This window comes from Gossypium hirsutum, chromosome D06, assembly GCF_007990345.1.
Source record: "Gossypium hirsutum isolate 1008001.06 chromosome D06, Gossypium_hirsutum_v2.1, whole genome shotgun sequence".
NCBI classification, from domain to species: domain Eukaryota; kingdom Viridiplantae; phylum Streptophyta; class Magnoliopsida; order Malvales; family Malvaceae; genus Gossypium; species Gossypium hirsutum.
In genome coordinates this window covers 34,292,942-34,365,030 of record NC_053442.1, presented here as the reverse complement: position 1 = coordinate 34,365,030, position 72,089 = coordinate 34,292,942, and the positions used below count along the sequence as shown (strand labels likewise).

At 32.7% G+C, this 72,089-nt stretch overlaps 1 protein-coding gene and 1 pseudogene across 8 annotated transcripts; one reads left to right on the top strand and one right to left on the bottom strand.

The window, feature by feature from the left end:
- The first annotated feature begins 17,668 nt into the window (after nt 1-17,668).
- On the top strand, nt 17,669-32,807 carry LOC107937082 (putative serine/threonine-protein kinase-like protein CCR3; annotated as a pseudogene).
- A 1,048-nt stretch (nt 32,808-33,855) lies between these two features.
- On the bottom strand, nt 33,856-38,357 carry LOC121202948 (DUF724 domain-containing protein 7). Of its 8 annotated transcripts, none has more exons than XR_005914640.1 (4): nt 37,811-38,357; nt 37,201-37,704; nt 36,339-36,476; nt 33,856-36,253 (listed from the first exon to the last, which is right to left on the bottom strand). XR_005914640.1 is itself a non-coding variant. In XM_041095536.1 (3 exons), the coding sequence occupies exons 1-3, from the start codon at nt 38,210-38,212 to the stop codon at nt 36,432-36,434; spliced, it is 951 nt and encodes a 316-aa protein (XP_040951470.1). In that variant the 5' UTR covers nt 38,213-38,357; the 3' UTR covers nt 33,856-36,431. The 8 variants fall into 8 exon arrangements, 4 of the variants coding, with proteins under 4 accessions (XP_040951470.1, XP_040951471.1, XP_040951469.1 ...); XR_005914639.1 differs by having other exon boundaries at nt 33,856-34,557; XR_005914641.1 differs by having other exon boundaries at nt 33,856-34,557; nt 37,555-37,704.
- Between the last annotated feature and the right edge of the window lie 33,732 nt (nt 38,358-72,089).

The following is a 72,089-nucleotide window of genomic DNA, read 5'->3' as shown; positions in this document are numbered from 1 at the left end:
AGCTATCGGGATCTCAAAAACGTAAAAAGCATTAAAAACGGGGCTTAGAATCACTTACTCTGAGCTTGAAAAAGTGTGAAAACCCTAGCTATGGTGTCTTTCCAAATTTGGTAGCAAGCTATGGAGAAGATGATATTTTTTCCATCCTTTTCCCTTTTTATTCTTTTTATTATTCATTTACTAAAATACCCTTCATTAAAACTTTAGTTATTTTTATCTATGCATGCCTATTTTTGTCCATGGAAATTTTATGGTCTAATTACTATTTAAGGACCTCTACTTTGATTATGCACTTCAAATAAATCCTTTATCATCTAAAACTCATATTTACCCACTTTTGCAATTAAGTCCTAATAGGCAATTTAGGCATGCAATCAATAAAATTTCTTATCAATACTCTAATCTTATATCTAATCACTCGATAAATCATAAAAATTAATAATAATTTTATCTTTAAATCAGATTTGTGGTTACGAAACCACTATTCCGATGACCTTAAATTTGGGCCATTACAATTACGTTCTTGGTAGCTCAACACATGTACTCTTTACCTGCTTATACGTTCATAGCACAAGACTTTACTACTTAAACTGTGTTATATACCCATCACCAATACATCGTAGGATTCATCATGACAAGAGCTTTTGCCCACGGAGCTATATTTTTTATTAAAGATTACAATCCAGAACTAAATGAGGATAATGTATTGGCAAGAATGTTAGACCATAAAGAAGCTATCATATCCCATTTAAGTTGGCACAATCCCTAAAATCATGCTCATGAAGAACTTACACAAAATAACCTGAAATAATCATACTAATGATGAAAAATACACTTTCTTACTTTTGTTCTTCACTTTCTCACACTACCTCAAACTTTTTCACACTAGCTCATAGAAACCTTTACTTTCCATGGAGAAGATTGTTAAACCAAGTTTTATTTGATAAAAAGTTTTGATATAACAAATTTAAGTATTTTTGAATAAAAGTTAAAATTGAATAAAATTAACAAAACGATTTGTTTAAAATTGAAGTCTAAAGAGATAAAAAATTTGAAAATCTACTTTGAACTCTTAGAAAAATTTTTGAAACAATTTTAAAATCAAGTTAAAATAATTTTGACTAAGTCAGAAAGTGTTTTATCATTTTATCAAGTTAAAATAATTTTCAAACAAGTTAAAATTGCTACAGGCCAAAAACTATCGATACATTTCGGCCCAATATCGATTTTAAATTGTATAGCATTCTGTTTTCACAAAACTTACAACGTATCGATACGGTATCAATACCATTTTATAAGTATCAATAAAAATTGTTTTGGTATTGATAACAAATCTCTAACGGTCACTGAATCTAGCATTTATTGCAAAAATTATCGATACATTTTTATACGATACTGATATTTGGTGTTGCAAGTGTATTAAATGCTCTAGTTGTTACATCTCCAACAGCTATTCATGATACCAACAACCTCAACGGTTGGAAATCAATTAGGGGGATAAATACCAACTTCAAAAGTTCCTATAACAACAAGAAAACACTTTCAAGCTAAAATCATCAACCAAACAACCTTTGAACTTATTATTTCCATATTCTTCTTACATACACTTGTGAGCTTTACTTCTATTCTTTTGCTCAAGTGTATTTCATTGTATTTGAGCTTAATTTGCAAATACTTTGATCTTGTTAGGGTTATTTCTTTGTTTTCTTATTTGTTTTTCCTTGAGAGGGTTTGTGTCTTAAGATTTGGGATAGAAATCTTAAGGGAGTTGTAAGATTAAATATTGTCCTCAAAAGTTATCAAATTAGTGAATTTGAGAAAATCCTTAGTTGTAGAAAGCTAAGGTAGTGGAGTAGGTAATTGGGGCCAAACCACTGTAAATTTTCATGTTTATCTTTCAATTTTCTTCTTAGCTTTCCAAAAGTTTTTATAAGCCAATTCACCCCCCTTGGCAATTTTAGTTTGATTTATTGAGCTTACAATTTGATACGAGTCACAAAGGCCCAACTCAAGCCCAAGAACGTGATGGGCTCAAATTACCACAAGGCCCAATAACGAGATCAAAGGCCCGGCAAATGCGTTCCAAACTAAATGAGACCATTCAGGAGTTTGTTAGCAAGGCCATAGATGCGTATATGAAAGAAAGAGAAAATCAAGATTCACTTTCTTGTTTTCAAAAAAATCAAGAAACCGAATCTTGGCCCAATCTTATTGTTTGAAGAGATTTCAAGAATCAAGAAAATCAAGATTTCAAATCTTGGAAATCTTGGTCCAAGAAATGAAATCTTGCAGCCAAAGGGCATTGGATCTCCGTTACGAGCATCAACGAACCAATTTCGATAGAAGATGGAATACAAGCCCAAGTTCTTGAAGGCAATGCCCAATAAGATGATTCCAAGCCCAAACAAGAAGACAAACCATACTTACTTGAAAATCAGGCCAAATTGTCAAAGTGGCCCAATTTGTAAAGTTCTATTTTTTAAACACTTAGTTTAAATTTTTATGTAGATATTCAGTCCAAGAGGCCCTATTAAAAGCCCTTGGCTAAATTTCCATTTAAATATTAAAATAATTAGGATTTTTTTTATTTTTAGTTTTCTAATTAGATTAAGAAAACACTTGAGAGGCCTATATAAAGGCTTGGCCGGCCACCTTGTTATTCACTTCTCAAATATATTAAAAATTTCAGATTTGTTTAAGTGAAGAATTCTCCTTGAGTTTTTCTCCAAGAATTCTCTCTTGAGTTTTCTTTAGAAGTTGTTTTAACAATCTTTTGATTGTGGGAGCCATCTTCAGCCTTCTTCTTGCCATTGATATTCCTTTGGAAGGGAGATTAGAGCCGTTTGAAGGGAGTTTTGATATCTTTTGGGATTTCAAGGCTTCTTAAGACTTATCTTTTAATTTCTTGCTGTCAATTTTTTTTCTTTTAAATTCTGCTTGTGTCGATTTTATTTCATCACTTTTTTTGTTGTTCATGTTGCGTTTCAGACGTTCCAAAGCATTCCAAATCTGATTCGTCCTCTTCTTTACTAAAGATCGGATCGCCCCTTTTGTTCTTGGCAGCAAAATTCCTTCAAAATCCCTAAATTCCTTGTTCTTACCGATTTCTTCTTTTCAGATTTGGGTTGTTTTGATTGCTGGAATTTTGGGGAAATTTAACTTGCTGTTTGTGTCTTTCTTTTCAGATTTGGCAGATTGGAGTATTCTTTAGGGTTCAATTACATGTTCTTGATTCCCCAAGAACCTTTATTAACACTTATTCCTATTCTCAATTTGATTCTTTGCTGGTTTGGGGATTTTTATTCCAGATCTGGAAATTCAAAGTTCTAATATTTTAATTTCTGTTTCATTTTATATTTGTTCGTTTAGAGCCTCGTAGGAGTTTTCTCGTGACTTGGCAACTCGATCTTGGTCCGCGCGCAACCCTCTATCACAATTGGTATCAGAGTTAGTCTCGAAAAGATGGTCTAACAACTAAGAGAAGATCTTCGAGGTAGCTCAAATCTTATTTCTTCAAACTGCACAAGATGGCATCTTCTTCCAGTTCCATTATGGTTGGTGAGTCTTAATCTATTCCATTATGGTTGGTGAGTCTCAATCTATCTCCAAACCTCATTACTTTAATGGTGCAAATTATTCATATTGGAATACTAGAATGACGTTGTTCATCCAAGACAAAGATCTTGCTGTGTGGGACGTCATCATGGATGGTCCATCCATTCCTCAAAAGGAAGGAAGAAGATAAATTAGTTCCAAAAAGCAATAATGAATGAAATAAGAAAAATAGGACAAATGTTCAACTCAACGTGAAGGTCATGCACACTCTCTTTTGTACACTTGGTTTAGACAAATATAGTAGATTTTTTTTCATGTTCCAATGCCAAGGAAATTTGGGACAAATTAGAGGTTACTCATAAGGGTATTGATTAAGTTAAGAAATTAAATGTTGGGAATTGTCACTCTCAATTATAAGACTTCATGATGAAGCCCAAATAGGACATCAAATCTATGTCCGATAGATTCACCATCATCATCAACAAACTCAGATCATATGGGAAGACCAATCCCAATGAAGAAGTAGCCCGGAAGATGGGATGCTAAAGTTACAGCCACAAAAGAAGCTAAAAACTTAGAGAGTCTTTCATTAGATGAGCTTATTGGTTCCTTGCTCACTCATGAAATGAGACTCAAGGGAGTGAATAAAGGAGAAGAAAAATTTGAAAAGAAGAAGGTTGGTGTTGCTCTCAAGTCTACAATAGAATAGAGTAATTCTAATGAAGATATGGATGAGGTTGAGGATGAAGAGATGACCATGTTTGCAAGAAGATTAAAGAGATTTATGAGGTCCAACAAAGGAAGAATATTTCAAAAGAAGGAAGGACTCAAAATTGAATCAACCAAGGAGAAAGATCCCATCATTTGTTGTAACACCCCAAACCCGGCATAAACATTAGGGCCGAATCTGGTGATGTCACATTGTAACAACTCTTACCCGTATTCAACGCTGGAATAGGGTATGAGATATTACCAGAATAAATACACTTATAGACATATTAAATCGAGTTATAAAATTTCATCCAAATTAAAAACTTTCAAATTATTATCTTCGAGTCGCTAATTAGGGTATACGAGGCCTAATACATACCCATTCATATACTCAATATATTCGTTAAATCAACCCAATATTGAAGAATCCACTTTATGTCAGAATCAATATTAATAACAATCATAAATCTTTTCATGTTAATTTCATATATCACTTACCGAACTTCAAATGTTAATTTACAAATATGTAATTCACTAACACATTTTGGTATACACAATGTTTAATTGATGAAATCATTTAATTCAGCTAAATTTCATGTTCATTCCAAATTTTCTTCTAAATCCATAAATGCTTCCACTTAACATTTACCTAATCAATTTCTCGAACCAAGCTATCACATAACAATAATACATCACCTGTGCTTCATGAATTCAATATTCAATTCTTATCACCATCAAATCCATGTCATTCGAATACTTAAAGTTTATTCAAGCATATATTATTACATTTCATATACCAAGCATATGTCAAAATTACGAATACGCAATCAATTCATTTGTCATTTATTTGACTAGCAAATTAACCTCAAAATTTATAACATTCCATTACTTAAGATATGCCATAAACAATCCTTTAACATAAACTAGCACCATGGCCGAATTTTCGTTATGCTATTTATTTCCCTTTTTTTCTGAATCACATAGCAAAATATTACAAATATGTATATATTTGAATACTATAATTATGCATCAATTTACCAACATGAGTTAATTCATGGGTCACTCATGACATCACTTCATGCCAAATATACCACACACATATGCTATGAAACTCTATTTTCTCTCATGAGCTTACCATGACCAATAATGCACCAATATAAACATCGCTTCTATTTCAATGTTTATCGATTATAATCAGGCATATAACCAATTATACACAATTCATTCATATACTTTATTTTCCTCCTCCTCCTCTCCATCCCACATCCTTTATGTATATAACATGCTCAAATAGCATTATACATAATTTCACTATTCACTTATATTTAAATTCAAAGCTGTCTATTTGTGTCAAAGTCACTAAATAATTTTTATCCAGAGCTATAGAGCTCCAAATTAAGATCCGTTAATTTTCCCAAAAACTAGACTCACATATCTTCTTACCATAAAATTTTCATAATTTTTGACTTGACCAATTAGTACATTTTATTCTTTAAAGTAACCCCTGTTTCACTGCTCAACATCTCTGACCTTTCTTCACTAAAAATAAATTATCTCATAGTACAGAATTTGGATGATATTTATGTTTGTTTCCTTTGAAAATAGGCTCATTAAGGATTCTAATAATATAAATTATAACTCATAATTATTTTTTTACAATTTTTAATTATTTTCCAAGGTCAAGATAGGGGATTCCGAAATCAATCCAACTCTACCTCACTAAAATTCAAATATCTCAAAATATATAACTCTTTTGCTTGCTCTGTTTCTTTTATGTAAAAATAGACTCATTAAGATTTCATTACATATCTTATTCACTCTCTAATTCAATTTTCATCATTTTTGGTGATTTTTCAAAGTCACACAATTGTTGTTGTCTAAACTGTTTTGTTGTAAAATGTATTCTTTCATAATTTCACTTTTTCACTATCTCAATTCCATTGAATTAATCACATCTCATTCCAATAGTTCATTTAAATTCATATACAATCCATTCAATTTATCACTATATTAAAAACAATCCAATTTCTCATTTCCAATTTCAAGTCAATCTTCAATTCAAATCCATATATATATTCATCATTCAATTACACTTAGTCAATTTCCCAATGAACACTTCGGAATAATAACAGATACACGGTGGAATCAACACATAGAAACCACCTTATAATAAATGATACCCAGTTCACATAGTAGCCTGCACATAATACTACACATGTGACCAATTTCATCCGATACACGTAGTAGCCTGCACATAGTACTACACACGTGATCGAAGCTATCCGGTACGCATAGTAGCCAGTACATAGTACAACACATGCGACCTATCATTCTGATACACGTAGTAGCCTGCACATAGTATTACACACGTGATCTAGCAACTTCACTCGTATCTCTTTCATTCCGAAGGTTCAACCGGTGATTTTCACTTTTTCTCCTTTTTTTTTACCAATCAATGTCAATTTCTCGTCTTTCTCGATTTATAATAACATATTTAGCTTATATAACATTCAAATTATTCAAACCAGTCCAAAAATCACATTTTGACAAAATTACATTTTTGCCCCTAAAGTTTCACAAAATTACAATTTTGCCCCTAGGCTCAAAAATTAAACTTTATTCCTTTTTCTTATGTTTTATAACATGATGAACATTTTTCCCTTCTATAGAAACATCAAATTCCTGCTCTAACATGCACTTATGAACAATAATATTTTTTACCGATTATGCCGTTTCACTTGTTTTCATTGAAAATCGCTTAGCAAAAATTGTTTAACACAATTTCAAGCTTCATATTCTACCATAAAACATCAAAATAATCACATTTCACCGATGTGTATTTTTCCAAATATAAACCCTAGGTTAAATTATTGCTAGAATAATTTAAATTAAGCTACCGGGACTTCAAAAACGTAAAGAACATTAAAAACGGGGCTTGGAATCACTTACTATGGAGCTTGGAAGCTTGAAAACCCTAACCATGGCTTCCCCCTTGCTATTTTTGTTCATCATGGAGAAGATGGACAAATTTTTGGCTATTTTGGCCTTTTTAATTCTTTTAATTACTAAATGACAAAAATGCCCCCAACTTAAAATTTTCCTATTTCACTTATCTCTTGTCCATTTTTGTCCATTTTTTTCCAACATGTAGAACTCAAATTTTACACTTTTTACAATTTAGTCCTTTTGGCTAAATTGAGTGCCCAAACGTCAAAATTTTTGAACGAAATTTTTATGAAATCATTCTGTGAAATTGTAGACCATAAAAATATAACAAAAAATAAAATTTTCCTCGTCGAATTTGTGGTCCCGAAACCACTATTCTGATTAGGTCTAAAATTAGGCTGTTACATTTGTTATGAGTACAAAATCGGGACACATCAAGTTTGATTGTCCTCAATGGAAGCAGAAGGGGTCTAACAAATAAAAACATAAGGCCAATGTTTCTACTTGGAGTGATGATGATTCATCCGATAAAAAAATCAAGAAGTATCCAACTTATGTCTCATGGCCATCAATGATTCTAAGGTAACTTCTAACTCATCTAGTTCAAATTCTTATTCTTTTGATGAGTTGCAAGATGCCTATGATGAATTGGGTTTGGAATTTGAAGTCATGAATTCAAAACATAAGAAAAATATTTCAAAATTGAAACATGAAAATGACTTGCTTTCCAAAACCAATCATGAACTTGAAGATAAAGTAAACAAAATGCAAGAAATTATTAATGATTTTGAGAAGAAGAATTTAGATTTGCATGATTTACTTTCTAAAGTTCATGAATCATGACAAGCAACTTAAGTTGCTTAAGAATGAAAAGTCTCACTCTAAAAAGTTTTAGAAAAAGGAGAAAATTTAAAACAAAATTTTGTTAAAAATAGTTTTAACTTCTATAAACATAGAGGTCTTCAAAATTTTTACAAAGGAAAAATGATTAAAAGTGTATGGGTCCCTAAAGGACTCATAACTTCTCAATATAGGAACTTGATTTCAAAATGGATACCTAAAGGGACTAAAATTATAAAAACCTAATGCTTATGGACCCAAAAGAATTTGGGTACCAAAAATTAAAGTTTAATTCTATGTTTGTAGGAAAAGGAGTATTGCTTTGAGGACTCTTCAATTATAATTGAGAATGTCTTATATGTCAACGGTCTTAAGCATAATCTTCTAAGTATTAGTTAATTTTGTGAAAAAGGTTTCAATGTCATATTTGAGTCTAAATGTTGTAAAGTTATTGATATTGCTTCTAAAATAAGATTGTGCTTGTAGGACATAGGATAGAATATATATATGGTGCATTTAGATGATTTGCATAATTCTAACATATGCATTGTTGCTAAAAATGAAAATAGTTCTTTATTATCGCATAGAAAACTCGGACATGCTAGCATTAGCATGTAACAACCCGTTTTTCAGTGGTATTAAAAATAGTGGGTTCGAGACCACAATTCTGATGAGAGGGTCCATAATTTATTTAATTAATATTTATGAGTTAAATATAGTATAATAGTGAATCGTGATTTAATAGATTTTATTAATTGGTTAGTTGGTCAAGGTACAAGTGGTACGTACCGAAAGTCAAGTGTTTTGAAAAATGAGGTATCAGAACCTTGTTTCTATAAACCGAGCTTGTAAATATTTAATAAAATATTTACAGAACTAGTATATAGGTGAATTGAAGTTGGTCCAAAAAAGTTTAGTGTTTGGATGGTTAACTATGAAAAAAGGACTAAATTGTAAAAACTGTAAAAATTAATCGGTATTGATTTTTAGTAACTAAATGGCTTAATTAATAAGTGATTAAGGTTCAAATTGGTAATTATGCCATAATTCTATAATGGTGGACAGGTGGATGGTTTGTGTGGTTTTCTAACATTAAATAATTTATTTTTAATTAAATAATTAAAATGAAAATGGTTAAACCGAGCCTGTAAATATTTAATAAAATACTTACGGAACTGATATATAGGTGAATTGAAATTGGTTCAAAAAAATTGTGTTTGGATGGTTAATAATGGAAAAAGGACTAAATCGTAAAAATTGTAAAAATTAATCGGTATTGATTTTTAGTAACTAAAATGGCTTAATTAATAAGTGATTAAGGTTCAAATTGATAATTATGCCGTAATTCTATAGTAGTGGACGAGTGGACGGTTGGTGTGGTTTTTTAACATTAAATAATTTAAATTAAAATGGTTAAACCGAGTCCGTAAATATTTAATAAAATATGTACAGAACTGATATATAGGTGAATTGAAGTTGGTTAAAAAAATTTAGTGTTTGGATGGTTAATTATGGAAAAAGGACTAAATTATAAAAACTGTAAAAATTAATCGAAATTGATTTTTAGTAACTAAAAGGCTTAATTAATAAGTGATTAAGATTCAAATTGGTAATTATGCCATAATTCAATAATGGTGGACGGGTGGACGGTTTGTGTGGTTTTCTAACATTAAATAATTTATTTTTAATTATATAATTAAAATAAAAATGGTTAAAACAGAAAATAATTAGGAAATGGTGATCACTTTCATTTCTTTTCTTCTCCCAAAACCGAAAACATCATGGATGAATGCTCCAAGGTTCGACCAAGCTCATGTTTATGCATGTAAGTGATTTTCTTACCCGTTTCAAGTAATTTTTATGTTTTTGAGATCGTTGCTAAATCGTACCTCTGTTTTTGAAACTATTAAAGATTTTGGATTTTACCATTAATGAAACTTAGTTATTTTTTATGTTAAATGATGAATTTGTAGTCTTTGTTGTTGGTTAGGACTAGTTTGTGAAGTGATTTTTGTTAATTTTTAATTAAAGGGCTAGTTTGTTAAAATATTAAAATTTACATGGAATTCTTGTGAATTTTGAATAATTATGGACTATAATAGTATAGAAAGAAATTGGGCTAGCATGGGAAGTGGTGAAATTTTGATAAATTTGGAATTTCGAGTTTAGGGACTAAATTGTAAGAAATGTAAAATTTTGGGGAAAATATGTAAATAATGAAAACTTAAGAGTCACATGCATAAAAATAAATTGAATATGTATTTGAATTTGATATATTAAATTTAATCATTATATAGATCAAGAATTGAATCTTGCGGAGGACAACAAGAGAAAAGGGAAACTCGCGAATTAGTCCCTACAAGTCAACCGAGCGTATCTTAGGTAAGTTCATGGATTAGATATATGTTTATATATTTATGCTATATATTGTATGAATTAATTAATTAATTAATTAATTAATTAATGATTGAATTATTATTATGGAATTGAGAATATTAACTATTTAAGGTTAAATATAAGGTGATTATGATTTACTTGAAATGTTAAGAATGTATTGTAAATATTTATAATTCATGCTATTTTGAATTAGATAAAATTGATATGTGGTTTAATATTTAATATTGGATTGTAATGATAAATTGTTTACTATTAAGTATAAGGTGAAAGAATATTTAATTGAAAATTGATGAATGATTGTGAAATATGAATTATATGATCTTGAAATGGATGTGATGGAATTATAGTGTGTGTACAGATATTCTGGAAGTGCCTTTGATTTGTTAATTTGATGAATTCAGTTAAAGTGCCCGTTTGAATGTAGTAAACGATTAGGATACAATTGGCATGCTAATAGGGTTATTTGCGTGCTATACGGGATATATGTAATGGTACGGAGATATTACTGATTATACTGGAATTTAGCATTTGTTGCGGATTACTGAGTTATACTAGTTTGGTGGACGGATGTATTGATATTGATTATATAATGCCTACGGGCTTTGCACTTCAGTGCTCTGGTGTGTTGAAGTTTGAGCTCTTACGAGCATTCTGGTGTGGTGTAGTTACCCATGCATCTGTATCTGTTTATTATAGTTCATCGGGCCATATGATGAAAAAATATATATGTATTAAATTCATGAATTATTTGAAGATGATATGTTTATATGAATATTGAAATGTTAAGTGGTGAAATTGAATAAATAATAATTATGTGTTTAAGAGTTGTTCGAAACGATATTAAAACAATTGGAAAGTTTATAGTTATATGTATGAAATGCTTACCTGATAAATCCAATATTGGTGACAAAATTGTGTGTATAAAAGATATGGAATGTGAATATGAATTGACATGACCAATTGGTTAATACGATTTATATGTTGAACCTTTCCTAACTGAATGATACGAAAATATGTTGTATTGAATGATTGAGAGATTATACAAATGATATGTGAAACACTCACCTTATTTTTGTAAATGTCTTGATAGGAAATACATATTAAATTAGTTATATTTTTTTACTTAATTGTAAACTGAGGTAAGAATTATGTTTAAGTAATTATGAACTTACTAAGCTATATAAGCTTACTCTGTTATATTTACTATTTCTGTAGTTTTAATTTTGCGAAACTGGTTGGACAGATCAATTTCAAGGCGCACATTATAAAGCTTCTATTTTGATATCTTTGACTTGGTTGGATTGTGGCATGTATATAGGGTTTTGAATTTGTCAAATTTAAGGTTTTAGTTAAATATGTAAATAAGCGAATGTTAGTATATGATGTAAGCTTGTGTTTCATGTTGATATTGTGGTGAATGTGGAGTAAATAGTAGAATTATCATGTTGATCTTATTTGGTTTGAATGTGTTTTGTGTCATTTGAATGGTAGGCATGTTTTGGTTTTGATATCTTACTTGTGAATTGATATGGAAGTGGTCATTTAGTATTGGTAACTTGTGGTTCTGGAAGTGAGTATATTTTTCTTTGTTAAGTAGCATGAATGAGTGATTTTGGTAACTGGATTTGAAACCTTATTCATGATGAAATAAGTTTCATAATATGATTGTATTTTTAATTTAATTGCTTGAATATACAATTGATTTTATGTTTGAATTTGTTTGTGGTGGTGCCAAATGGCATATTGGTTAGTATAAGGATAATGATACCTAATTGCATACTTAGTTATTAATTGTAATAGATAAGATGGTTAATAAATCATGGTTGAATTATGGCATGTTTGCAATGGATTGAGTTATTTTATGCAGGTCATATATGTACCTATTTGTATCTATGAATTAAGATATAGCTTTGGGCATGAAATGAATTTTCAAACTTGTAATTTTTGACCATCTAGATAAAAGTACAGATACTAGGGACCCAATGTACTTGACCAAATGAACAATGTTTTCAAATTACAGAATGCCAAAATGGTATCGATATTGATTTTGGTATCAATACTTATTACAAAAACATAGATACTTATTTCTTTGGTATCAATACTCAGTTCAGAGTTTTGGAAAATTTACAGTTTAGTCATGTTTTATGCTCGAATCTAATCTGTTGTATTTAAAAGCTCGATTTAGTTTCGTGTTCATTTTTAATAATTAATGTGTGTATTTATATGATCTTTAAATGTTTTAAATTTCATGTGATTGTTCTAGATTTATTCGTAGCATCTCGTTGCTCAGGTCCGGCAATCGGACCAATATGGGGTGTTATAGAGCATATTACATAAACTAGCTAAAAATGACTTAGTAAGAGGTTTGCCTAAAATTGATTTTGAACTAGATAAAGTTTGTGATGCATGTGTTAAAGGTACACATAAAAGAGTTTCCTTTAAACCTATTATTGATGTATCATCTAGTAGAGCTCTTCAACTAATTCACATAGACTTATTTGGTCCTATTAGGACAACTTACTTGGGTGGAAAACAATATGCTTTTGTTCTTGTTGATGACTATTCTAGATTTAGTTAGGTTCTTTTCTTAAGTACAAAAGATGAAGCTTTAGAGAAATTCATCACATTTTAAAAAATGAACCAAAATGAAAAATGTTACTTTATCACTAGTGTTAGAAGTGACCATAGAACCAAATTTCAAAATCTTGGTTCTGAAAATTTTTACAGTTGAAATTGAATTAGCCATAATTTTTTACACCTAGAACCCCTAAACAAAATGGAGTTGTTGAGAGGAAAAATAGACTTTTAGAGGAATGGCTAGAACTATGCTTTGTGAAAATAATTTACCAAAATACTTTTGGGCGGAAGCCACAAATACCCCTTACTATGTTGTAAATAAAGTGATGATTAGGCCTATTTTAAAGAAAATTTCATATGATATTTTCAAAAATAAAAAGTCAAACACTAACTATTTTCATCCCTTTGGATGCAAATGTTTTGTTTTAAACAATAGAAAATATAATCTTGGTAAATTTGATGAAAAAAGTGATGAAGTAATTTTTATTGGTTATTCTTTAAGTTCTAAAGCTTATCGAGTCTTTAACAAAAAAAATTTAGTAGTAGAAGAGTCTATACATGTTATTTTTGAGGACTCTAATCCTTCTCCTAGAAAGGATTCTTGTGTTGATGATAATGATGATGAATTTTTTGATAACAATGATAAAGAGGATTAATCATCAAATGGAAACATTCAAGAACAAACACAAGATGCTCTAAAAGAACTTTCAATTGAGGAAAGGGAAATCACTCATCCAAGAGAGTTCAACTATGTGAAGGACAGTATGATTTTGGGAGATCAATTCCAAGGGGAAATTACTAGATCTTCTCTTAGAAATACTTGTAAGTATGTTGCATTTATCTCATGTATTGAGCCTAAAAATATCAAAGAAGCATTAAATGATAAATATTGGATATTGGCTATGCAAGAAGAGTTAAATTAATTTGAAAGAAGTAAAGTATGGACCCTAGTTGATAAACCTAGTGATAAATCTACTATAGGTACTAAATGGGTTTTTAGGAACAAGCTAGATGAGAGTGGTAACATAGTGAGGAACAAGGCTAGACTTGTTGCTCAAGGTTACACTTAAGAGGAAGGAATAGATTATGATGAAACTTATGCTCCTATAGTTAGGATGGAAGCCATTAGAATGCTTTTAGTTTTTGCATGCTTTAATGATTTCAAATTATATCAAATGGATGTAAAAAAATGATTTTTTAAAATGTTTTATAAATGAAGAAGTATATGTTGAACAACCACCTGGTTTTAAAGATCCAAAATTTCTAAACCATGTTTTCAAACATTCAAAAGCTTTACATAGTTTGAAACAAGCTTCTAGAGCTTGGTATGAATGATTATCAAATTTTCTTATTGAAAAGGTTTTTCTAAAGGGAAGATTGACACAAAATTTTATTAAAAGAAAAGACAAAGATTTATTAGTAGTTCAAATTTATGTTGATGATATTATTTTTGGTTCTACTAATGATCTTCTTTGTCAAGAATTTTCTAAGCTAATGCAAGATGAGTTTGAGATGAGCATAATGGGAAAACTAAATTTCTTTTTGGGACTCCAAATAAAACAAAGAAAGGATGTCATATTTACCAATCAAGCTAAGTACATAAAGGAAATGCTCAAGAAGTTTGGGTTGGACACTCTCAAACCATAAGATACTCCCATGAGGCCTTCTATAAAGCTTGATAAAAATGAGGAAGGTAAATGTGTTGATTTAAAATTATATAGGTCAATGATTGGTTCTTTGCTTTATCTTATCACAAGTAGACCCAAGATTATGTTTAGCGTATGATTGTGTTCTAGATATCAATTTTGTCCTAAGGAATCACATTTACAAGCCCTTAAGAGAATCTTTAGGTACCTTAGAAACACTCCAAATTTAAGCCTTTGGTATCCTAGAAACTCATCCTTTAGCTTGCATGCATTCTTGGATGCGTACTTTGGAGGTTGCAAATTAGATAGAAAGAGCGCCTTTGCTACTTGTCAATTCCTAGGCAACATGCTAATATCATGGATTTCAAAGAAACAAAATAGTGTTGCCTTCTCCACCACCAAAGTAGAACATATTTCTGTCGGTAGTTGTTTTGCTCAAGTTTTATGGATGAAATAACAACTTAAGGTCTATGGAATTTATATAGATATCATCCCTATCAAGTGTGACAATACTAAGGCTATTTGTCTCACTAAAAATCTCATCCAACATTCTAGGACTGAACACATTGGAATTAGACATCATTTCATTAGAGATCATGTCCAACAGGGTGAAATAGTTCTAGAGTATATAGACACCTTAAACCAATTAGCTGACATTTTTACAAAACGATTAGACAAAGAGAGATTTTGGACACTTAGGAGAGAACTAGGCTTAACCACCTTGCCTTGACTTTGTGATTGAATCTTTCTATGCTCTTTGATTAATTTTGTTGCAAAAAGCTTAAAGATTTCATGGCTCTTGCATGGATAAAGATAAAGGGAGTTTATATAGATATTTGATCTCTTTTGACCTTATTTATCTAGCACGACTTCTTCTTGTGATGTTTTTACACTTATTGAATTAGTCACATTCTTGCTAATTTGTCATTTTCTTTAAAATCTAAGTTTGTTTTATGAATTGTATACATTATGCTCACATTTTGCATTTCCATGCATATGAAACATTTAGGGATGTTCTTAGAGTCATTTTAGGACCCTTAGAACCTCTAAAGACTCAAAAATCTTGTTTTTGTAATTTCCACTGCACTTGGAAAATATATTCGCAATTTGGTATCGATACCAATTTAAAAATATCGATACTTTTATAAAAATATTGATATACGTGAGAAATTATCGATACCATGGGGCGTTTTAAGGTACCTGAACCTATTTCTAAATCCTAATATCAAAACCTAATTTTTTTTCTTCTTCCTTCCACCGAAACCCTCTCAAATCCTCCCTAAAATTTCTTTATTTTTTTGACAAATCTTGGTCTTTCAAAACTTTCAAACATCTTTTACTCAATATTTGTTCAACATTTCTTGGAGATTTTTTCTATTTCAATATTTTTGAGGTAACAACCTAAATACTTCAACTTGTTGATTTTATAAAATGTAGGTTGAAATAGTGTTTGTTGATGGTCTATTTGGTTGTTTTAAATACCATATATTGTGTTTTGTTGCAGGAGGTTACCTATTTCTAAAATTTTTCTTAAAACTCTTACCCAAAATCCTTCCCCTCTAGGTGTTTGTTAAAATTCCCCCAAAGAGTTTTCTTCTGAGTTTTAGTGTCTCTGAGTGCCTAATTAGTTAGAGTGGCCCCTAAGAAAAAGCCAAGAACCAGTTCATCGTCTTCTAACCCATCTAGGGCAGTAGAGTCCTCTTTTAGTTAGTGTTTTAAATCTTGAAACTCTCGATCTCATTTTAATGAAAAATTTGCTTCGAAAAAGGTTTAGGTGTCAAGAAAGTTCGATGTTGGTATGCTTGAATTCATAAATTTTATTTATCTATCTATTTTTCAAGAAATGGGTTGGATGGATTTTATAAAAATTTCTTCACCGACATTTTATAACCTTGTTCGAGCATTTTATTCCAATGCTAAGCTTGAACATGACGAGTCCAGTGATCTTGTTGTTGCCATCACCTTTTTTTAATGAACACTCTCATTTGCATTACTGTCGAAGAGTTCGGCAATTTGTTACACATGCCTTCCAAGGGTAACTCTAATTAAAAGGGCCCTTTTAATCAAGATCTTTTCATTCAGTCCGGTTTAGCCTCTGAACTTTCCTTACACGATCGAGTATTCCATCTTATCCTAACTTGGAACTTACGTCCTATTATGAAACATGCCAAGCTTCAAAACACCGATTACTGGTGGCTCGATTCTGTCCAAAATAATGTGTCCTGACCTTACTCTTATAATGTTTAATGGCATTACTAAGGCTATCAGTAGGGTTGTGAGCGTTCAATCGAATCGAATGAAAAAAATTCGAGTTAATCTAGTTGACAAACCATATTTTATCATCCTAACTTGATTTGAATTTTTCTCAAATCGGTTCAAGTGAGATGGAATTCGAATCTAATCGAATCGAATATATTTGTTCAAGTTAAATTAAAAAAAATATTTTCGGTCCTTGTAATCAATATCACCCACCGTAATTAAATTTGTCCACTGTAATCAAATTTGTTATTAACTTTCATCCCCTTATAATTTAATTTATTAATATTTTATATACTGGTTAACTTCTTTGCTTGCTTAGTTGCTTCAATTATCTTCTGATTCTTGTCACTATGTATTTTGAAATTAAAAAATATATTAAATGTAAAAAAATGTGATTTTTTAATAAAAATTATTTGGAAGATAAAATGTGAAATTTATACCAACATAAAATTTTAACATGAATATTTTATGGCATCATCAATAATTTAATTTTAGCAAAAATTTATAAAGATTCAATATGATAAAACAATTCAATAATATAAATTAGTATAAAATGTGAAATTTAATTTAATAATATAAACAGTATATATAAATAAAATTATTATTATTTAGGTTTAGGATTTTTTTGGGGGGAAGTTTAGGGAGAAAATAAAAGGTTTTGGACGTTGATGGAGTAAAATTTTAAGGGGAAATAAATGGGAGTAGTAAAATTTTTGGAGTGAAATATTCGAAAAAAAATGGGGAGAGGGAAATGGGTTTGGGGTAAAGGGGGTGGGATGGGAGGGGAGCAAAAGTTATGGTGGGAAGTGGGAGGGAGTAAAAGTTTTAGGAGGAAAGTGAAGAGGTTTAGGAGTTTGGGGTAATAATGTAAATTATTATAGTTTGATATTTGGTTTATTTGAATTATTTGAATTTGAAAACCAAACTCGATTCGAACGTGAAATTCGAAAAAAATTCGAGTTGACTCGAATAACTTGATTCATTTAACTCAAAATTTGGAATTTTTTTTATTTTTTCGAGTCGAATCGAATTTTGCTCACACCTAGTCATCAATAGGGGACTGAATACAAATATCACCCTTCCACATGGCACGTATTTGTCATATGCCTTTACACGATTAGGAATTAGCACCCTCGAAGACTCCCCTATCATGTCTAATCAACATATTAGTTGTTGGGCACTTCACCATGTCAGCTATCACTATGATGCCAACTCTGGTGAGTGAATCAAGTGAGGTAATTCGATTGTTGATAATAATGATGATGAAGGTTGATATGAGAATGCGCGCGGACCAAGATCGAGTTGCCAAGTCACGAGAAACTCCTATGAAAGCTCTAGACGAATCAGATCTAAAATCAAAACAAAGAACAAGATTAAAAGCAAATCAGAATTGAATTGAAATTCCCCAAATTCAATTAAAAGAGCAGCAAGAAACAAAGAAATAGAGTAAGCGAATCAAACGGAATTGAAAGTATGGAAAGGATGCGAATCTGCCAAGGGATTGATTCGGCCAAGAATGCCCAATTTCCAGCAATCAATTGATTCCCAAATTGAAAGAGATCCAATCGGCCAAACCCTAGGAATTGGGGATTTTTGGGTTCGAATGGGTGCTGCCAATAGGAGAACAACTTAAACGATGAGATCTTGAGTTTAATCAATGCTGGAAAACAAACAAGAACAACAAAATATTAGATGAGAAATCGGCACAAGTATAAGCAAAGAAAAGTAAAGAAAGAAATCGAAAACAGCAAGAATTAAAGGATAAGTCCTAAAGATCCTTGAAATTCCGAAAGATTTCACAAATCTCTTCAAACGGCTCTAATCTCCCCTCCAAAGAATATCGATGGCAAGAATAAGGTTGAAGATGGCTCCCACAATCAAAAGATTGTTAAAACAACTTCTAAAGAAAACTCAAGAGAGAATTCTTGGAGAAAACCCCAAAGAAAATTCTGCACTCAACAAATCTGAAATTTGATAGAAAAAATAATAATAAGATGTCTTTACAAAGGGTGGCTGGCCAATGCTTATATAGGCCTCCAACAAATCCTAATCTCACAAGTAACTAATAAAAATTAAACCTAATTAATAAAATAACAAGGTAAATTCGGCCATGCACTTATATGGGCTGTTTTGGGCCGAATTTTACATGTAATGCTCCTAAAGATTAAAAAATTAAATTAAACAAGTAAGATGTTTACAAATTGGGCCCTTTGACATTTTGGCCTGATTTTCAACTAAGTATGAAGAAATTTCTTGATTGGGCTAAATTTTGGTTATTGGGCCTCGCCTTCAAGAATTTGGGCTCGTGATCTATCTCCTCCCAAAATTGGGTCGTTGACGCTCGTAATGGAGATCCAATGCGTTTTGGCTGCAAGATTTGGTTTCTTGGACCAAGATTTCCAAGATTTGAAATCTTGATTTTCTTGATTCTTGAAATCTCTTCGAACAGCAAAATTGGGCCAAGATTCGGTTTCTTGATTTTCTTGAAAACAAGAAAGTGAATCTTGATTTTCTTGTTCTCTCGTGTATGCATCTAAGGCCTTGCTAACAAGCTCTTGAATGGTCCCATTTAGTTTGGACCGCATTTTTCGGGCCTTTGATCTTGTTATTGGGCCTTGTGGCAATTTGAGCCCATCACATTCTTGAACTTGGATTGGGCCTTTATGACTCGTATCATTCCCCCCTTCCTCAAAAAGATTCGTCCTCGAATCTGGAAAATCAAATGGGGACAAGTCAGCCACATTAAAAGTAGAACTTACATTGTACTCACCAGGTAGATCAATTTTATAGGCATTATCGTTGATCCGCTCGAGTACTTGGAAAGGCCCATCGCCCCTTGGGTCCAACTTAGTCTTCCTTTTTGTAGGAAATCGTTCTTTCCTCAAATGGACCCAAACCCAATCTCCGGGTTCTAGTACAACCCGTTTGCGCCCCTTGTTTGCTTTGTTGGTGTTGGCGTCATTTGTTTTGGCTATTCGCTGTCTAGCCTTCTCATGTAAGGACTTCACCAACTCAGCTTTCTGTTCGCCATCTAAATTCATAACGTGTTCAAGAGGTAATGGCGCAAGATCAAGTACTGTTAGTGGGTTAAAACCATAAACAAGTTCAAATGGGGAATAACCAATTGTAGAATGAATTGATCTATTATATGTAAATTCAACGAATGGTAGGCATTCTTCCCAATTTCTAATGTTCTTTCCCACAACAGCTCGTAATAGAGTCCCTAAGATTCGATTAACTACTTCAGTTTGACCATCAGTTTGGGGGTGACATGTAGTAGAATAAAGCAATTTAGTACCAAGCTTACCCCACAATACCTTCCAAAAGTGGCTAAGGAATTTGACATCTCTATCAGAAATAATTGTTTTAGGGATGCCATGAAGTCTTACCACTTCTTTAAAGAATAAGTCTGCCACATGTGTAGCATCATCTGTTTTGTGACAAGGGATAAAATGTGACATCTTTGAAAACCTGTCAACAACAACAAATATACTATCTCTTCCTTTTTTTGTTCGAGGCAAACCTAAAATAAAATCCATGGATAAATCTACCCAAGGTGAAGTAGGAATCGGTAGAGGAGTGTAAAGGCCATGAGGCATTACCTTAGATTTTGCTTGTTTGCATGTAATGCACTTGGAACATACCTTTTCCACATCCTTCTTCATATGTGGCCAATGGAAGTGTTCTTGCAATATGTCTAGTGTTTTGGCCACTCCAAAATGTCCCATTAATCCCCCACTATGGGCTTCATGAATCAACAATTCTCTCATGGAACACTTTGGTATGCATAACTTGTTTAAACGAAAAAGCAAGCCATCTACAAGATAAAATTTTTCAAAAGCAGTATGTCCACAATTCTTATAGATATGGCTGAAATCAGTATCATCATCATATAACTCTTTAATATGTTCAAACCCTAAGACTTTAGCATTCAATGTAGTTATTAAAGTATATCGTCTAGACAAAGCATCTGCAACTACAACTACATTATCGTTACCTGTTTTATATTGAATCATATAAGGGAATGTTTCAATGAATTCTACCCATCGGGCATGTCTTTTACTCAACTTACCTTGTCCCTTTAACCATTTAAGAGACTCATGATCTGTATGTATGACAAACTCATTAGGCAGCAAATAATGTTGCCATACTTGAAGTGCACGAACTAATGCCAATAGTTCTTTGTCATAAGTCGAGTAATTTAACTGTGCACCGTTCAATTTCTCACTAAAATAAGCAATAGGTTGCTTATCTTGCATTAAAACAGCGCCGATTCCAATTCCTGAAGCATCACACTCAAGTTCAAAAGCTTTAGCAAAATCAGGTAATTTAAGCAAAGGAGCAGAACATAACTTAGCTTTTAGAGTCTGAAAAGCTTTTTCTTGGGTTTCACCCCATTTGAAACCCACTGATTTCTTTATAACTTCAGTCAATGGGGCAGCAATAGTAGAGAAATCTTTCCCAAATCGTCTATAAAAACTGGCTAAACCATGGAAAGATCTCACCTCAGTTACCGATTTAGGAGTCGGCCACTCCTTAATTGCCTTAACTTTGTCCTCGTCGACATGAATACCTTGAGCACTAACTATGAAACCTAAGAATATTAGTTTATCACAACAGAATGTGCATTTATCAAGGTTGGCAAATAATCTTTCAGTTCGTAGAATATCCAAAACGGTTCGAACATGGAAAACATGATCATCTAATGACTTTGAGTAAATTAAAATATCATCAAAGTAAACTACTACAAATTTGCCCAAATGTAGCCTCAAAACATGATTCATTAATCTCATAAATGTACTAGGTGCATTAGTATGGCCGAAAGGCATAACTAACCATTCATACAATCCAAATTTTGTTTTAAAAGCTGTTTTCCATTCATCCCCTTCCCTCATTCGAATTTGATGATAACCGCTTTTTAAATCAATTTTTGTAAATATTATTGAACCATATAATTCATCAAGCATATCATCAAGTCTAGGGATTGGGTGTCGATACTTTACCGTTATCTTGTTGATTGGGAGATAATCAACACACATACGAAACGTACCATCTTTCTTTGGCACCAATAAGACAGGAACATCACAAGGACTTAGGCTCTCACGAATGTACCCTTTGTCTAGTAATTCCTCCACTTGCCTTTGCAATTCCTTTGTCTCCTCGAGATTGCATCTATAGGCTGGTCGATTTGGGATTGAAGCTCCAGGTACTAAGTCAATTTGATGTTCTATCCCTCGTAAAGGTGGTAAACCTTTAGGGGCCTCACTAAAAACATCCTCATAATCCTGCAAAAGAGATTGAAACATACTAGGCAGATTTTCGTTAATGTTAGATAAAGATAAATAATTTTGCCTAAACCTCACAAGGATACAAGGCTGTTTATTAAGTAGGGCTCTCTTCACATCTTTTTTTGTTGCCAAAAGATTTTTTCCGCTCATTTTACCACTAGAGGGTTCACTCACCTTTGGGCTTTTTAAATTTTGACTTTTTCCACTACTATTAGCCTCTTTTCTCTCTGTCTTTTGAACTTGCTCTTTCTCCCTTACCCCCTCACAAAATTTTATCATCCTCAATTGATCTTTATATACATCAGTAGGATTTAAAGGAGAAAAAGTGAATTTCTTACCTTTAAATACAAGGGAGTATCGATTAAGTTTACCTTGGTGTGTAACATCACGATCAAATTGCCAAGGTCGTCCAAGGAGCAAGTGTGCCGCATGTATTGGGACTACATCACACCATACTTCATCCTCATAATTGCCGAGTTTAAAAGTGACCAAGGACTGTTTCGTAACTTTAACTTCGGAACATTCATTAAGCCACTGAAGGTGATATGGCTTAGGGTGTTTGGTGCAAAGTAACTTTAAAGAATCAACCAAATAGCTACTCACCACATTTGAGCAACTACCACTATCAATAATGAGTGAACATAAGTTACCTTTAATAAAACACCGAGAATGGAAAATATTGGCCCTTTGGCTATCATCATCTTTCATCTGAATGTTAAGGGTTCGACGAACTACAAGGCATTGAAAATTAGCAAAGTCCCCTTCCTTTGGTGGTTCGACCAACTCGTCGCCATTATCACTGTCATCCACAAGTTCTGGCATATCTGGATCTGTATTATCAGAGTCGGAAGTGTACTCACCGTTATCTTTTAGAAGAAGTAATCTCGTGTTAGGGCATTCTCTACTATAATGACCACGCCCTTTGCACTTAAAGCATTCAATCTCACGAGTCCTCTTCGCACTCGAATCACCTAAATTGGGCTGCTTAGAAGGTGTTTGCGTTTTAGCAGGAGCCCCTTTTTTCCAATCTCGATAATATTGTGAAGTAGAGAAGGACCCAAACCTTTGTTCCTTTAATTGTTGCTCGATCTCAATGGCTTTGTGAACTGCTTCTTCCAAATCAATGTAAGTTTGTAGCCTCAATGTATTAGCTATCGGCCTGTTCAAACCATCAATGAATCGAACCATAGTTTTTTCTTCATCTTCCTCCACATTAGCTTTCTGAATGAGCATCTCCATCTCTTTAAAATATTCATCCACCGTCCTACTACCTTGGATAAGTCTTCTCAACTTTGTTTTAATTTCTCTATAGTAGTGAGGTGGAATAAACCTTTTACGCATAATCTGTTTCAACTCATCCCATGTCGAAATCTCACCTTCATAATTCCGATGGCGGTTTACCCCAAGTTGAGTCCACCAACTTAATGCATAATCAGAAAATTCCAGTGTTGCTAACGCTACCTTTTCATCATCCAGACATTTATAATACCGAAACATGAGTTCAATCTTAGATTCCCATTCACAATAAGCGTCAGGATCATTCTTACCACAAAATTAGGGAATTGTGAATTTCGGTTTTGCCAAAGAAGGTTGTCCACGATCATGAAAATCATCATCCATTCTAGGGACACGTCGAGGGCCGCGCCTATGGGGCTGGTTATTCCTATCTTCCCTGATTGGATCTCGATATTGAAGTTCTTGATTCATTCGTACCTCATTCAAAGTAGTATTCAATGCTTGAAGGGTAGCATTTATTTGTGTGATTGCAGCAGCGTGTCCTTCTAACTGTTGTTGGACTTCCATAAGTGTATCATTATGGTCATCTTTAGACATCTTCCAAAAAAGCTGCAAAAATAAACACTCAACACTCAAAAATAAAAGTTAGTAAACCTCACCGTTAGTCACTCAAAAAGAAAATTCAAATTCTCAATGAGGTAGAATTCAATCTTGTGAGTTCTTTATCAGAGTTTATATCAACCAATTAGAGAGTATGAACCAAACTACCAAAGAATCCTAATTTGCATTAGGATGCCAAAAACTGACGAGACACCAATTGATTCGTGTTGCACCGAGGAAGAAGTTGTGCACACGTGTAAATCCTACTAACACAAGAAACAAGAAGGTGTTAGATAACGTAACAGAAGAATAAAAAGCAAACAAATGAAAACCTACAGCTAAGAATCAATAAAAATTGCTAAAACCAGAAAACCCGAAAAAACTGCGGAGTAACTTGACAACTTCGTTCTAGGTGTTCCTGATCTCAAAAAATCACGAAATTAAATCTGGAATGTCCTTAAATATTGAATTTTTGATCTGGAAATTTTGGGCACAAAATTCAACCCGCTGAATCTTTTTTTAATTTTTTATTGAATTTCGTATTTTTTGATTTTTTTGACTTTTTTGACTGATTGTTTTGCGGGAATAATTTTTTTATATTCAATCACAGTGCCACAAATATGTATGTAAAATTTCAGATCAATCGGACAACGTTTACCCACCCAAATGAATTTTTTTTGAACAATTTTTCTGGGTAAAACTGCTGTTTGTGCTTTAAAAAATAGAGACCAGTTTAGAAATCAACCAAGAATGCCCAAAACGCCCAAAATCTGATACCAAATGATATGAGAATGCGCGTGGACCAAGATCGAGTTGCCAAGTCACGAGAAACTCCTATGAAAGCTCTAGACGAATCAGATCTGAAATCAAAACAAAGAACAAGATTAAAAGCAAATCAGAATTGAATTGAAGTTCCCCAAATTCAATTAAAAGAGCAGCAAGAAACAAAGAAATAGAATAAGCGAATCAAACGGAATTGAAAGTATGGAAAGGATGCGAATCTGCCAAGGGATTGATTCGGCCAAGAATGCCCAATTTCCAGCAATCAATTGATTCCCAAATTGAAAGAGATCCAATCGGCCAAACCCTAGGAATTGGGGATTTTTGGGTTCGAATGGGTGCTGCCAATAGGAGAACAACTTAAACGATGAGATCTTGAGTTTAATCAATGCTGGAAAACAAACAAGAACAACAAAATATTAGATGAGAAATCGGCACAAGTATAAGCAAAGAAAAGTAAAGAAAGAAATCGAAAACAGCAAGAATTAAAGGATAAGTCCTAAAGATCCTTGAAATCCCGAAAGATTTCACAAATCTCTTCAAACGGCTCTAATCTCCCCTCCAAAGAATATCGATGGCAAGAAGAAGGTTGAAGATGGCTCCCACAATCAAAAGATTGTTAAAACAACTTCTAAAGAAAACTCAAGAGAGAATTCTTGGAGAAAACCCCAAAGAAAATTCTGCACTCAACAAATCTGAAATTTGATAGAAAAAATAATAATAAGATGTCTTTACAAAGGGTGGCTGGCCAATGCTTATATAGGCCTCCAACAAATCCTAATCTCACAAGTAACTAATAAAAATTAAACCTAATTAATAAAATAACAAGGTAAATTCGGCCATGCACTTATATGGGCTGTTTTGGGCCGAATTTTACATGTAATGCTCCTAAAGATTAAAAAATTAAATTAAACAAGTAAGATGTTTACAAATTGGGCCCTTTGACATTTTGGCCTGATTTTCAACTAAGTATGAAGAAATTTCTTGATTGGGCTAAATTTTGGTTATTGGGCCTCGCCTTCAAGAATTTGGGCTCGTGATCCATCTCCTACCAAAATTGGGTCGTTGACGCTCGTAATGGAGATCCAATGCGTTTTGGCTGCAAGATTTGGTTTCTTGGACCAAGATTTCCAAGATTTGAAATCTTGATTTTCTTGATTCTTGAAATCTCTTCGAACAGCAAAATTGGGCCAAGATTCGGTTTCTTGATTTTCTTGAAAACAAGAAAGTGAATCTTGATTTTCTTGTTCTCTCGTGTATGCATCTAAGGCCTTGCTAACAAGCTCTTGAATGGTCCCATTTAGTTTGGACCGCATTTTTCGGGCCTTTGATCTTGTTATTGGGCCTTGTGGCAATTTGAGCCCATCACGTTCTTGAACTTGGATTGGGCCTTTATGTCTCGTATCAAAGGTGCGTTTGAACATGTTCCTTCACCTGAACATGCTTCTCCACTGGCTTATTCTTCACATGTTACTCAACCCTCTTCTGAGGTTAATAATGCTATTCATGATGTTATTCATTCATTGAGCAATGATATTCGAGGTCTTCAGAAAGATGTTAACACTCGCCTATCGGCTTTTGGAGGCACAAATGGCATCTCTCTTAGCTCGCTTCCTTTCAACTCCTCCTTTTTCTCCTAGTGACGATTAGAGTAGATTAAAGTCATTAATTTCATTAATTTCATACTCATAACATTTGCACCTAGTTTCTTTACTATTTACCTCTGTCTATATCAAATTGCACTTTATTGCTTTATTGGTATTTTTAGATACATTGATTTTTAGTTCTTCATCCATTCACTTTTCTATATCTATTGTGATATACTAACATCTTTTCTCCTTGAGCTTTATTTGTCTTTGGATATAACAAAAAGGGGTAGAAGAAAAGGTAAATTGATTAATTATTTGTTATGCAATTGTTTATGCTAACTATTGCAAATAGGCAAATTTTGTGACCAATTTGCTTTAAAGTAAAAATGAATGCCATATTGTTTGTCAAATTTTATTTTGGCCTTATATTCAAAATGACTTCTATTAAGGGGAGCAAATTATTTAAAAAAAAATTTACCAAATGTTTTGTTTTCTAAAAAAGGGGGAGATTGTTAAATCAAGTTTTATTTGATAAAATGTTTTGATATAACGAATTGAAGTGTTTTTGAATAAAAGTTAAAATTGAATAAAATAAACAAAATGATATGTTTAAAATTGAAGTCTAAAGAGATGAAAATTTTGAAAATCTATTTTGAACTCTTATAAAATTTTTGAAATAATTTTAAAATAAAGTTAAAATAATTTTGATTAAGTAAGAAAGTGTTTTATCATTTTATCAAGTCAAAATAATTTTCAAACAAGTCAAAATTGCTCTAGGCTAAAAAGTATCGATACCTTTTTGGCCTAGTATTGATATTTTATGAATTATTGATACCATTCTTAAAAGCGATACCAAAATGACATTCTATTTTTCACAAACCCAATTAAGTATCATTAACTTTTGGTAAAGTATCGATATTTTCAGAAATATCATACCCCATCTTAAAAACGGTACCAAAATAGCATTCTATTTTTCATAAAACTTACAAAATATCAATACGGTATCAATACCATTTTATAAGTATCGATAAAAATTGTTTTGGTATCGATAACAAATCTCCAACGCTCACTGAATTTAGCGTTTATTGCAAAAATTATTGATAGCCTTTTATATGGTATCGATACTCTATGTTGCAGGTGTATTAAATGCTCTAGTTTTTACATCCCAATGACTCTATTCATGACACCAATAACCTCAACGATTGGAAACCAATTAGGGGGAAAATACCAACTTCTAAAGTTCCTATAACAACAAGAAAGCACTTTCAAGCTAAAATCATCAATCAAACAACCTTTGAGCTTACTATTTTCATATTCTTCTTGTGAGCTTTACTTTATTTTTTTGCTCAAGTGTATTTGATTATATTTGAGCTTAATTTGCAAATACTTTGATCTTGTTAGGATTATTTCTTTGTTTGCTTGTTTGTATTTCCTTGAAAGGGTTTGTGTCTTAAGATTTGTGGTAGAAATCTTAAGGGAGTTGTAAGGTTAAACCATTTCCTCAAAGGTTATCAAATTAGTGAATTTGTGAAAATCTTTAGTTGTAGAAAGGTAAGATAGTGGAGTAAGCAATTGGGGCCGAACCACTTTAAATTTTCATGTTCATCTTCCAATTTTCTTTCTAGCTTTCTCAAAAAAATCTATAAGCTAATTCACACCCTCTATTAGCAATTTCAGTTTGATTTATCGAACTAATAAAGATGATGATAGAACTAAGCATAGAAATGAATTTTCTACAAAATTTAACAAAAGAACAACTTGGATAATGGAGAAATCTTGATGAAAAGTGAGAAAATATGAGAAAATGAGAAGAGAAAAACTCTTTCTTCTTTCCATGGAGGGGACGCACAACAAGGGGAAAATATGAAAGCTTTTCATCTTTTCTGTCTTTTATTCGTTCTTTTATTACCAAAAAGTGAACACAAAATTTAGAGGCTCACATTTTTCCATGCCTTAAAACTTTCAAATCTATGACCATAAATAAATCTCACCTCTACCCATATAAAGTAAATTAAAAAATTATCATTATAATATTCATGAGTCCCATAATATTTTTTAATGGAGAATTTGTACTTTTAGTCCCTTTTCTCCTATCGATTCACTCAATTATTACCAACATGGCACTTATTACTCTACTTCTCACGTAACATTATAAATGTCTATAATAATATTTAATCATGTTAAAAATTGCATAACTCTTTCTTGACCAAAACAAAATATTTTCAATTTAGTCTCTATTTTTTTGTTTTATTCAATTTATCCAAAGCTCATTTTTGTTGATACTAATACATACCCCATGTCATCTTCATATCAACAAATCATTATCAAGCTATTATTTCTAATACTTTTCCAACTTTACAATTTAGTCTTTATCCACATTTCCATATCCAAATTTTACTTCATTAATTTCCAATAATAAATCATTATAATTCTTGAAAAAATTCTCTTTATTAAATTTTTTCAAAAATTTACTTAGCAGTTTTTAGAGCAATGCCATTTATTGTATAAAAAAATTTAAGATGTTACAGTAATAGTATTCATCTAATTATAGTTAACTATGATAAACAACTTGACAACAAATCAATTAGTAAATTCAATTTCGATTTTGAACCAAATAATAGTATATGAATTAATAGTTTTAAAATATATCATAGCCTTGTGTGATTGTATATCACACACTATAATAGCAATACATAATATATTAGTTATTATACATTATTGTTTATGATTATATTAGTTGAAATATGTTCCATATTACTATACAATTTGTACTTTTTAAAGTTGCTTCTATTATATTCTATAATATTAATCATATAATATAATATATAATATATCTATTCATCCGTTCTAATTAGATATTAAAATTGACTTAACCGACCAAATCAAACCTATTATTAATTAAAATTTACAAATTTCAGTTGCTACTTTTATATTATTGTAGGTATAAGTATAATTATAGCATTAAAAATATTTTATCCTATATTAATGTTTCTAAAATTTTTATTTCACTTCATAATTTTATATATATTCTCTTTTGCTATTAATAGTATTAATATAAATGTAATACTTATCAATATATTTTCATAAAATAAATAATGATCATTTATTTATATTTTTTTATTTTAAGTAATATCATAAAATTATAAATACGAATTTAAGGCTCTATTTGTTTGCCAGTAAAATATTTTCCAGAAAAGCTTTTCGGCCTTTTCCAGTGTTTGTTAGGAAAATGTCTTACCCTTTTTATTTTACATTTTCACGAAAAGAAGCCAACAACGATTCTCAACACCCCGATCATCCCTTTCCCTTTCTTTTCCCCTTCCCCCATCCTTACACCCTGATCTTCTGCTTGCCGTCAGCCAACAATGATTCTCAACACCAGACGACAGCGTTCATCTTTGATTTTTCCCATCTTCGCCTTTCGTTGTCAAAATCTGCATTGCACCACCAGTCAGCGACAACGTTCATCTTCCTCTCTCGAAGATAAGAATGAAAAAAAATTGATATGGGGAAAGGGCTGTTTATTTTTGTACTTATTAGGGAAGGCCTGTGATTTATTCCAGAAAATTGATATGAAAAAGAGAGAGAGATATGGAGAAAGATTTGAGTTTGAATCTAACCTTAACAATTTACCGATTAATGGTAGAGACACTGTTATTTCTTGCTTCTGATGACTTATATCAGCAGCCAAAACTTTTTCTAATATAGATAAAAAACAGTGTAAATTTTTCTAATTTTTTTAATATAGTGTAAATTTTTCTAAATGATGTGAAGATTATGCTACCCTCCACTTCCAGTGGTTACGTCGCGGTCCTCTCCGTTGAGAAGAGGGTTATTGGCTTTTGTCATATTTGGTGTTTGTTGTGGTAGAAAGAAAGTACATAACTCAGTTCAACCAAGAATCACAAGAGTTGGTTCTAATGGTGGTCCAGGATCAAACAACAGTTCTTTATCAAGGTCATTTACTATTAGACGCTATAGCTCAAGAGCAATGAAACGTCAAAGAAGTGGAACATCAATCAAACATGCTAATAGAGCTGAAGAATTCACCTTATCTGAACTTGCTGCTGCCACAAATGATTTCTCACCCGAAAACAAGATCAGTGCCGGGAGTTTCGGTATCATTTACAAAGGTAAGTTATGGGATGGTCGCAAGGTAGCCATTAAACGAGGCGAAACAGGTCAAAAAATCAAGAAATTCCAAGAGAAAGAGACTGCATTTGAATCAGAATTGGCATTTTTATCAAGGCTTCATCATAAACATTTGGTTAGGCTTGTTGGGTATTGTGATGAAAAAGATCAAAGGCTTTTGGTTTATGAATACACGAAGAATGGTGCTGTTCATGATCATTTACATGATAAGAACAATGTTGTGAAAACTAGTAGTTTGATCAATTCTTGGAAAATGAGGATCAAAATCGCTTTGGATGCAGCTCGAGGGATCAAATATCTTCACAACTATGCAGTTCCACCTATAATCCATAGAGATATAAAGTCATCCAACATCTTACTTGATATGAATTGGACAGCAAGAGTTTCAGATTTCAGACATTCACTCATGGATCCAGAATCCGACCAAAATTACAAGCCGATGAAGGCCGTGGGAACAGTCGGTTACATAGACCCCGAGTACTATGGCTTAAATGTATTAACAACAAAGAGTGATGTTTATGGACTTGGAGTGGTAATGCTAGAACTACTTACAGGAAAGAGAGCTATATTCAAGAATGATGACAATGGTGGCACCCCAATAAGCTTAGTGGATTATGCAGTGCCTGCAATTATGGCAGGTGAATTGGTTAAGGTTTTGGACTAGGGGTGAGCATTCGATCGAATCGAATTGAATCGAAAATTTTCAAGTTAATCGAGTTTTCGAATCTCATTTTATCATCCTAACTTTATTTGAAGTTTTCTCGAATCAAGTCGAGTGAGGTGGAATTCGAATCGAATCGAATATATTTGTTCGAGTTAAATTTTAAAAAATAATTTTGGGTCCTTGTAACCACTGTCACCCATCGTAATAAAAATTGTCCACCTTAATCAATTTTTTATTAATTTTCATCACCTCATAATTTATTTATTAATTTTTTATATACCGGTTAGCTTCTTTGCTTACTTAGTTGTTTCAATTATTTCAGATTCTTGTCACTATGTATTTTGGAATTAAAAAAATATATTAAATGTAAAAATATAATTTTTTTAATAAAAGTTATTTTAAAAATAAAATGTGAAATTGATACCAATATAAAATTTTAACACGAATATTTTATTGCATAATTAATAATTCAATTTTAATATAAATATTCAATATGACTAAACAATTCAATAATATAAATAATATAAAATGTGAAATTTAATTTAATAATATAAATAGTAGATATAAATAAAATTATTACTATTTATGTTTAGTGATTTTTTTTGGATAATTTTGATTTTTTATTTGAGAGTAAAGGGTGAGATGTAAAAGTTTAGGGGGAGAATAAAAAGGTTTGGAAAATAAAAGTTTGAGGGAAAGTAAATAGGGGGAGTAAAAATTTAGAGGAAAATATTAAAAAAAAATTGGAGGGGGGAGGGTTTGGGGTAGATGAGAGGTGGGATGGGAATAGAATAAAAGTTTTAGGGGAAAAGTGGGAGGGAGTAAAAATTTTGGGGGAAAATAAAAAGTTTTGAGGGTTTTTGGAGTAAAATTTTGAGAAAAAGTAAATGGGAGAGTAAAATTTTGATGGGAAATGGATTTTGGGTAGATTAGGGGTAAGGGAGGAGAGTAAAAGTTTTGGGGGGAAAGTGGGAAGGAATAAAAGTTTTGAGGGAAAAGTAAAAAAGTTTGAAAGTTTGGGATAAAAATGTAAAATATTATAGTTTGATATTCGAATTATTCGAGTTATTCGAATTCGATAACTCAACTCGATTTGAACTCGAAATTTGAAAAAAAATTCAAGTTGATTCGAATAACTCGATTCGTTTAACTCGAAATTCGAATTTTTTTTTCAATTTTTCGAGTCAAATCGAGTTTTGCTCACCCCTATTTTGGACCAAAGGGTTGGACCACCAGAGCTTAATGAAACTGATGGCATATATTGCAATGCATTGTGTGAATTGTGAAGGTAAAGAAAGACCAATAATTGGTGACATTGTTTCTAATTTGGAAAGGGCATTCAATGTTGGTGACGGTAGCCATGGCAGCATCTCTAGTAGTGCGTTTTCATTTGTTTCAGATTGAAAATTTTTCCTCCTTTTTTTGTTTTTCTATCAATGATTTATCTAGATATACATCATTTTGTGGTGTAAAGATTTTTCATTTTTTTAAGGATTTTGTGAACATTGAAAGCAAAGGATAAGAGATTAGATGGTTTAATCTTGTTATTGTTTTGGATTCAACTTTGACCATTTGGGTCCACTTCACACTGAAAAGCTAAAAGGAACAAGACTTTGATTTCAATTTCTTGAATAGGCTAATATAACTTAATTTGATTTATTTATTTATTGCAATATATGTAAAAATAATTTAAAATATAAATTTATTAATATATATAAATTTATTAGTATATGTAAAAATAACTTTTCCGAAAAATATTGTCAAGAAATCTGCCAAACAACAGAAAATATTTTATACAAATTCATCTAAACACCAGAAAAATAAATCATTAACAGAAAAGTAAATCATCTTCCCAAAATCATTTTTAGAAAATATTTTACTGACAAACAAACGGAACCTAAATTTTTTGGGCTCTACATCGAATTTATTTCAAGCTCGAACTTGAATTCTTACGGACTTAAGTTTTCTCATGCTCAAGTTCTATCAAGCTCGGATTTTCACGACCTTAAATTTTTTTGAGCTGAGATTTGTTGCAAGCTCGAGCTCTCATGGGCCCTAATGGTTACGACTTGAATTGGCTCAAGCTGAGCTTTCGGGCTTAAGCCAGTTCTGCCAGCTAATTCTGAGAAAGCATCAAGGATATTTCTAAACATTGAATTTATCTAGTGCCGGAATAATGCAAATATGACATCCGCATCCATCATCATGAGATGATATAGAGCAGTTTGACATGCATAAAACTGCAAATATAGCATCCATTAACCAGCTAGCATCACATCGCAATTCACAGTTCACAATATCATATCTAGTGAATCAGAAAAAATGTATTTCTTTCGGTTTTGAGAGAAGGGGGAAAATGAGAGGGGGGGGGGGCTTAAAGGATTTTGAAACGGAAACGGTAGGTCTCAAATTGATTCAAGGAAATCTGTTACAGCAACTAAAGAAGATATTCAGATAATTGCATTTTAATGTTTCCTCAACTCTCACTAAACAAAATTAGATTCAAGCTAAGATTTAAGTGGATCAACAATATGCCACATCTACTAAAGGTGCAAATGAAAAGGGAAAAAAATTGCATAAAGAACGAAGGCCTCAATTATAAAGACAGCAAAAGAAACTATAAAAGCAATTACTTAATTGGAGTAAAACATAACACTACCCATGGTATCATCAATTCTATTAAAGGAAGAAGGGCATACATCTTTCACGAAGCATATTCTTTGGGGAAACAAACGCAAGTACACAAAGGAAGCCGAAGTACTATCCTTTGAACACCATTACTACCTTCCTCAAGCACCCTCTTCTTTTGCGCACCACATCCGAGAAGCCAAGTAAAGATCTTTTCCTCCTCAGTGGCCCAGTGGGATTTGATAATCATGAGGTAGAAAACAATAATTAAGGCAAGAATCAATTACATCTAATGAAGAGAAATATTAAAACTATCCTTCAAAAAACAAGAATCAAAAGGATTTACCTTCCAACTAGAATCCTATTGCCATCTTCCCAAGATTGTAAAACAGGCAGTCGAGATTGATGTGCTTAGTTTGCTACTTGATCCAAGAATCCTAACAGAAAACTTGTCCAACACCTATACAGCACCACCATAAACCCAATTAGTGTTCCCATTTATAGGAGGGCAACAAGGCCTGTCGCTTTACTAGGGGCTCTCCCCATAGCTGATGCCTCTTCAGTGTTCAGAAACCGAGACCAACTGCATTTCACGCCATACATGTATGGCCATCACCAGAGATAATCTCAACAGAATGCCAAGCACCGGTTGGAATCTCCTCAGTCAATACCTCAACTTTGCTACCTTTCTGAATCTCGTTATCAATGAATCAGATTTGAATCCAAGAGAAAAAAAGGTACATTAGGGAAATTGTCGTTGAAAATGGAAAATTTTATGATAGTTCACTTTTCCATAAGCCAATGATGAAATCTTCAAAAAAAAAAATTCAATTTGAAGGGTTTTTTTTTTCGCAATATGAACCTGAACCGGAAAATATTTACATAAATATATAAAACATAAAATCCACCCATGTTAAAATACAGATGAACAAAATGTCCAAAATAATGTAAAACCCTAACCCCCAATTGCAGCACATGTAAAGCAGTAACTGACACTTACCAATTGAAAAGAACCTGCCTAGAATCAAAGGATATAACAATCTTTTCACATCAAACATCAGCCCATACAAGTCTTTCGAAGACTTGCCACGGTACATGATTAGGGAAAAAAGACAATGTCACTGACAGCATGAATTCTCATTCATAGTACATGACATAAACTGAACCACTTATTTCAGTCCATGGCTGCATTCAGAAGTGAATAAGAACCTGATATATGATTATAGAAACAGACACTTATTACAGTCCAATGCTCAGACCGTGTACATGATCACAGGAAAAGTCCATGTTATCCATAACATAGATTCACACCACTGTACATTATTAGGGGTTAAAGTACTAACGAATAAGTGACCAGAAAATAGGTTTAAGATGTGCGGCAGCCGGTTTTTGGTTCAATTAGTCCAACCACTTCCGGCCAATGTTAACTGAAAATAGATTTACACATAACATGTATTATATTAATGTTGAATCAATATTAAATGTAGTCTAACTTTTAAAAGTACATTTGGATGGTGGTTAAAATAGAACCAAGAGTTGAGTCAAAATCCCATCAATTATAATAATAAAACCTAAAAGCAACCAGTTTAATATTTCTTGATCAGTTCATGGTTAAATGCCAGTTGTTGGACCAAACAAGTCACCAATTACCAGTTCAACCATCCAGTTTGGTTCTTCATTCATTGATGCTACAAGGATTTTTTTCATGCAAATAGAACCAAGAGTTGAGTCATTATAATTAAAACCTAAAAGCGATTAAATTATAATTTATTCTTTACCAGTTAAATGCCACTTATTGGACCAAACGAGTCACCAATTACCAGTTCAACCACACAGTTTGGTTCTTTATTCATTGATGCTAAAACAAGGATTTTTCATGCAAATTTCACTAAGATTGAAAACAAATAATACCATGCAAGGACAAAATAACTCCTACATCACATGGGAAGATTTTTGAACCTGGTGTCCCGAATGGATATACATGCATCCATCTAACAAAATCAAGCAACCACCTATGAAGTTAGAACAGCTTTTGATCAAATGTCATAAATCATCATTTACGAACTTGTTTACATTGAGAAAGTAATAATGAAGCCTGAAAAAGGCCAAAGTTGATTTTTTTAGAGTCAAGAGATGATCACATATTCTGGTCAATACTCGAGCATTTAAGGTTATTAGTCTTTTGCACAAAAGAGGGGAGGGAGAGTGTCATTAATCATCCTACTTAAAACGTTCATTATTATACATATATTCTGGAGACGCAAAAGCTTTCCAACTATTATAGTTGTCCTTTTCTTAAGATTATGTATTTTTTTTTCCGTATTATGTATTTTTCTTTCCAGACATGTCACTGCAATATCAATTTACATAGTAACTGTAGGGCATCTGCAATGAGGAAGACAATGACCTATAACAATACTGCCATATGTAAAGTCAAAATTTGAAAAATAATTTTAGAAATGATTCATACCAACAGCAGGGCATAAGAGTTTGTTTAGGAATAAACCATGGCTGTTGCCCCTTGGTCAACTGCTAGAGATGACAAACTCAACCAATCATGGCTTTAGAAGCAAGGTATGGATGCCTCCAACATTGGCCATGAGATATTCTGAGAAAGCATCAAGATATTTCTCAACATTAATTCCATATACTGCCGAAATAATGCATGTATAACATTTGTATCCATCATCATGAGATGAAATAGAACAGTTTCACATGAATAAAACTGCAAATATACAAAATACCAGCTAGACTCCATAAACCAGCCTATAACACATCAGAATTCACAATACCCTACCTAGTGAATCAAGAAAACGGTCTGTCTTTTCGTTTTTTCTTCTTTTTCTCTTTGGGGAGGGGTGTGTGTAAAGGACATGCATTTAAAACAGTATGTACTCAAATTCATTTAGGGAATCCTTTACACCAATAAAAGAATATAATTAATGTAATTCAAAATCTTTGCATATTAATGTTTCTCAACAGTTTCACTAAGGCAAATTATATTTTCCTGTGCTGAAATTTAAGTGCATGAACAATATGTCACATCTACAAAAGATTATAATGAAAAGAAAGGAAAAAATTTACATAAAGAAAAAAGCTTCAATCATGTAGGTAGGAGAAAAAACTATTAAAGCAATTACAAAATTGAAAAGTATCTTTACAATTATCTGCACCATTGGAGCAAACATAACACCAAGACTACCATGTATGAAAGGAATTCTTCCAATCTAGAAACAGCTAATAAAAAGCCTATTATTGTTATCTCTCAACTTTCTTAGCTCCATCAAATGTTCATCATTTGAAATATTAAGAGTAAGGCGTAAATTTGTCACCTTTTCTTCTTCATCCCAAGTCAAAGGCCCAGAAGCATGCAATGCCCCTAGAGCTTTCTGATAGGCATGTAGTTCAGACCTATGGAAGTCATACCCCAATTCCACACTAGTGGAAACATAACTTCCTTCTTCTTGACAACTCACTTCAGGTTTAGAGTCAGCATCACTTCGACAATCCTCCTCTAAGTTTTCACAAGCGCTAGTTACAAAATTAGACAAATTAAGACCGTAAGTCCCTAAACCACTACAACTACCAACAGAGGAGGCACAACTCAGGGTATCATCAATTCTATTAAAGGAAGAAGGCATACATCTTTCACCCAGCATATTATTTGGGGAATCAAATCCATCTACCTTTTCAGAGGCAGGCGAAGGAAGCCGAATTATTATTCTTTGAACACCATTACTACCTTCCTCCAACACCCTCTTCTTTTGCGCACCAATATATGAGAAGCCAAGCGAAGATCTTTTCCTTTTCTGCGGCCCAGTGGAATTTGATGAACCCTGAAGTAGAAAATAATAATTAAGGTAAGAATCAGTTAACGTATAACAAAAAAAATGAAGAGAAATATTAAAATTATCGTTTAGAAAAAGAATCGAAAGGATTTACCTTTCCAACGAGGAACCAATTGCCATCTTCCCAAGACTGCCGAATACGCAATCGAGATTGATGCGCTTTGAGTTCGCTACTCGACCCAAGAATCCTAACGGAAAAGTTGTTTCCACCAAGAACCTTAACAATCACCGCCGGTTTCCAGGATAAGTCATCGAACACCTCTACGATATCACCAGAAGCACAATTATTTTTCCCGTTCATAGGAGGAGGGCAAGGCCTAATCGCTTTCCTAGAGACTCTTTCCACCGCTGCCGCCTCGCCAGTGATCGGAAACCAACCGTACTTCACACTATACGTATGGCCGTTGCCCGAGATAATCTCAGCACAACGCCATGCGCCGGTTGGAACCTCCTCCTTGGTCAATACCTCAACTTTGCTACCTTTCTTGAATCTCATGATGATAATCAGATTTGAATCGATGAAAAAAAAAACGAAAATGGAATTGTTGAAGGGAAAATATTGTGGAAACTGGAAAATGGAAAATTTTAGGAATAAGGCGTTGAAATGGGAATTAAATAAGGGGGGTAGGGATTTCTTAGATGGATTAGAAAAAGTTGTTGATGATCGAACGGTTAAATGAGCGAGGGAAATGATCTGACGGTGAGGACGAGAGTGGATTGGGCGTTAGGTTAGGCGGTTAAGAGTACTAAAGAAGGAAGAAGTTTCCTTGCCGGTTCGGTTACATCAAAGAATTACTTTAAAACCAAAATATTATTATTGGACTTGAACTGCCTTTTCTTTTATTTGGTTTTTGACCTCCTTTAATCAATATTAGTTATTAAGTTTACCAAGTCAAAATTGTCTACATTTGAAAAATAAAATTTCTCCCCCAAGAAATTTAGATTAATTATTTAAAAACTAAAATAGTAAAATTAAATAACAAAAACTTAATATTTAATTTTTTAATGAGTTTAATAATTTGTCTTTCTTGTAAAGAATGTTGACTATCCGAAGGCATCAAGCTCAATGAATGTTTTAAAAGAGTTCTTATACCCTTATTTAGTTTTGAACTGAAGAAAAACCTCTCGATCCTACTCTCCAAATCTTATTAACTCTACAACACTAATGGATCATTGAGGTAATCATTAGTGATCAAAGCTTATCTCTTTTTAAACATTTATGACCTTAACTCAATTTAACCTTAAAGCAAAATGCTAGTTGTTCCCTTCATAAGTTCCAAGTTTTCTTAACATAAGCACACACATGTCTTAGGAATTTGAATTCCTATTGATCACAACTCACCATAGCTGACAACCTTTTACGTATGTATGACACGTTTCATCCCATTTCGAATTTATAATCCACTCCAAAACTAAATCCAAGATGCACATACACAAAACCAAAAATCAACTTCTCTCAAGCATAAGTCACAAAGTCTCAAAAGCTAGCTGCATGTAGTGTTAAACCCCAAACCTAAAAAACCCAATATGAATGCGTATAGTTGAGAAGTTATCTATTTGGCACAGTGTAACCCGCTAATCAACAGTCTTCGGGCGTGTTAGAGTCTGGAGTTTACCGCAGAAATGATTAAGGATTCTGTCACAGGTTATTCTGTTGTTTAAGAAAATTATATGATAAGTAAAGAGTAAGCCTGGTGAGGTTACCGCCAAAAGTAGGGTATGCCCAAATTACCTGAGCATTATGTTGAATGGGTTTGTAAAGTAATCTGGTTGGGAACCAACTAGATTGACTGGTCAAACATCATTGTGTAGGATTATCATTTATGTTTCTCTCAAATCTTGCAAACCATTTTTTGAGACAAATTCTAGACATCATTGACACTTGTCAAGTTCCATTAAGGGAAAACTAGATATATATTGTAAAAAGGATTAGTCGGGATGGTTTTTCTCCCTTTAAAATCTATTCTTTGGTTCTTCCTCCTAGAACTTATGGGCATGTTTGGTTGATTGTAATAGTAATACATTACAGCCTAATTCAATGGGCCCATCACCAAACCATTGTTTGGTTGGCTGTCATAATTATATTCGTTATAGGATTATTCAACGTGAAAATCCATCAAACCATTTTGTCCTCCCCCTACTGAATGGTGATTCAAGGAATGGGTGGAATAGCAAATTAGATAAAGGTTTCAATTTTACCCTCACCATTCTCCTCTCTTTCTCTTTCACCAGATTTCTTCTTCATCATGTGTATGCCATCGCTCTGTTCCAGTTATCTCCAAATCCACCTCCAACAACCCCTTTTGTTCTCTCCTCATTTTCCATTGCTAGGGTTTTGCTCTCTTTGGGAGATTTTGATTTCATCTTTTTTTTTTCTTCTCAACAGAAAGGTGAGAATCCTTTCTTTCTTCTTTTCTTTTTTCACCTATATGTAAGTTTTCTTCCTTCAAATATTCTCTCCTTTTCCCTTATACCCTAATATATATGTTTTTAATTTATTATTTTTTGAATTCTTACCAATTTGGTTGCTTTATGGTGTATTCTTATTTACAATTTTGTGATTTGAAGTCAGTTTCCATTTTTTTTAAAAAAGTTATTTCTCGAACTTGTAGTTAAGCTCAATTGATTGGATTATTTGGTACTAATCATGATTTTGATTAGAATTGGTTGTTTTGAATAGGTTTTATGCATCAGAGAACTCTAAATACTAGTTGTAATAAACAAAATGTGATCGAACCCTTATAAAATTCAGTTTGTTTTACGGGAATTACTTTCCTAGCTTTGTCAGATTTAAGTTTGATGACAGTGTCATAGTTGGATTTGTCTTGTATATAGTTCAGTAGGTTTAATGCTCAAAAGGTTCTCTCTTGTAAATTTTGAACTTTATTTTTTGATTATAGGGTTGAAACATGAAAAGGGTACAATGCATTTTGGATACAATTGCGAAACATATTTTTGTGGGACTATAACCTGAAAATTTGATTTGCATGAATAAGAAACTTGGATTTTTGTCTAACCAACATGTTTGTTGTAAATTGAAGTGTTAAAGTGCTGCAAATTGAAGTGTTTAAATGTTGTAAATTAAAGTGTTTTAAGTACTGCAAATTGAATTGTTTAGTTCCTGGAAATTGAGATGTTTTATTGCTGTAATTGAAGTGTATAAATGTTGTTAATAGAGATGTTAAAGTGCTACAAATTGAAGTGTTTAAATGTTGTAAATTGAAGTGTTAAAGTGTTGCAAATTGAAGTGTTTAAATGCTGTAAATTGAAGTGTTAAAGTGCTGCAAATTGAAGTATTTAAATGTTGTAATTGAGGTGTATAAATGTTGTTACTTGAGATGTTAAAGTGTTGTAAGTTGAGGTGTTTAAATGCTGTAAATTGAAGTGTTTAATTGTTGTAAATTAAGGTGCTCAAATGATGTCAATTGAAGTGTTTAAGTGCTGCAAATAATATATAATTTAATAACATTCTTAATATAATTATCTTAACAAACAAAACAAAAAAAAAGGTAAAATGCTACAAACAAATCATGTTATGGTAAGAATGTAATGTGTATGGAGTTTTCGATTTTATTTAAATAAAAATAATAATCCAATATTTTAAAATACATAATTTTTAAGATATTTAACACACTATATACTTATAATCGAATTGAGTTAATACAAAATAAAAGAAATTAAGACCTTATTTTCTTATCTCATAAAAATTATTAAATTCATATTATTTTTTTCCTTTTTACTAATTTTAACTATTCAAACAAAATAATATATATTTTTCTATTCACAATTATTAATTCTAATAAAACATTAGTTAATTACAATGTGAGGATGAATACAAACTTTTTAAAAGGTAAATTGATAAAGCACATTCTTTTATTTCTTTTTCTCTTTTTTGAATTGAATACAAACTTTTTACAGGTAAATTGATAAAGGTAAATAAAACGTCAGTCATCAATTAATCAAATCCACAAAAACACATTCTTTTCTTTTCTTTTCTTTTTTGGGTGATTGATAAAGAAATAAATTTCAAGTGTTTTACGTCCAAAGATAGTTGTAATTTCTATTTTGTGCTTTGTAAAGATTCTTAATATGTATTGTTCATTTTTCTTTGATAGTGTGTTATTGTTTCCTCTTCTTCTTTGGCAATTAAATTCTTTGATTTTATTTTAATGTTATTGAAATTAGTATTGGAGAAATGTGACCCTTTTACTATGATTTGAAGATATGTAACACTTTAATATCTTGCAGTAATGGCTCATCTGCCTTTAATAGTACAAAGTGTGAGGCGTAAAAGAATTGGTTTTGCATTGACAATATAGTTGCAAATGTGTACAGTTGCGAGTTGGTTCTTACTTACATTGGGCGTCATCCATAACCTACGTACTTATCGACCACGGATTAAATCCTATATTTTAGATTTTTATGCAAAATGATATTATGTGAAAAGACTTGTATATGCTAGTGACAAGACCTGTATTGAACAAGTTAGGAGGAATAGAATTACCTTTTTTAAACTATGTGAGATGTTACAAACTGTAGGGGGATTGAAGTCGTTAAGGAACATGCTTGTTGATGAGCAAGTGGCAATGTTTTTGCATATCATTTCTCATCACCTTAAAAATCGAGTTATCAAGCATCACTTTAATAGGTTTGGGGAAACCGTTAGCAGATCATTTCACAATGTTTTAAATGCTGTCATACACTTACAAGATATGCTATTTAAAAAGGCAGAGCCAATTACAACTAATTCTATAGACCCAAGGTGGAAATGGTTCAAGGTATTTGAGTGAGTTCTATATATAGCTTGTACATAATTTAGTTGATTTAGATTTAAATATAGTATCCTAACTTAAGGTTTTATACATGTGATGTAGAATTTCTTAGGTGCTTTAGATGAAACCCACATCAAGATTAGGGTTCCAACAGTTGATAAAACTAGATATCGAACACTAAAGGTGACATAGCAACAAATATGTTAGGTGTTTGTACACCTGATATTCATTTTGTTTATGTTCTTCTTGGTTGGGAAGGTTCTGTTGCTGATGGACGGGTTCTTTGAGATGCCATTAGTAAGAGACATGGACTAAAAGTTCCTCATAGTAAAGTGTAAAATTAGAGGACTTTGAATTAATCTTTAAGATCATACATTTTTGGGAAATTAACCATGAAAAATAGTTTTTTTTATAGGTTATTATCTAGTTGATGTTGGATACACAAATTGTGAGGGATTTCTTTCACCTTTTAGAGGACAAAGATATCATTTGAATGAGTGGTGTCAAGGTTACCAGCCAAGTACTCTGAAAGAATTTTTCAATATGAAACATGCTTCAGCACGTAATGTTATTGAAAGATGCTTTGGGATATTAAAACTTAGATGGGGAATACTTAGGAGTCCATCCTTCTATCCTGTGAGGGTGCACAATAGAATCATTATTGCATGTTGTTTGTTCCATAATTTTATTCGAACATATATGAGTCTTGATCTTATTGAAGCGGAGTTGGGAGAAGGATTACCTAGTAATGTGATAGATGACGATGAACCAAATATCATAGATATTCATCCATCGGATGCATGAGCTACTTGGAAGATGGAACTAGCCAACCAAATGTTCAATGAATGGCAAGCATCTAGAAATTAGTTAGGTTTAGGGTAAAAATAGTAAACGTTAATTTGTTTATGCTATTTCATATATCTAGTTTATGAAACTTTGGTGGTGTTTGAATTGTTTTTTGTATTTTACTGGACTTGTTGAATTATAATTTATTTTAATTTGTTTCATCATGTGTTATAATTTTATAAAGTGTTGACCTTTTTGATTCATAATATTGAACTTAATTTTAATTTTTTTTCTTAAGATAGTTATGTCAGGTTTTTCACAATTAAGTGTTTCTTCCTGAAATTCTCGAGGAACCAAAAAGAAATGGGTTCCAGAAGAAGATGCTATGTTGGTAACCTGTATGGTCGGCTTGCACAATGTTGGAACCTTTAATGCTGATATGGGATTCGAAGCCGGTTATTTAAATGAGTTGGAAAAAATGTTAGAAAAAGTTTTACCCAATGCCATGTTGAAGGCTAAACCTAATCTTGAATCGAGGATTAGGACATTGAAAAGGGATTGGTCAATCGTTTATGACATGCTTAGTGGAAAAAACAATAGTGGTTTTGGTTGGGATGAGCATAGGCAGCTTGTTGTTGCTGAAGATGCGGTGTGGAACTCATATATAAATGTAAGAATTATTTCAAGTCTTTATTATCTTATTTTGACCAAACTTATATCTAATATGAATTCCTCATTTTTATAGAGTCATAAAGAAGCTGGCCAATTCAAACATCATAGTTTCCCTTATTATGACCAACTTACTGCCATATACGCAAAAGATCGAGCCATTGGGAAAGATACTCAAACAACCGCTGATATTATTGAAGAAATAGATGTTGAGGAAGTAGCTACTACAAATATTCATGAAGAAAGAAATGATTTCTATGGATACGAAGCTAATGTTTCTTTGGATGACATGGATGTTTCAGCTACACAACCGCAACCAGCTAGAAACCAAGTTGATTCCACATTTTCAAAGAAGAAAAAAAAAGATTTTTGATGCAAGTGATCATATTTCTTCTACTTCATTTCATGATGCTGCCACTATATTGGCGGAAAACATACGGACTGTTGGTGTTGAAATTAGTAGGAGTATTGCCTCCGAAGTGCTAATTCAACAAAAGTCAGAAATGACCGTTCAAGAAAGAGCTCTAAATTTATATCCAACATTATGTGAAGTAGAAGGTTTAACTGAGGATGAGCACTATCGCGCATTGAGCAAGATTCCAGATCATCCAACGCAAATGCTCATTTTCTTGCTGTGCGATTGGAATGGATCAAAAGATTTCTTGCTGATCATTAAAAATCATGGTTGTGTTGATGAAATTTTGGTAACCTTTTGTGTTTGTAATATTTGGATGGTATAATGACATGATAGAATGTCATTACAATGTTGTAACTTTTTGATGTTGTAAAATTTTATAACATATGGATTATGACATATAAACTAATGAAATCATGTAACTTTTTGTTAATATATGAATATTATGTTCGGATGTGAAATATAATTCTCAAGTTATTTATTACTTCTAATATTTTGTTTTTTATTGTAGAATAATTAATTTATTTGTTTCACTAATGATATTTTAGCACATTAAATATGTATTGCAGTTTAAAAATAATAAAGTAGATTATATATTATTTTTATAGTATTATAAATTATGATTTTTTTAATTCATATACTAATAATTATATAAGAATTTTATTAAATTATATTTAATAATAATTATGTTAAAATATGGTTAAAATATTTATTATTTTTATTAAATTATTTTTAATAATAATCTTATTAAAATTTAATAGCAATAACAATAATCATCTACCTAAAAAAATTCTGCTAAGGATATTCTAGTCATTTTAGTTTTTTTTCCTTATGCTATTACAACATCATTCCATTCAACCAAACACAAGAATACTATTACAGTTCTATTCCATTCCATTCAACCAAACAATTGAATTACTGATTACAACTTTATTCTATTACTGCTCTATTTAATTACAGCTCTATTCCATTACAGTGAACCAAACATACCCTATATGTTTTCTTCTTTGGAAGTTAAGGATTTTGGATGTATGAGCGGATGTTCCACCTCTTGGTAAGTCTAAGGGTTCTGCATGTTAAGTTTTTGAAATAATAAGGTTGTTAAAAAGCATATGAACAGTAGGTTATGAATACAAGGCCTTGCATGAGGGTTGTTTATGATTGAGATGTTAACAATTTGCATGTAAATGGGTTTTAATGGTGAATCTATGTTCTTTAAGCAGTTGTTGTTGCTAGTTCGAGAAGTGTGTTTGAGTTTGGAGTTCAAGCTATAGTTAAAGTGACTCTCAAGTGAGTTTATTCTAGCTCCTACTTGTGAGTTGTCCAGGTAATGAAAGATATATAATGTTAAAACCCCAGATAGCTGGTAAGTGTGCAAAGCATAGTTTTTGTTATATGTGCGATTATGATATGTTAAAAGTACTGTTTGAATAGAAAAATGAGTGGTAAGTATGCAGGTAAAATCCAATATGGGAAAGTACAAACCATTTTGGTGTGTGAACAAATTTGGGTAAGAGGATAATAAGTAACATCCCTTTGCAACGCATTTAGTAAGGCAATTATATTGCTAACTAGACTGGTGGATCACAGTACAAAAATAAGTGCATGACCATGTGATTGAGACCCATGGCATTGTGTGATATGAAAACACTCATGGTGATGCCTCCAATAAGATAAAGACTGGACTGACAGATCACGACATGAAGATGTGTAAGCCCATGTGACTGATACCCATGGTATAATATGATAGAAAGAATATTCATAGTGATGCCTTCGACAATATGTGAACTGGACTGGAAGATCACGACATATAGTTATGTGTAAGTCCATAAAGGAGAAACCCATGGCACCTTCTGTGGAAGTCTACTAAGACAGCAAACACATAATGTTGTATGTTGCCTGTGTGGCGTGAACTGCTAAGCTCTTGTGGAAAATTTTTGTATTGTCTCATTGGCATATTCGGTGTTGTTTGTATGGTAGAATATGGTTATTCACCTTTATGGTAAGTTTTGGATACATACTGAGAGTTCCTTGATGGATAATTTTATGGTAAGGATATGATACGACTGAAGTTAAATTGGTTTGATTAGTTCTATGATGTAATCAGAAGTGTTTTAAGGGAGGTTTCCTGAAAGAAAGTATGTATTCATATGCTAAAGGGGTTATCTGCCATGGTACTCTACCAGTTTAGATTATGGGCATATTCATAATTATGAAAGATATAAGTGTCCGTTGGTCTGAGTTTATCTAAGCTAGGTAAAGTTGAAATCTAAGTTATCCAATATTCGGCATATTTGAATAGTATCACATCTTGTCCTGGGTTTTTATGAAATTGAATATGTATGACATATTGGGTGTTATTGTGTTTTGTAATGAAGATGTGTGAGAATTCCTCTGAATGGTCTGGGTAGTGCCTTGTCAGTATGAGCATGTGATGGGTTTTATAACTGGAATATGAATTGATTGGTTAACGATTAGTATCAAAATTTAGTATGGGACTCTAATAAATGTGAGTTTAGATGGTAAGTATTCGCCAGTAAATAAAATCTGTGGCGACCATTCTAGGAAAATGTTAAGTGTTGTGAAGAAGAAATCAATAGAGAGTGGACTCTATAGGAATATTCTTTTGAAAAGTATTTTTGTTATTCTAAGAGGAAAAGATGATAGGATGTTGTTTGGTAAGACCTGAAGCCAACCAATTATTGATGTGAAAGCTATAGTTAAGTATGGGAGTTGGTGTACAAGCACAAATCTGATTTTATGAAAGTATCAGCCTAAAACAAAAATGATATGTTAAGGATGGAAACTGTAGTATAGTTGTATACCCAATATTATAAAAGTACCCGCCAAGTTTTGTATTGAAGCTCGTTAAGTTCACATAACTTATAAGTGTTATGTTTATGTTTCAGGTATTGTTGTATGAATGAGTACATCAGGAGGAAAAATGCCAGGAATGCACCAAGGAAGTGGTGAACCGAGTTATTATGCATACAGTGGACAACTTGTGAAAGTGGCATATAGTAGGACTACTCTTTAGATAGTCTATCTTTAGTAAAAAATTTTGATTGTAAAGGTTATGGCAAGTCTAATGTATTTTTAAATACTTTTCTTTGTTTCTTTAATTGAGACATTAAATAAAATAAAAAGAAATATGCTTTTATTAAGGGGTTATTCAACTGTTTTTAAAATTTTATCTAAGTTTATTGTTGGTAATACCCGGGATTCGGACCCAGTAATTCAAGTTGGATTGAGGGTGTGACATGTAATAAACAAGAATATCCATATCCTTTCCATTCATCAGTCTCAAAATCATCAAAGGTTACTCCATTTGTATAAATAGATTCTATACATGTGTGGTTTTTCAATAATCTATTCCCAATACCAAGGTCTTAGAATTAATCCATCATTACTCACAAATCTTAAACTTTCCATATGTTCCACTTCATATCGTCATTCAGAGGAAAAAAATATAGAAGCAATTCTAGTGAAGCCTTTTCTTATCATAGATTGTGTTAACACATTCAAATTTGTCACATGTAACACATCATATGGGTTCCTTTTCGATACTCTACACAATTTAATCGTTGGTTGTTGGCTCAAATGATGACTATTTAAGGCATCTCTTAGCCACCAAAGGCATTTTTATCAACACTCATATTTAGTGGTGTTTTCGATTAGCCACCTTGTTGTGGCCATAGAAAGATGAAACCTTATCAAAAACTCTAATCCAGTAGGTCTCGTAATCATCCTTATTTTTAAAGCACACTTGTTAAATCATATCAACTTATTACGAAATTGCTAACAATTTGGTCACAATTTATTAAAAAATTGCTTAGGGATCACATCACCTTTCTCTCATAACTAGCATGTACACTTAGACTCAACTTACATGCTTCGTTTAGTCTTAGAATCAACTAAACCTAAGCTTTGATATCACTAAATGTAACACACCACACCCGTTCCAATATTTGATACAAGTAAAAGATGCTATCAAAACACTTTTTTAGCTCGTATAACATTTTATTTTAATAAAACATCATTTAGCAATGTTGTAAAAGCATTTAAAATAATTCTTAACATTTAAGAAGCTTCAATGTATTTTTAAAATGATTTTGAAACATAAAACAAACTTTGGAACACTTAAATGGATCAAAATACAACTTTTCAAATAGACTAGACTAAGAAAATGTTAAATCCAAATTCAAAATCCACCCTTAATTTTTGCACTATATTCAAACAATTTTTATGCCTTCAAGGTCATTTTAGACCATTTCCAAAGTCTCATTATGATATGAGAACATTTGGGCATCATTCAAGATCATTTCAAAGCTTAAAAAATTAAATTTGTAGGACTAGGGACAATTGTTCCAATCCAACTATTCCATGTTGCACAGCAACTACCTGGAACTATAGCAATTTGTATTCTGTTTGACTTGTTGTGATACTATAGAGGGCAAGTACCGATACTAAAGCCCCTAAAGTTGAAATTTGTCCGAAAACACTCTAAAACATGCCCAAACATAACCATATCATTTCAACAATAATCAAAACATTCTTAAGCAAAAATTAAACTCATTTAAGCTCAAATACATGAAATAAACACATCCAAATTGAAATTTTACCTATCTTGTTTAAGAAAAATGCAAAAGAGTTTCAAGATTGTCATTTAACTTTACAATTACTCAATTAACCTAAGTCATTTATATTCCAATAATCCAATACGAATGGTGTCTAAACACTTGAAATACAACCTTCAAACTCAAATGATGATGCGATGCTTCTTCGCCAACCATCACTTCTTAGCAAGCCCAAAACCTATGTAACACCCCTCGCTTGACCCGATCGTCAGGTCCAAGCTACGGGATGCCATAATCATTATCAGAGCGACTATAGGCATTTAACGATCAAGAAAAAACCTTTAATTAGTAAAAAACAAGCATTCCATACTCTAAATATAATACATAAACAATCCCGGGTCTTAAAAGAGCCTATGAATGCCCTATAGTTAACCCAAGACCAAACAAGGGCAAAAAAGCAAAAGTTTCAAAACACAGAATCGACGTCGTGACATGAGGCCTTCCTCGTTGCAACGTGACATATTGAATTGGCCTCGTCATGGCTACGAGGTTCCTCGTCGAACTATGGCCTAGAACCAAAAGCTCATCATGACGACGTGCGTTCGACGTCGCGACATCACTTTCTGTTTTTACAATTTCCTACAAATCTTCATAAAAAGGGTTCATTGAAATGGTCATAACTTTCAAATTTAAGCTTTGATTTTGAAATCGATCTCAATTCCATTCTTCTACAGCCCTCTATATCTATAATTACAGAAATTTAACATTAATTTCAAATTTTACACATTTTAGTCCATATGTTCAAAAACTAACAATTAAACTTTACAAATTAGTCCTTTTTTATTTCTAAGATTAAAATCTAACAATTTAACACCAATTTCATCAAGCATTCATCAAGAAAAAGTTTTGAAAACTTTAACAATTTTACAATTTAACACATGAGTTAGATAAATCGAGCTACCACGATATCAGAAACAAAAAATTTACGAAAAATAGACTAAAATTTGCTTACCATGCAAGGATGTAAAGCTTGGTTGAATATTTGAAGCTTTAAAAATGGCTTTCTTGCTTCTAGTTTCGGTGGAGAAAGAAAATATAAAACATGACATCTTTTGTTTCTTTCATGTAACACCCTATACCCGACCCGATTGTCGGGTCTGGGTACCAAGTGTCACAATTAACCCGAGTTACTTAACAACCTTTCTAACTTGGTTTATTTAAAAACTTAATAAATGCCTAACTTAATCCATATTTACCACATAATGTTACTTTAATCTTTTAAATATCAACATATTCGAATTCTAATTTTAAATAAACTTTCTACAATAACTAAGATTCTTACAATCATTTTGCCTTACTAAGTATGAACGATTATTTACATTGACTTGAAACTTAACACTTCATTATAAATACACTTAACCAATCCCTGAGACATAGCCTTTAAGGGTGCCCCTCTATATACATGAAACAACTACTATGCCCTACGCATGAACTTGGCAGTGTCTGTCTTGGTTCCTTCCCATAATAACCTTGTTAGTCTTTGATCCTGCACCAAATGAAACCACTAATAAGTTCAAATGAACTTAGTGAGATTTATTACATTAATTATTTAGCGAATAACTCAAGTATAAAGGTTTGATGTGTGTAAGTAAACTTCTAGAATTTCTTGTAAGCTTCTGCAGTTCACTAGCGTAGATGATGGCCATGTATTCTTCTTAAACAAATCGTTGGTAGACATAACAAGCTGGTTTAGTTGTAATTGTACTCTTCTTGACAACCATTTTTTGAGACTTAACATTATCTAGCTTCATCTCAAACTTCCATTTTACCTTATTGGTTAGACTCATCAAAAGATAACCATATATGCAAATATGCGGATTGGCAACTACTATTTGTGAACTTGCAGATATCTCGCCATGATGACAGATTCTTACCTTGATCCCTTCATTCCACACTGAACTCAATATAGACTTACCGTATTACCCCGATAATTACCTTCTTATGACTTAGCCTGTGCATATACCCTTCTTTAAAGGAAGACCCATTTACTAATATCCTCAATGGCGACCTTGAATATGAGATTTGGCTGATAGATAAACACCTTTTTTCCTTGCATACTCGTACTTGTGTATCGTCGCGTGATTACTTGAAAGTGTACACGGTCGTACAAGTAATAAGTAGTAAGTAAAAGAGTTATTGTCTCCACAGGGATTGTGTGGCAATTATTTGCAAAGTTAATTTTTAATCAATTTGGTTAAATGTAAACTCTAAATCATATAAATTTTTTATAGTTGTTTATGGCACCTTTTTACTTAAAAATTATTCCAATCTCCAATATTTGATAGTTAATTGGGTGAATTTTGTTCATATTGAGATAATGGGCATGATTTAGTAAAGTATGCAATTTTATGCTTTTATGTATTAAAATTTTGCATAATTTAGTTATTTCATGTGACATAATAATTTACTTTATTTAATTGTTGCAGTGGACCATAGAATTAATAAAGTTGAGAAGCTTATTTATTACATGGATATGAGCTCTATTTCACTTCAGTTGGATGGCAAAGGCAAGCAAATTGGGTCAAGAGAAAGTCACTTTGGTCCAGTTAAAGTTGATTTAATTGAAGAGCAAGTCTAATAAGTAGTTGGGTCACAAACTCGTCCAAGTAAAGGGAAAGAAGCCTAATTCGGTAAGGGCATATGGGCAGCCCAAAATAAGCTTTTGGAAGATTTATTCAGAGGTCTTTAGACTTGTAAAATAATTAAAAATTAGTTCCTAACAAACACCCAAGAAACCGTCCAACCCTTACTTGATTCATACATGAAATCAAGCATGAATCAAGCAACCAACAACCTCCCCTCTCCACAATTCATGGATGGCCAAGCAAAAGAGAAACCTAAGGGATATTCAAGCTATTTTTAGTAAACTTCTTAGCCATCCCTCTACTATAAATACCACCTTTTACTTTGCATTCATTCATCCCTCATCATTCAATAAACCCTCAATCATCCCTCACTTCACATTCTGTCATCTTTCTTTCCTTTCCCTCTCTCGCATAAACCATCCAATTTCCCTTAGCTAGCAATTCCTTGAGAAAATTATCTCTTGGCTAACCACTTTAAGGAGCATCTTGCGAAGGAGTAATTACAATGATCGGAAGAAGACAGCACGATCAATTTCTGGAAGATTGCCAAATTTACTTCAGAGTTTATTCTTCCTTAATATTTACTTTGTTCAACATGTTTGAAATTTGCTTTATTGTTTTTTCATTAAGAATGATAGCTTAATTTTGTTTAGCTAGAATAATTACATTAATTTGATGAAGTTCATTTGATTTATGTTCATGATGTTCTGTGCTTTAATCGTTCATGCTTTCAGTTAAAATCATGCATGTATTTTATTTATTAAAATGTGATTGAATGCATTAGGATTAGTTGATCAATCTTAGCTAGGTGATGATTAATGGACGGAATAGTTGAAAGGTGCGTGCTTAATTTAGATCCTAACCCGATTAAATTAAAGGTTCGTAATAACTTGAGAGAGCTCTATTACCTTGCATAACTTTTAGATTTGTGTGATTAAATTGTTTAAAACCTTATCCATCCTTGTTACTTCACATAAACTCTAAGAAAGCCTTAGTTAAATATGATCATGGTAATATGCATGTTTTTCTAAGTAAAAGATTCCGAAAGACTTAATGCTGGTTTCAAAGCTAATGAAAGATCGAGTTGCCATGAAATATTTTCTGGAACATTGTGAACATGATGAAAATGAACCAAGTTAAAAGTTGTAATTATTCTAGCCTATTCATGTTATTGTTGTTAAAGCTTGCGAATTTGCTGTTAAATCCACCTTATACATTTTAATTATTCATCACATTTAGGTTAATTGCATTTAGGATAATTTAGCATTTAATTACTTATTTTTATTGAACACTCAAAATTATTGTGTTTTATTGACCAACTTGCAAAACTTTAATTTTACAAATTATTTGATTAACATATAGTCCCTATGGAGACGATAACTCTTATGCTTACTTATTACTTGATAATGACTGTGTACACTAGCATAAACCCCAGTGTTACATTAAACAATATAAAGAAGAATATTGTTGATGAAAAATCATAGTTTAAATTAAATGATGAAATCAATACTCAAATACCCCAAAAAAAGAACAACAACATACATTGTAGAAAATGATCACAACATGAAATAAACACATGGAATAATATAACACAACATGAATAGACTAAAATAAAATAGTTCACTTTAACAAGAATTTAGTACTAGTCATAAAAATAATATTTTGAAAGATTTGTGGTAATTTGAAAATTCATTAAACTCATTTTATTTAAAACATAGACTTCTCTCGACGACCTAATATGTTCCTAAGTTAATTAGCACATCCCTATTTCAAAAAAAAAAAACTTAGAAATCACCCTTCTGAGAATTTACACAGTTAATGCATACAACAATTATAATTTAAAATCGACATGATATGTACCATTTAGATTTATGTCTATTAACTATTATCTCTTCCCAAATTAAATAGTTAATTCAATTACCTACAAATGTTGGCCATACATTCACGAGTATAAACATGATTTAAACCTAAATGAATAAAATAATCATTTGCACAGAATATTCAAGAGACAATCACCAATAAACTCAAAACAAGATTCATATATATTTTGATTTAAACAAAATGAAGTCATGTCATATTAAATTAAAAATATAAAGATAAGATGCAATCTTGTCTCCCTACATAGAAAATAATAATTTAAAAGTAAAGAGAAGGGTAAGTAAGAGTAGTCGAGGGGGGCTATCCACAACCATTTCACAATGCGAAGAGTAAACAACTGAATGCAGGGGGCTATCTTCGGCTGCTCCTTGGGACTTCCCATGGTGGCTTTCCTCCTCATCTTTAGGCCAAAAATCACCTAAACTGTAACAGCCCAATTTAGGGCTTAGTCAGAAAAGTGGTTTTGAGACCACAAATCTGAAGAGGAAAAATTTATTTTTACTATATTTTTATGGTCAAGAATTTCACTGAAAAATTTCTTAAAAATTTCGTTCGAAGATTTTGACGTTTGGTCACTCAATTTAGTAAAAAGGACTAAATTGTAAAAAATGCAAAAGTTGAGTTTTATTTGTTAAAGGTATTTGATTGTTATGGAATTATAAATTAGGGATCCTTATGTGGTAATTAGACCATTAGTTGGTGATGGACAAAAATGGACAAGAAATAAGTGAAATAGGATTTTTTTTAAGTAATGGCATTTTGGTCATTTAGTAAATAAATAGAATTAAAATGGGAAAAAGATGTAAAAAAATGGTGTTATCATATTTGCTTGCTGCTGAAACTTGAACGACTCCATAGCTAGGGTTTTGGCCACTTTCAAGCTTGATTGTAAGTGCATTTTATCCCCGTTTTTAATGTTCTTTGCATTTTTGAGATTCCCTCAGCCCAGTTTATTTATTTCTACTGTTATTTTGAGCTAGGGTTGAAATTTAAAAAATTACCCATGTGTGAAATGTATGTATTTTGATGTTTTATGGAAGAATATGAAGCTAGAATTTATATTAAACAACTTTTGCTAGTCGATTTTAAGTGAAACCGAGCAAAATAACATAATCGGTAAAAATATTTAATGTTCATAAGTAAGAGTTAGGGTGAGAATTTGATGTTCCCATAGAAGGAAAAAGTGTTCAGCATGTTATAAAACATAAGAATAAGGAATAAAATTTAACTTACGAACTTTGGGGCAAAAATGTAAATATGCAAAAGTTTAGGGATAAAATTGTAATTTTGTCAAAAGTTGAGTCGAGGATTATTTTGATAAATGTGAATATTAAACAAGCTAATTTGCTATTATAGATCAAGAAAGACGTGGAATCAACCTCGATAAGGGAAAGGAAAAGATTGTGGATTGAATTGCAAAATTCCTATATTTTGCACCGAGGTAAGTAATATGTAATTAATACATTATTTATAACTGTTTTTGATATTTTGTTATAATATATGTGAAATGGTTGAATATGAAATAGTTATATAACAATTAGAAATTTATAATTTATAGTTGAATCGATTAAAATCTACTTGAATTGTGGATATATCATTGACAAGTAATAAGTGAAGTAGTTGAATTGAATTATTAAATTTGTTATGGGATTGGACTGAAATATTGAAATTGTGATTTGTGTATGGGTAAATTGTAAATCTTTGAAAAGTAAGAATCTCTGTGGGACAGTCGGAATAAGAAAAGCTTGAATAAAGTGCCTATAAACACGTGTGTAGTACTAAATGCAGGCTACTACGTGTATCGATAGATAATGGTCACATGTGTAGTACTATGTGCAGGCTACTATGTGTATCGGAAGGCTTTAGTCACGTGTGTAGTACTATGTGCAGGCTACTATGTGAACCGAAAATTTTGATAACGTGTGTAGCATTATGTGAAGGCTACTACGTGTATCGAATGATAATAATTACATGGGTGGTACTATGTGCAAACCACCGAATATTCGCTATTATACCGACGTGTTCAATGGGATATGAGTATTGATAAACAAATATGAGTATGTGATTGAAGTGATGTTAGTTTGAAAAATCACCAAACATTGTAGAAATTGAGTTATTGGTTGAATGAGATATGGAATTAAGCTTAATGATTCTACTTTCATATGAAAGAAGCATATCAAGCAAAAGAGTTGTATATTTTGAGATATTTGAATTTTAGTGAGGCAGGGTTGGATTGATTTCGGAATCCCCTATTCTGACTTGGAAAAATCATTAAAAATTGTACAAAAATAATTATGAGATATAATTTATATGCTTAGAATACTTAATGAGTTTATTTTCAAAATAAATAAACGAAAATATCATCCAAATTCTATAAAGTGAGATAATTCATTTTTAGTGAAGAGAGGTCAGAGATGTTGAGTAGTGAAACAGGGGTGACTTTAAAGAATAAAATGTACTAATTGGAAAAGTAAAAAATTCTGAAAATTTAATGATAGGACGGTATATGAGTATAGTTTCAGGGAAAATTTATGGAACTTAATTTGGAGTTCTGTAGCTCCAGATAAAAATAATTTAGTGACTATGACACAGAAAAATAGTTTGCTGGAATTTGAATAAATATAAAATTTATGGTTGATTAAAATTATGTTATCTATGGAAACATGTTTTAAATTTTTTTATCAATTACATACGTACTTACTAAGCTATATGCTTACTTCTCTTTCTTTTTTCTTGTTTTATAGTGTTATAAATAATCTCATAATTCGGACAGAATCGGGGATCATCCACACTATCTACATCTTTTGGTATTTTGAAACCAATATTTCTGAATTATGGCATGTATAGAAGACTTAATGTTAATGTGATGTATATATATATACTAATTACTACTTAGATTAAGATGTTAATGTATATTAATTGATATGTTGTTTTTTAAAAAATGCTAGCTAGGTTACTTTGAATGTTGTGAATGATTTAATTATGTTTAAATATATAGCTGTATTAGTTGAAATATTGAATTGGTTTGAGATTGTGTTTTGAAAATTTGTAAGAGGGATTAGGCATTTGTAAAAGGGATTATGTCAAAAATTTTATAAAAAAAACTCCGATTGTATGAAAATATGTATTTTATGTTTGATAGTACTTTTTACCCTATTTCGGCGATGAACACGGGTAAGAGGTGTTACATAAACATCTTCAAGTCGACCTCCTAGCTGCTCTCATTTCGGCAAGTGATTACTTTATTTTGTGAATCTAAGTGTTTAACAAGCCATGAATAGGGCAAGAGCACTTAGGAAAGAATATGAAAATTGTTCCTCTCTCTAGTATTTAATGTGTTAAAAAGGTATATTGAAATGATGAATGAAGGTCACAGAAACAATTATTTAAGATAAGCTAATATTTCATGGGTTATTTCCAAAAAATATAGGCCATATAGCTCAAAATTGGTTTTCAAAGGATTTAATTAATAAGGTAGGCTTGAAAGCTCAATCGATCCAAATAAAATATGCCTAAGTCATTTTTAAACCCGGTTTGTTACCTAGGATTTCGCCTCAAGGAAAATATCAAACAAATTCTAGAGACTAAATCCTCACAAATGCTTAATTTCCAAGGTATAAAATTATGGTGAATTTGCACTCATAAAATCAACATTCATCTCAAAATTTATTTAACATAAAAATACTTGAAATAAATAAAAGATCATACCTGAATTGAACTAATCATACCATACTCGATTGATGTTGAGTGTCTTTTCCATTTTTTTGCCTCCTTGCACGAATTCATCTTTTTCAAAAAATGAAGCAAAAATAAAAAAAATTTGAGGCACGGTCCCCCTAAACTTAAGTGGAACAATTTCCTCATTGTTCAAAGCATCCATCAAATAAAAATAAGAGGAAACACTTGAAAAATAATTATAGCTAGAAATTTATTTTGAAATAATTAAAAAAATAAAAGTAATGTTCTAAAAAAATAAAATCAACTAAAAATAGATGTCCTAAAATAAAGAAAACCCCCTCATTTATAACAGCTAGTTTTCAGTTAAATCGAAACAGTGGTTTCAGGACTACAAATTCGATGAGTAAATTATTATGTTATTATTAATATTTTAATGTTTATGGGATGTTAGAAGGCTCGTATTAAAATTTCGTTAAGAAATTTCATTGTTTGCATGCTTAATTAAGTGAAAAGGACTAAATTGCAAAAAGTGTAAAAGTGAAGTTCTATTAGTTTAAAGGGATAAAAGGTTATGGTAATGAAGTCAAATGCACTTAAATGGTAATTTTGAAAAGAATTGAAATGTGGACTAAATTGAATGCTAGGAATATTAAATGAATTAAATTTGTCTATTTAGATCAAGATAGACTACGTACGGATCTAGATCGGGGGAAAGCTAAAGCCTCGGATTAGTTGATCTTATTTCTACGCCCTAATCATCGAAGTAAGTTCGTAGTGTTTTAATATGTAAATGAATTTCTATTGGTATGTTTATATTATGATGCTTTAATTATTATGTTTTTAGAGGAGTAGCGTTGAATTGCACATATGTGCCCCTGTTTGTACTTTGATACCCTTGAATTACACATACATGCCCCTGTTTATAGTTCGGTACCCCTGAATTGCACATATGTGCCCCGTTTGTACTTCAGTACCCCTAAAAACACTTTTGTACCTTGTTTAGACTACGGTAATTCTGAATCGTATTCGATTTATTATTAGGTTAAATGATATACTATGTTTTTACTAAGCTCTATAAGTTTATTCGTTCTTGTGGATTGTTTTGTAGATCGTCGTTGCTGACATTTTGGATAGATCAAACCTTTGGCTCACACTATCCATTAGTAGTTTTGTATCTCTTAGGGTAGTGGCATGTATAAACTTATGTAGTTGAATTTGTGGTTGAAATGTATTTAGGATGTTTTAAAGAGATGTTTGATGAATATGTAAATAATAACTGAATGTGTTTGTGTTTTGGTGTCATGTATGCATAATATGTTATAATGCCTTCTTTAAAAAGTAATTTTGGTCACTTTTGATAATGGTTGAGAATAGTCTATTAGCATCATTTGATGGTTTGTGTCATTGAGTTACTTTATGTTGTATGTTTAGTAAGTTCTTGGAACTAGTAGTTGATGAATGGTAAGTGGTAAAATACGCATGTTTAGGTAGGTTTTGTTGATTGCAATTGACGTGCCTTGAATGACATATTGGTTAGTTGATTTAGGACTTTTGAACTGGTATTTATATGTATGTTTTGATAGGGTCTTGATGCCTTGAATATGTGCACAATTGGTCTAAAGAATCATGCATGAATTGGTTTTGGAAATGGCTTGATTTTGGGCAAATTCATGTCCCCTGTAGCTTTTATTGCATGCAAGTCAAGTAGTTACACGACCTAACACACAACCTGTCACACGGGCGTGTGACCCTACTCAGAGAGTTACACGAGTGAGGACACGGGTTGGGACACGGCCGTGTGACCCCTGTAGTCAAATTATTCTAAATTTTTTTAAACTTTCCAAATGCTTCCAATTTAGTCCCGAATTGTTTCTAATGTATTTCTTAGGCCTAGAGGGCTCGATTTAGGGATGACATGTATGTGAACGATTGTTTTATATTATGTTTATAATGGTGTAATGAATGTTTAAATGTTTTGTGTGTACGGTAATGCTTCGAAACCTTAATCCAATGACCAATATAGGTTAGGGGTGTTACATCATTTATTTATTGACCTATCACTATCTGTGTCTATCTCCCCTTCTATGCTAGCATCTTGCCTCGGTGTAGCGGAATCCTCAGGACCGATTCTACAAGTTGGGTTCCATGGCTTGATTATTGAATCTGAAAACTCAGGAATGTAATCGAAGGATTTAAATAAGCTCCGAAAAGCAAGTTGATTTGATTCATCTCGAATCTTGGCATACTTCCAGTACTTCTGTTGCTGCTTGCTCACATGCTGCAATAAATCCATAATTTACTCCTGTTTTACCAAATTTGCAAAAGGTTGAGTAGACATAAAGGTTGGTGCAGGATCATCTGGTGGTTTGGTACTGCTGAAATCGGCTTCTGGTTTTACCATCTCATCCTCATCAATCTGAACTATCTATTTTTTCCTTGTGATGTTTACCACTGCCTTTGAGATATCATAGGCAATGATCATACCTTTGTTGTAAGGTTCTTCAATGTCTCGCATTGGTATGTTATTTTGGCGACACATCAGAGTAATGAGTGATGGGAAATGACAATAACCTATTTTTCTTTCTATACACTCTTGAATTTCGTTAAGTATTATTCTCCCCATATTAATTAACTTTCCAGTCAATATAGAATATAGGAGAATCATTTGAATCATCAAAGCAGTGCAACTTGAAAAGGCAAGAATAATAATCATTGAATAAAGTAGAACTATGCCGTTGCCTCTCGGGTTAGATATTCCCTACGGTAGTAACGAGTACCTTGTCTAGATGTCGTTCATTTGGCTCCTTGAATCATGACGAATTTTAGTATGTCCTGAATCATCTCTTCACTAACATTGGCCAGCATGGCAGAATAGTCATCATTATCAACATCAGGTAAACTGCATATGACATTAATTGTTGTTGATGATAAAGATAAATCTTTCCTTTGCACTTGTAGCATTGTTAATGTTGGCGAATTCAAGTGGGCATAAAACTCTCTGACAATATTGTCTTTAGGAGGAGACTGAATATCACATACAAATTTCCACCCTTGTTTCTCAATTATTTCCCGGATAAGTGTTGGTACATCATACTCACTATCTAGTTGAAAACCCTTTTCTGGAAGTAGGGGTTTTTTCTTAAATATTTTGATGTATCTGACCCTTATCACCTGGGTTCGGAACCAATGTTGAAACTCTTCCTCTTGAATCTCCAAATTCTTCCTTTTTTGATTCATCTTCCAAAAATAATCAAGACAAAAACCACTTAGTAGAAAAAATTACATCCCACAATTACCTTAATATGGGTTAGGGGTGACAATTAGGTTTTGCCGAGTGTTGAGGGGTCAACCACAATCACTAATCGAATTGCCGAAAAAATTTGCTACTGTCGTTGACTGCTGGTGCACATGGCTAAATGGGGCCCGATTTTTGTTGATGGTGATTGACAGGGCTCGATGGGTTTCGCTTGACAGAGGCTGATGACTGCTACAAGTGTCTAATGGTGGACGATTGCGCTCAATAGAGGCCAATGGTGGCCTGATGGATAGAGGCCGAGGGTGCGTGAGGACTATCGCAAATGGCCGATGGTGGCTGATGGTGTGCAATAGAGCAGTGCGCAAGGGCCTGCTACTAGAGGGTGCGTACGTGCTCGAGTCTATGGGGCTAAAGGGTCAATTGTTGTTGTTCAGACCATACTAGGCTGGTGTTGGCGGCGATGTGGAAGATGACGGTGGCGGTGAGGTGGGCAGTGGCTAAAAAAACAAAAGAAGAAAAGAAAAATAACGAAGGAAAAATAATAATAAAAATAACCCTCATTTCATTTAAGTTAAAATATTAACTTAATTTTAATTAGGAGTTCTATTTACATTATTATTTCTATTTACCTATTTATTTATTTACAAAACATATCTAAAAAATTTAATTAAAAATAAACTTAAAAAGATATAATAAAATTAAAAATAAAATAAAATAAAATAAAAATAAACATAAAAATAAAATTTATTTATTAACAAAAGTAATAGTTTTTCGACATGAAAAATTTCATGGATCGGTTAAAATGAGCAAAGTGTTTTCTTGCTCGATTTTATCGGTCTAGTAATGTTTCAGTCGTTGACCGTTAACTTTAAATGTACCTCTTTTATTGTTTTGGAGTTCAATAACTCCGTATGGAAAAACATGATTAATCGTAAAGGGTCTTGACTATCGGGATTTAAGTTTACCTGGGAAAAACTTCAATATAAAATTGAAGATAAGGACTTGTTGTCAAGCTTTGAACATACTGGGGTGCATGTGCTTATCATTCCATCTTTTTTATTTTTCTTTAAAAATTTTGGCATTCTTGTAAGAGAATAGTTTCATCTCATCCAACTCATTAAGTTGTAACATTTGTTTATCTCCAGTGAATTTTAGGTCTAAACTGAGTTATTTACGAGCCCAGTAGGGTTTGAGCTCAAGTTCCAATGGCAAATGACATGGCTTAGCATAGACTAATCTGTAAGGAGACATCCCTAAAGGAGTCTTAAATGTTGTTTGATAGGCCCATAATGCTTCATCAAGTCTCCGGGATCAATCTCTTCTAGTTGGGTGCACTACTTTCTCAAGTATTCCTTTTATTTCTTTATTTGCAAACTCAGCTTAACCATTCGTCTGAGGACGGTAAGCTATAGCAACTTTATGCTTTACATTGTATTTTTCCAACAACTACTTTAGCCATTTATTCACGAAATGGGAACTTTCATAGCTGATTATAGCTTTGGGAAATATATGTTTTTGAAGGAATAACATCACTACCTTGGCATCATTAGTTGGGTATGCCTCGATTTCCACCCATTTGGACACATAGTCAACGGCTACCAAGATGTACCTGTTACCATAAGAAGAAGGAAAGGGACCAAGAAGGTCAATACCCCATACATCAAATAACTCTACCACAAGTATGTTGGTTAGCAGTATTTCATTCCTTCTGGTCACATTTCTGACTCTTTGGCATTAATCACATCTTTTTACGTAGGCATATGCATCTTTAAATAGGGTCAGCCAAAAGAAACTGGCTTGTAATACTTTGGCTATAGTTCGTAATCCTCCAAAATGTCCCCCACTTGGGGATGAATGGCAATGGTATAAAATATTAGCTACACCTTCTAATCATCTGATCTGCACATTGCTTAAACAAAAATGGTTCCTCCCGAAAAGAATATCTAACATCATGAAATAATTTCCTTCTTTCTTGATATGTCAAATTGGGCGACATTAAACCACTAGATAAAGAGTAAGCATAATCTGCAAATTAAGGAGCTTTATGGAAATGACTTACCTCGAAGATGTGTTCGTTTGGGAAATAGTCATTAATAGGAACTGAGGAGTGGGTTTCATCTTTTTGCTCCAATCGAGACAAACAATCTGCCACTTGGTTCTCTATTCCCTTCCTATCCTATATCACCAAATCAAACTCGTGGAGTAGTAAAATCCATCGAATTAATCATGGTTTTACATCTCTCTTTGACATAAATAATTAATGGTCGCGTGATCAGTATAAACTGTCACTTTTGTACCTATAAGATATGAACGAAATTTTTCAAAAGCAAAAATAATAGCAAGTAGCTCTTTTTCTGTTATCGTATAATTTAATTGTTCTCCTGTTAAGGTTCGAGTAACAACTCATACTGCATAGTTGCTTGTGTTGCACATCAGTTTAAACGGTGAACTCCAATCTGGGGTAATGATGATTGGTGCTGAAATTAATCTTTTCTTTAATTCTTCAAAAGCTGTTGAACAATCATCATTAAAATTGAATACTAAATCTTTCTCTAATAGTTTACAAAGTGGTTTGGAGATTTTGGAGAAATCTTTAATGAATCTCTTATAAAACCCAACATGTCCTAGAAAACTCCTAATGCCCTTCACAGACACTAGAGGTGGGAGTTTCTCGATAAAATCTATCTTTGACTTGTCAACTCATATTCCTTATTTGGTAATCCTCTATCCCAAAAAATGCCTTCTCTCACCATGAAATGACATTTCCCCCAATTAAGAATGAAGTGTCTTTTCGCATTATTTGGACACTTTGGCCAAATTATCTAAACAGTTGTCATAAGAGTCTCCAAACACAGAAAAGTCATCCATAAACACTTTCAAATTTTTTTCAAACATGTTAATGAATATAGCCATCATACATCGCAGAAAAGTTACAAGTGCATTACATAAACCAAAAGGCATACGCATGAAAGCAAGCATATAAACAAGCAAAGATTATCTTATGCTGATCTTCTAGGGCTACAAGGATCTAATTGTATCCTGAGTATCCATCAAGAAAACAATAGCAATCGTGCCCTGCAAGTTTATCTAGCATTTGATCTAAAAACGACAATAGGAAATGATCTTTTCGAGTTGCCTTATTTAACTTACGATAATCAATACAAATTCTCCAACCTGTAACAATTGTAGTTGGGACCAACTCATTATTTTTATTTTTTACAATTATGATGCCACCCTTCTTCGACACACATTAGACTAGACTCAACCAAGAGCTATCTAAGATGGGTTAAATGATTTCTAACCACATGATGATCTCCTTCTTGACTACTGTTTTCACTATGGGTTTTAACCTTCTTTGGCCATCAATAGTGCCTTTTTCACCACCTTCCAGGATTATTTTGTGCATGTAAAAAGATGGGCTAATACTGTAACAATCTGTTTTCAGTGAAATCAAAATAGTGGTTTTGGGACCACAAATCTGATGTGAGAATATTTATTTTATTATTATTTTAATGTCTACAACATGTTAGTATTATCGTATCAAAATTTTGTTAAGAAATTTTATCATTTGCATGCTTAATTTGGTAAAAAGAACTAAATTGCAAAAGGTGCAAAACTTGAGTTCTATAATCTAAAGGGATCTAATAGCTATGATATTTATTCCTTAAAGGGTTTATGTTGTAATTAAACCATCCATAATGTGAGTGGACATATATGGACACTTTATTACGTGATTTAAAGGTTATATGTTAAGGTTAAAAATGTAATTTAATAAATAAACTAAGTAAAATAATGAAAAAAAAAGTGTTGTCTTCTTAAATGCATCCATCCATTGAAATTTTAAACTTAGAAACCGCCATGGAAGCTTGTTAGATTCGGCTAAGCTAAAGTTGGTGCATGGTGAGTATTTTTCATCCCTTTTTTTTAATGATTTCTATGTTTTTAAGATCGTTGTAGCTTAATCTAGCTAGCCCAGGGACTAATTTGCAAATTTGTTAAAATATTAGGGTTTTTCCATGAATGTATTCATATTTTTTTATGAAGTTTGATGGAAGAAAATGAATCATTGTTGATTTATAAACAACTTTTGTAAAGTGATTTTGGTTGAAAATGTCAATTAGGGATTTATTTGTAATTTTGTAAAATGTAAGGTGAAATTGTGAAAAAGATGAAATTCATGAGTTGCTATGGTTGAGCTTGGGTAGGGATGGAATTAAATGAATTTTAATTTACGAGGTTAAGGACTAAATTGTAAAGAAATCAAAATAATAAGGGAAAAATGTAATTTTGTAAAAATCTGATTTTTGATTATTGAATGGATTGAACTTGATTATTTAGATCAAGTTAGGCATCGTACGGATTTAGATTGAGGGAAAGGAAAAGTGTTGGACTAGTTGGTCATATTTCTTCATTTGTGATAGAGGTAAGTTCGTACGTTTGAACAGCATTTGAATGCGTTTGATTTAAATGTTATTATGTTATATTATCTTATCATGTCTCGACAAAAAATCCAACGATGTTTCAAGGACTATCAAGCCCCGTTTGAACCTTAGGAATATATAGGATACAAATGACATGACATTAGGGTTACCATGTTTTGGGTGCTGGTCCTGAATGTCCTACCGGTGGTTGAGTTTTGGATTGTGTTGTGGATGCTTGACAGCTTGTGTGAGTAGCACTGTGTAGCTATGTTCTGACCGACAACTTGTGTGAGTAGATCCACTTATGACTCGAGAGAGAGCATTTATGTAAAGGAAAAGGAAAGAAATGGTTTCGACCATATGTTAGCGCACATTGTGTGAGATTCCCGTGTATCCAATATTATTCTAAGTGGTTCAGTGGGTATATAAAGGGAAGGAACAATACGTGTTCTGATTGGCAATGTTATGAAGGTATGCAAAGGAATGAGGTGTTGATGATCAAAGTTTGTATAACTATGCTCATTAAAAGTTTGAATGCTTATATGCTATATTCATGGAAGCTAATTTACCATGTGGTGATTTTTGCTAAGTTATGTGTTTAATCACTAACTTGTGTTGTTAATGATGCTTAGGCTTGTGCCAATTTTTGTTGGATTGTTTCATGTTTATTTTAAGCTTATGCATTGAAACGGTAAACATTGATTATGATTTACTAACTTACTAAGCATTATATGCTTACTTTGTGTTCTTTTTTATGTATTTTTAGTTAATCGGTACCTCGTTCAGGTTGGAATCTTGTCAGAGACCTATCACAGTATCCATCGACTATATCAGTAGATTTTTTATGTTTTTGAGTCATGGTTATAATGGCATGTATATGTGTTTTGTGCTTGATGAGGTGACCATTATGTTTGGTTTTAAATATGGTATTTTGGTTGATGAACTAGTTAACATGTTGACATTTATATATGTGATTTTGTGATTGATGATATTGTAGCATTTTGGTGCTTTTATGTTTAATGTTGGAATAGTCAAGTTGATGCATATTTTAGTGACCATTTTGGTATGTTTGAGTATGATTTGGCATGTGGTCATGGTGATAAGTATGGTAAGGAAATTAGATGAGAAATGTATGGTTGGTTAATGGCTAGACAATGCAAATGTTTAAACATGTTTGGTTGTTGTGATTGAGGTGCCTTTTGGGCATATTGGTTGTTTGGAAAAATACCATATTGATTTTATTATGCATGTTTTAAGCGTATTTTAAAGCTTGAAATTATGTGTAAATGGCTTGTAGGTGGAAGCATGGTTTAGGTGAAAGAAATGACTTGATAATGACCTATTTCTTATCCACACGGTCTAAGGCACGGACGTGCATCTCATCCTTGTGTGACACATGGCCATGCGACACAGCCGTGTGTCCCCTATAGGTTTCAAAGGGTTGCAAGTCAAAGAGTTACCTAGCACAGGGCTTGGCACACGGTCATTTGAAGCCATTTTGAGAGTTACACGATCTGGCACATGGGCGTTTGGCTTAGCCGTGTGACACAAGCCAGGGAGTTACATGGGTATAGGCACGGGCTGGGACATGGCCTTGTGTCCCTACTTCAAATGTCCACACGACCGTGTGACCTCTGTAGTGTGTAAAATTTTAACTTTTTCCATGAAATTTTATATGTTTCTGATTTAGTCCTGAATCTTTTCTAAAGTGTTTCTAGGGCTCAAGGGCTCGAATAAGGGACATTATGTATGAGTTTGATTGATAATTACCATAATTTATGAAATGTATGAAGTTAAATGTTTTAAGCTTTGATTTTTTGGAATGCTCCGTAACCTTATTTCGACGAGGATACGGGTTGAGGGTGTTACATTTAGTGGTATCAGAGCTACGGCTTAGTCGATTCTTGGGCTGAACGTAGCGTGTACGAGTCTAGAAATACATGCCATTATATAACTTGTGATAGTGTGATAACTCCTGACTCATTTGAACTTATGCTTTCATATAGTAATGACATCAAACCGAGCCGACTGCAATGAAGTTCAGAGTAACGCGCAAGCCTCTGTTCATGGAGCAGAGTCGAGTGGCACTAGGCTCGTATCTGAGGGCCAAGGAGGAGAGGCTAAGGAACCTTCCTCCATTTGATGAATGAATGGTTTACCGAGTTTGTACGAATGAACCCGACAACTTAATGACCTCCACCCCCACATGTTCCCCAATTGATCCCCATAGTTCTTCAAGGTTTGGAACCATTACGAGTTAGTAAGCCGCCAGTTGATAAAATTTGTAAATATGGGGTTGAGGAATTTAGGGCTACAGTTGAAGACTATCCGAAGAGAGCCGACTTCTGATTAGAAAACACGATCAGAATTTTCAATGAGTTATCTTGTACACCGACAGAGTGTGTAAAATGTGTTGTATCTCTACTAAAAGATTCTACTTATCACTGGTGGAACACTTTAGTTTCAGTGGTGCCGAGAGAGAGGATAGATTGGGAATTCTTTCAAACTGAATTCTGAAAGAAATATATAAGTCAGAGATTTTTTGATCAGAAACACAAAGAATTTCTTGAGCTTAAATAAGGCCGAATGACAGTGTCCGAGTATGAAAGAGAATTTGTTAGACTGAGTAAGTATGCCTAGGAATGTATTCCAACCGAAGTTGCTATGTGTAAGCAGTTTGAAGACGGGTTAAATGAAGACATAAAGCTGTTAGTCGGGATACTTGAACTAAAATAATTTGTTGTTTTAGTTGATCGAGTGCACAAAGCCGAAGAGCTTAGCAAAGAAAAGAGAAAAGCAGATTATGAAGTTAGAGATTCGAGAAAGAGATCAACGGGAAAGTCATATCAGTCGACATCGAAGAAATTGCAAGAACATCATACCCCTTCGACTGCTTCAGTGGGATATTCTAGTAGATATCAAGGTAAACAACATGCAAGTTCAAAAGCTGAAGCTACGTTCGTAGCGAGCATAGGCAGTGTTAAAGTCAATAAGCCTGATTGTTAATAGTGTAGACGTCGACACTTTGGTGAGTGTAGGATGAAAGATGGGGCGTGTTTCAGATGTAGTTCGCAATAGTACTAGAAAGAACATATGTTTTCTCCCTACTTATTGGTTAATTTGTTCTTATTTAGTTATCTTTAGCACATATTTTAGCATTTTCAGTTCAGTAATTTACATTTTATAACTCAGTGGATCTTAGCTTATTTATCCTTAATTTGTCATGTTTGGTACTGATGTCGCTGCATGAGTATTTTTATATTGCACCCAGAATTATTGCCGCACCTGACAGCTATCCGGATAGGAACAAAAATATGTGAGCTATTCAGTCTCGTACAACTAACTTGCACGTACAGAGGCAACATGATTCTGATGAAAGGACACCTAGGCTATTTGGGGGAAAATATAAATATTCACATAAAAAGAAAAAAAGAGAGAGAGGAGTTGTTTGGGGGATTATCATCTTCTTCAACCTATCCTTCGAAACTTTTGTCTATGGTAGCTTAAGTCTCTTATGGGTGAACCGACATGAAAGGGATGCAGACCAGCTCTTGACGAGGAGCCTTGAGTGCGGCACATAAGAGAATAGAGAGATTCAAGTCGAGTTGTCTAGGAATAGTATTGTCCGCTTGTTTCTTTTATTTTGTTCTAAACGCTGGTGATTAGTTTCTATTTCATGTTAATATGGAAGCACACATGATTTCAGTTAAATGTTATTTTATTCAATCTTGCTTTTACTATTAATCTTTGGGTTTGAATGTTTTTAGCACAGAAGTGTTATTGCGGTCACTGACACTAGAAGGTGCATCGATAGTTCAAGCTAACAAGCATGACAACAGAAGTTTCTTGATGATTAGAGGAATTTAATCCACTTGTTCTTAATAGTGTTTCATAGCCATCATCGGAAGGTGTGGCTAATGTGCATGTTTAAGTCTTTGATAAAATATAGAAGTTAAGCTTGGTAAGATATCATTGCAATTTATTGTATTAGCAATCACCTAACTTTTTATACCTTGTGAGCACTTAACATTTTGTTGAATATTCACGTTGGGGATCCTAGTTTATTATTATCATTATTTATCTTATTGTTTTCAAGTTATTGCTTCGACAACTACTCTTACAATTTATCTCATTTCTATCTATTTATTGCACTGACATTGATAGACAAAAGACAACCATCCTTGTGGGATCGGTATCTAATAAACTCATATCTATCTACTATACTTGCATTGACAGTGTACGCTTGCACATTATTGCTGTGACGTTAAACAACCAATCAAGTTTTGACGCCGTTGCTGGGGATGGCGTTTGTTTGATGTTTATTTTTGTTTGTTTTTATTTCATAATATTTAGTTGTTGCTAACTTGTTTTCTTTTTGTTGCCATTTTCACTGTTTGTTTAAGGAGTTATATGACCTGAATAAATTTAGAGTTTATTACCGATTTTGATCCAGAAATTGAAAGAACTACTCGGAGGAGACTTCGAGAATAAATGAATGTGGCTTTACCAAGAAACTATGAAGTTATACCCTTAATACAACAACAAAATGCTAATGACACACCATTTCCACAAGGCGCTCAAATACAAGACAGGACTATACGAGATTTTGTAGTACCTATCTTAGATAACTTACAACCGGGAGTTGTTAGGCCAGCAATCTAGGCTGCAAATTTTTAACTCAAGCAAATAATGTTTTAAATGCTGAATTCTAATGGGCAATATGCTGAATTGCCACATGAATATGCACGAGAACTTCTTAAATCATTTTTATTCATTTGTGCTTCCTTTAGTCAACAAGGTGTTCCTAATAACGCTTTGAAGATGCAATTATTCATTTATTCCCTACAAGGATAAGCTCGTACTTGGTTCCTTGGGCTACCTGCTGGATCAATTACTTTTTGGATTGCACTAGCAACATAGTTTGTTTTGCGATTTAACCCACCGACAATGAATGCTCGTCTCCGAAATGATATTATAGCTTATCATCAGCTAGATGATGAGAATCTTCACACCACATGGGAATGTTATAAATATTTTCTTCGACGTTGTCCCATGCAAGGCATTCAACAGGAAACATAAATTGAGATTTTTTTTATAATGGGCTAAATTCACACACGAGGAATCTTGCCGACGCATCAGCCAATGGTCCTCTACTGGATTGTACTTATAATGACGCTATTGGAATTCTTGAGAGAATTGCTCAGAATGATTATCAATATCTTATCTCTAGAGCTGTGCAAGGAAAAGCTACTCTGGGAGTTATTGAATTGGACGCAATATCTGCACTTAGTGCTCAAGTTTCTTCTCTTGCGAATATGATATAAAATATGCAAGAGACTAGTGATGTTGCACCTATACAATTCGCTCAACAAGTTGGTGTCCCTACCTTTTACTATGAGATTTGCAGTGACAACCACAGCTATGAACATTGTCCACAACATGCAGAGAATGCCTTTTATGTTAGTAACATCCGCAACAATTCTTATGGCATCTCTTATGCTAATTCTGTACGTAATCAACTATCTTGGGGAACTCAGAATGCTGGACAAAATGCTGCGACATTTTGATATGGGAATATATTTGCTCAAGGAAATTATAATCCAAGACAAGGGAATTACAAACAACAACAGCAAAACTACAATCAGCATACTCAGATACATCCACAACAAAGTTAGATGTATCTACACTAGAATCAGACACAGTCACAACACTTTTCAATGTCGAATTAGCATGTTCTAGAACATCGACGACAATAGTACATGCAAGCTTTTCTTTCCGACCCGTTAGCTGCTCTTAAGGCTTTAATGCGTGAGCATATTACTCGCACAGAAGCTATTGTACAAGGGAATTCATCTTCTATTCGGGCGTTGGAGGCACAATTAAGACAACTTGCTTCGAATCTCAATACTTGACCGCCAAGTACACTACCTAATGACACAAAACAGCTCCAATTTTCAAGCCATCTATCAACGAAGCTCCTACTCTGGAATTGAAACCACTACCTACTCATCTTAAATACTTCTTTCTCAGTGATAACAATACTCTCCTAGTTATTGTCTCTGCAACACTAGATGTAGCTCAAGAAGAGAAATTGGTCCATATTCTTAAGCAACATAAATGAGCTATTGCTTGGAGTATTACTGATATTTGAGGCATTAGTCCATCTTTTTGCATGCACAAGATCAAGTTGGAAGATAAAGGCAAGCAGTTGATTGAGCAAAAAATATGATTAAACGAGAAGATGAAGGAAGTTGTTTAGAAAGAAATTATAAAATGGCTTGATGGTGGAATTATTTACCCTATTTCTAATAGCAATTAGGTAAGTCCAGTGCAATGCGTTCCTAAAAAGAGTGGCATCACTGTGGTTAGCAACAACAAAGACAAATTAATTCATACACATATTCTAACGGGATGACGACTCTGTATGGATTATCGTAAACTTAATACTGCCACAAGGAAGGACAACTTCCCACTTCCTTTCGTTGACCAAATGTTGGACAGGCTTATTGGAAGAGCCTATTACTGCTTCTTAGACGGCTATTCTGAGTACAATCAAATTGTTATTGCACCAAAGGATCAAGCGAAAAAAACTTGCACCTGTCCCTTTGGTACTTTTGCTTTTCGCTGTTTGCCTTTCGGTCTTTGTAACGCACCAACCACATTTCAAAGGTGCGTGATGGTAATATTCTCAGATATGATTGAAGATTCTTTAGAGGTTTTTATGAATGATTTCTCAGTCTATGGGAATGATTTTTATCATTGTGCTGACAATTTGGATAAAGTATTGCAGCGATACGAAGACACATATCTTGTTCTAAATATGGAAAAATGCCATTTCATGGCAACTGAAGGCATTGTGTTAGGCCATCGCATCTCTAGGCAAGGTATTGAAGTAGACAAAGCTAAAGTGGAAATCATTGAGAAATTACCTCCACCAAAAAATGTGAAAGGTATTCACAATTTTCTTGGGCATGCGAGGTTTTACCGAAGATTTATTAGAGATTTTTCAAAAATTGCAAAGCCCTTATGCTCATTGCTGGAACAGAATCAAAAATTCCTTTTTGATGATGCATGTCTAGAGGCATTCATTCAATTAAAGACACAGATAGTAAATGCACCCATTGTCGTTGCACCAGATTGGTCTTAACCTTTTGAAGTTATGTATGATGCAAGCGAAATTGCTATGGGTGCTGTTCTAGGACAACTCAAGGGAAAAATATTTCATGCCACCTGTTATGCTAGCAAAACTCTTACAGAGGCTCAAATCAACTATACC

Excerpts from the sequence above, each read along its gene's own strand:
- LOC121202948 (XM_041095535.1), bottom strand. The coding sequence starts at position 38,212 with ATGAGATTCAAGAAAGGTAGCAAAGTTGAGGTATTGACCAAGGAGGAG. Across the intron at positions 37,705-37,810 it reads ATTGGTTCCTCGTTGGAAAG|GGTTCATCAAATTCCACTGG; the intron begins GTAAATCCTTTC and ends TTTCTACTTCAG.